The following is a 72,089-nucleotide window of genomic DNA, read 5'->3' on the forward strand; positions in this document are numbered from 1 at the left end:
TGAGTGATTTTAAAAAATATACATATAAATCTGAGTTTGCTTTTATGTATGTCTTATTAGATCATGTGTATATATACAAAATTTAATTATTATTTTTTTAAATCGCGATGCATCTAAGAATCGATTATTTTTCCCACTGCTAATGTTTTTGTCACTCCAAGACAAACAGATTGTCATTCCTTCCAAACGCAGCCTTTGGTTAAAACAGCAACAATATTTAGCAGAAATATGTTCTCTGATCTTAACAGGGAGCCACAATGGCATATGAGGTCCTCTTAAACGCTCTGGACGAACTCGGAGAAGATGAATTTCAACATTTCAAGTGGATCCTGAAAGAGGAATGCCTGAAAAACTCGTCAACCATCCCATGGAGCAAGCTGGAGAATGCAAAGACGTGGGACACAGTTAGTCTGATGATCCAGACCTACACACTTCCTGGAGCTGTGGAGCTGACCCATCAGGTCTTAAAGAAGATCAACAGGAATGATCTGGTGCAGAGTTCGTCAGCCCGCAGCTCAGGGACAAAAAGTCAGTCACAGGAAGACAAACATGATGTCACAGAAATGCATTTCAGTGTTTTCCCTAGGTTTGTGGAAGACTTAAGTGCGCATATTTGGCAAGGGTCTTTCTTGTTTTTCAATTAAAAGAAATTGCAATTTGACATAATTTTGGACCGTTATTATCACCATATATCTGTGTCTAAAATGTTGGAAAAACCAGAGCAGATAATAAATAAATAACACTCAAAAAACTTAAAGACAAAACTTGTTAAAGAAGTCCGCCTACAATCATTAGATCTGACAAAAATCTTTTAGTTAGACTGATGCTTTTTTCCACAGTTTTTGGCGCTTTTTTGCCGCATTTCACATTCATTCAGCTTAGGTGCTGCCAAAAACGGCTCAGGTGCTGCACCTAACACTTTAAATGGCAGGGAAACCCCTGAATTTATAATACATCCATAGATATCAATACGTTAACACCGCCTCTGGATTGTGAGATCCGTTTCTGCCGTTTTGACCATAAAGACTTTTGTGCGGCTTTTGGATGTTCATGCAAAAGAAATGCCAAACTAAGCAACATGGAATAATATAGAATAGAATGCCTTTTATTGTCATTATACACATGTACAACAAGATTAAAAGCAACTCCTTTTCCAGTGTCAACATGTAACAATATGTGATAAAATAAGTAGTTCAAAGAAAGAAGGGGGCGAGGGGGGGGAGTTGAAAAACAAAACATTTTGCAGATGAAAAAGGTGCAGGACCGGATTGGCTAATCAGAAGCACATGTTGGTTACGAAGGCCGGCCGTGTTCAGTCGTGGTACTGAGTTGAAATCATAGTTGAAATATTGAATGGATGCTGCCTGTACTCGCAGCCCACTCTTTTTGTTTACAGTATTTTTTCTTGCAGCCCATTGTTCTCTACTGTACATTCATGCAGCCCATGTCAGTCGCTGAGTCTGGTTATTATGACGTTATTATGTTTTTACATTATCAACGGCTGCACCTTGTTCAAAGAACAACCCGTCACCTCGTAACCTTACACTTCAGTCAGTTGTGCTTGTTAGAGGATGTGATCCACGAACCAAAAGAAGCTATAAAAGTAGATCATACCATTAAACATTAAACAAAGGAAAGTTCTACAAAGCGACGTGGCCAGATGTGTTAAACTGAGCGACTTTTTCATTAAAACCAGCTCGCAGTTTGAGAGTGAAACGCCAAATGAAGATGATGAGATGGGTAAGCTAAGCTAAGTAGGAGCAGTGCAGGATGCTAGCAGTTAGTTAGGAGCAGTGCAGGATGCTAGCGGTTAGTTAGGAGCAGTGCAGGACGCTAGCGGTTAGTTAGGAGCAGTGCAGGATGCTAGCGGTTAGTTAGGAGCAGTGCAGGATGCTAGCGGTTAGTTAGGAGCAGTGCAGGATGCTAGTGGTTAGTTATGAGCAGTGCAGGACGCTAGCGGTTAGTTAGGAGCAGTGCAGGACGCTAGCGGTTAGTTAGGAGCAGTGCAGGATGCTAGCGGTTAGTTAGGAGCAGTGCAAGATGCTAGAAGTTAGTTAGGAGCAGTGCAGGATGCTAGCAGTTAGTTAGGACCAGTGCAGGATGCTAGTGGTTAGTTAGGAGCAGTGCAGGACGCTAGTGCTTAGTTAGAATCACTGCAGGATGCTAGCGGTTGTGCAAAACACAATACAACGTTGCCTGCAAACGTGCATATTTATGAATGAAACTTTTTCTTCTTCTTTCTTTTTATTCTTGAAGCCCCTCAGCAGCAGCCACTGGTCCAGTTTGCTGCTAACACTGACAATGAAGAGCCAAGCAGCAGCCATGAGCCCCGAACTCCATACTGGGCAGGTAGGATTGCTCATTGATTGAATATTATAAGAATTAATATTAAAGAAGAGTATGGTGTTAACCTGCTCTATATAAAAAGAATTAATGATACTAGATGATTTGGCACTGCATTAATGAAACTGACTTGACTTGATCAGAAAGTTCTTGAAAAACAGGGACATACATTTTTAAATGTGATTTAGTGTCAGAAGCGGAGCCAGTAGAGTGCCAGGCATAGGCGTAGATTTTTTGGGGGGGATGCAGTATTTAGAAGAGGTAAATTTGTCCCCCTCCAAAAATATGATTGGTTTTGTATTGGAGATTATGCCCACATTGTCACTTTTTTCAGACTTTGCAGAAATAAACATCTTTACAGCCTGGTACAAAAACGGATTTGGTTTCTATAGCTAATTTCCTGTACAGGTTTGAATTTTCATATAATTCACCCATTCAATTATATTAAAGTTTAACATTTACTGTTACCATCTACACAAGATAAAATATTTTTGTTTGAAGATCCACATTATTAATTTAACCAAGTATCTTGAATCATAAATATATGTCCGGTAGGAATTTAGTCTGGGTTAACGACAATTCATTTACCGGAGCGCCAGATCTTCTGCTTTTCAAAAATCTTCATTTTGGGAAAGAACAACAAACTTCTAGCTAGCAAGCTACACACTGAAAATTTCAGGTTTTGAAGAAAATTTGGATCGTGCAACTAGTCATGCCTGCTTGGTTCTTTCGGGATAGTTTGTAAAGATTTACAAAGAATATGTTTACGGTATTTACTTTCTAACTGGGATGTTTAGAGACTGTCACGTCTGGAGCTTAGCGCCTCCCAAGACCATTGTAATTGGTTTAAAGAAATGCAAACAACCCAGAGTGTTCTTTTCTTCTATCAAAGAATGCATCAGTGGTGTAAGCAGACCTTACTCTACAGCGCTGTGGAGATAGATATGGCAAGTGAGACTAGTAGAGATGTAACGATGCGATCGTGAATCGGTTAAAAATTGATATAAATAAGCTTTTGTTTAATCTTCCTTCTGTAGCTGTCCTTGCCCTGCTGAAAGGACCTTGATGTTGCGGGTGACCAAAGGGTTTGTTGTTTAGGAAACACTGTACAATCTCTGCTGAGACAACATTATCCACACAGATGTACCATTTAACCCATTTTGCTCTTTGGGGAGCATAGGTCATTCATGAACTTTCTCCAGCTGGTTCAGTGTTGAGTGGTGATGGATGATACCTTTTCCTTGAGTTCTGCCTCCACAGACCTTCTCCAGCAGTTGCTGGGTCTTCCTGGCTTTCTTTTTCCTTGTTTGTTCCAGGATAAATCCTGTCTGGTCATGCTGGAGGGTGGTTTCCTCAGGGTATGCCCAATCTAGCCCCATTTCCTGCGTTTGATTTGTGTTTCAATTGGTTCTTGGTTAGTGATTTTCCAGAGCTCTTGATTAGTCATTGTGTTTGGCCAGTAGAATCCCAGGATGTTTTGTTAGCTTTACCAGCATGGTACATTGTTCAGATGCTCCAGGCGCCAATCTTTGTAGCGTGTTTGGTTAGGAGGGGGATCAGCTGTGCAACTTCTTTTCAGCTTTCCATTATGCAGCATCATGCTTGTCTGGGTGGGAGACACCTTCCACTTACAAACCTTGCTGTATGTTTTTCATAATTGTTTCTGTAATAATTTTTTTCTACTAAGCAGATGATTGGTACACCTAGCTTTACCAGATCCCCATTAGCCAGCATGTTTTCAGGTACACCCAGGCTGGCCTTTTTGGTTACCTTAGCTGCCCGGGTTGAGAACCACCCACCATTCTTTGTTCTGCCTTGCAATCACCTCTCACAACTTGGACAAGGGGTTGGGTTTTGAGGTGAAGTTGATGTACCCTGTTATACAATCCGTAAGATCTGTGTTCTCTCCATGTCAGTTACAGAGCACATTTTCCCTGGTTGGACAGTCCACAAACTGCTTGAAAGTGGGCAGAGTCACAGCCAGAATGTTGTGGTTGAAGTCCCCGGATATCACGATCAATGCATTTGGGTGCTCATCTGTTGTCTCGCAATTACTGAGTTTATGTAGTCAGTTGTGAGCGGCTTGTTGGCCGAGGGAGTAATGTTAACATCCGGGACATGGGAAAACTCTCTTATCGATAGTATGATCATCAAGCAGTTTCATGTCCGTGCTACACACACATTCTCTAACCATTATATGACCAAGATTGGGCCATTGTTACCGTTGCTTACGAGAAGAGCAAGTCCCCCACATTCTGTCAACACAAAAACTTGGCATCCACACTGCCTCTTTATAGTTTACCAGCTCAGTGTGTTTTGTGTCGAAACATTACTGACTGTTTCACAAACACATTTAAGATGGCTCCATTTTATCTTATTTACAGTACTAGGAAAGAAAGAGTTGTTTTTCATAGAAAGAAAGTCCCATAGCAAAACAGTATTTGTATACTGCTTATAAAAATTTACAAACAGCCTAATAATTTTCATTTTCTATATTTGTGTTCTGTTAACAGAACCAGGACTCATCTTACATTACCGAAAAAAACTTCAATCAAACCTCCATGATACATTTATGTGTGCGCAGGAAGGGTGGGCACAGAAAAAGGATGAGCAGCATCTGGATGACATCTACACACATCTGTACGTTGCAGCGGGGGGTGACATACAGCTTAACACAGAGCATGAGTTCTGGCAGATTGAGGCAGTGGCAGTGAAGCCAGCAGGAACAGAGACAACAATTAAACCTTGTGACATGTTCAAACCCCCCTCTGGAAGATATAAACCAATAAGAACAGTGCTGACCAATGGAATCGCAGGAATTGGCAAAACATTTCTTGTGCGCAAGTTTGTGTTGGACTGGGCTGAAGGAAGAGCCAATCAAGATGTGCATCTCATTTTTCTTTTCACCTTCCGCGAGCTGAATTTAAAGAAGGGGGAAAAGTTTTGTTTGACAGAGCTTATTCATGAATGCATCACAGAGACTAAAGACATCAAGGAAGACGTCCTGAATTCCATCTTTACAGCTCTGCAGTCATCAGGAAACACCAACTATGACAAGAGTGAATTCAAACTTCTGTTTGTTTTGGACGGACTGGATGAGAGCCGCCTTGATCTGGACTGCTCTACCAATGACAATCAGGCAGTTAAATTTGATGTGACAACGCCGACCTCAGTGGACAAGCTGCTGACGAACCTCATCCAGAAGAAACTGCTTCCCTCTGCTCGCCTCTGGATAACAACCCGACCGGCAGCAGCAAATCAGATCCATTCTGATTTTGTTGACATCATGACAGAGGTAAGAGGGTTTACCGACCCACAGAAGGAAGAGTACTTCAGGAAGAGATTCAGAGATGAAGAGCAGGCCAGCAGAATCATCTCCCACATCAAGACATCACGAAGCCTCCACATCATGTGCCACATCCCAGTCTTCTGCTGGATCACTGCTACGGTTCTGGAGGAAGTGATGAAAACCAGAGAGGGAGGAGAGCTGCCCAAGACCCTGACTGAGATGTATGCAGAATTCCTGGTGTTTCAGATTCATCAGACAAAAAAGAAGTATGACCGAAAAAAGTGCATTCAGTACATTGACTCATTAGCAAAACTGGCTTACCATCAGTTGGAAAAGAGCAACCTGATCTTCTACGAGAAAGATCTCAAAGAGAGTGGCATTGACGTCAGTGGAGCATCGGTGTGCTCAGGAGTGTTCACAGAGATCTTCAAAGAGAAACGTGGGAGAAAGAATGAGGACAAGATGTTTAGCTTCATCCATATGAGTGTTCAGGAGTTCCTGGCTGCTCTTCATGTAGAGAGGGCAGTCATTAACAGAAACAAGAATGTGATGTCTGAGCCAGGCCAAAGTTATGGCAAACAAATGCGAATGGTTTTCAGCAGAACATCTATGACAGATGTCCACAGGTTTGCTATTGACAAGGCCTTGCAGAGTCCAAATGGACACTTGGACCTGTTCCTCCGCTTCCTCCTGGGTCTTTCACTGGAGACAAATCACAAACACCTACAAGGTCTGATGAAAAAAAGCTCAGAGACCAATCAGGATACAGTCAAATACATCAAGACGAAGATCAGTGAGAATCTGTCTCCAGAGAAAAGCATCAATCTGTTCCACTGTCTGAATGAACTGAATGATCATTCTCTAGTGGAGGAAATCCAACATTACCTAAGTTCAGGAAGTCTCTCTACAGATAAACTGTGTCCTGCTCAGTGGTCAGCACTGGTCTTCATCTTACTGACATCAGAAAACGACCTGGATGTGTTTGACCTGAAGCAATACTCTGCATCAGAGGAGGCTCTTCTGAGGCTGCTGCCAGTGGTCAAAGCCTCCAACAAAGCTCTGTAAGTGCACCGATTACTGAAGATACTTACTGTGTCACATGTGTTGGGTTGTTCTCAACTATTGAATGTCAACGGATAGTCTCAAAACTACATCAAATTGATTACTTGATTATTGTTTCTTTAGCTAGCTAACTACTGTTATCGTTAGCCAGCGGCCACAGCGTGGGCTGCTCGGTCCCTCTACTTTTTTGCCAAGACACAGCGTTGACAACCCCAAAGTTGGACAATCTAATTAGACATCTTTTTTGCCTTAACCCGAATATAATCGTGTTTTTAAACTGCATGTAAACGCACTAAAGGTTTCACTGTGCAGGGTTGCTCTCAACTAACTAAAGTCTTAATAAACTAATAGTCGCAAGATTTAGTCAGCAAATATATATGCCAAATATATATGCCAATATATGATATCAATTTCCTAAAAGTCGGTCGTTGGAGTTGTGACTTTACCTCAGCAGACAAATAAATGAAAATTACAGTGTAGTTAATTTAAGGCTCAGGGAGTCAGACATATAATGTGTTTCTCACATTAGTGATAATAGTTTCAATGTTTGTCTTTGTCACTTCAGGCTGAGTGGCTGTAATCTGACGGAGAAAAGCTGTGAAGCTCTGTCCTCAGTTCTCAGCTCGCAGTCCTCTAGTCTGAGAGAGCTGGACCTGAGTAACAATGAACTGAAGGATTCAGGAGGGAAGCTGCTCTTTGCTGGACTGAAGAGTCCAAACTGTAAACTGGAAACTCTCAGGTCAGACTTTTGTGTAACAGTTTGTACTTCGATGCTCTATTGCATGGGTTTTCAATCCTTTTGATAAAAAAATATGACAGGGTTGGTGTTGTCATGAAGGAAAATATGTTGTACTTATTTCTGTTTCAGGTTGAGTCAAACCAGGCTTACGAACAAATGCTGTCAGGATCTCTCAGCAGTTCTTAGCTCCCAGTCCTCCTGTCTGAAAGAGCTGGACCTGAGTAACAACACACTGCAGGCCTCAGGAGTGGAATTGATCTCTGCTGGACTAAAGAGTCCACACTGTACGCTGGAGACTTTCAGGTCAGATCATATTTTGGCGCTTTTGTATATCATCATGTTTTACCATTTTATGGGGTTCTCATTTGAAAATGAAGCAGCAGAAGAATAAAGGTCCAGGTATCATTGGATAATCCGTAATTCATTTGTAATAAGAAAATGAAACAGACATATTTGTTATTTGTTTAAAAAAGGAAAAATGGTTCTTTATCACTAACTCTTCTTCAGGCTGAGTGGCTGTAGTCTGTCAGAGAGAAGCTGTGAAAATTTGTCTGCAGTTCTCATCTCCCAGTCCTCTAGTCTGAGAGAGCTGGACTTGAGTAACAATGACCTAGAGGACTCAGGAGCAACGCTGCTCTTTGCTGGACTACAGAGTCCACATTGTACACTGGAGACTCTCAGGTCAGATGCTTTTGTATAACACTGTAATGTGCCTCAAACATTAAATGTTTTATAGTCTAGTTTGGCATTGCATGCCTTCCTGACTCCACATTCCTACAGTTCTTAGACACTAAACTGAAATATAGGAAAATATTTTTTTTACTTATTTAGATTGATTCAAACCAGGCTCACAAAGAAATGCTGTCAGGATATCTCATCACTTCTCAGCTCCGAGTCCTCTGTTCTGAGAGAGCTGGACCTGAGTAACAACGACCTGCAGGATTCAGGAGTGGAGCTGCTCTCTGCTGGATTGGAGAGTCAACAATGTACGCTGGAGACTCTCAGGTCAGGATTAATCTTTTCTTCAATAGATGGACTTTTAAATGGTACTGGATCAGGGCCTGAAATTAATGTTTTGGCCACCAGCCACTGTGGCAGGTTTATTTTAATATCCACTGGCTTTTACCAGCCAATTGTATTTGCCTCCTGAAGGTGAAATACACGAAATAAATGAGCATTGTCCTTGAACTGAACACATGTAAGTGCTGATAAGTTATTAACAATTAACTGCTAATTCAGTAAATCAGCCACTCAGGAACCTTGCCATTGTTGCCAATTGCCGACTTGGTAATAAAACCTCATCTTTTACTTTTCTTTGAATCCTCCTTTTTGTTGCTTGCTTGTTTCAACCGGCCACCTCCTTCACCCCAGTAATGTGCCGCCCCATTTTTTAGGTCAAATCCAAGGAAATGGCGGACTTGGTTAAAATGTGAAAGAACAACAGTGGCAAAAAAACCTGATGAATCGTTTAATTCTTTGGCTGCCCACCAACATGGCAGGTAGATTTCAGACAGTGTCACCGGCATTAGGCATGTAGTCGGAGGGTAATTTTACGCCCTGTACTGGAGATACGTGTTGTGTCACTGATGATATCCAACAATTGTATGATTTTAGTTGAGAGAGTATACTCTGTTCAAAAAATGTCTAGAATGTAATGTTTTTGAGAAAATGTCTTAGAATTTTGCTGCATATTCACTCAGCAGATCATAACGGTAACTGATTCTATCATTGAGCTAATTCTAATCAGGAAATTCACGCAAGAAATTGTGTGTTTGTGTGTGTCTCTCTCCAGTCTGTCAGGCTGTCTGGTCACAGATGAAGGCTGTACTTCTCTGGCCTCAGCTCTGAGCTCCAACCCCTCCCATCTGAGAGTGCTGGACCTGAGATACAATCATCCAGGAGACTCAGGAGGGAAGATGCTGTCCTCTGGACTGGAGGATCCACAATGGAGACTGGAAACTCTCAGGTATAAATGGACAGCAAGAGCTTAAACACTGTTTCTCTGTCATTTACTGATGATCACTGGTTCATATTTAGTGGAGAATCTGAGTGCAGATTTATGAAGATAATTGATAAGGAAGGTTCATTCTGACTTTGTTTCTTCCCCCAGCCTGGAACATGGTGGAGAGCAGAGGCTGAAACCTGGTCTGAGGAAGTGTGAGTGCGTGTTCACTTTGGGCATTTTAACACCTAGTTGGTTTGCTCTGGTCCGAATCAGTTGATGAGTTTGTAAACTTGGAGCGTTTATCCCTTGGTTGGGTCTCATTTCACATGGAGAAAAATCCAAGCGAACCAAAATGCATCACTACAAACCATGTAAGAACGTTCCCTCCTTTTATTGGTCAGATGTGTTTGGGGCGGGAGCAAGAAAGTAAATTCAGGAAGAAGGTCCAGTTTTTTGGATGTCTCCATGGTCAAAGCAGCTCATTTTATTTAAATAACTTTCCAAACATTGTTTCTACATCTGCCCTGTTCACCGAGACTTCACTCATGCTCTGCTGGTGTCTGTCTCTAACTTTAGCGGTGGCTGGACCACAGAGATGCGAGTGATATCGAGCTTGACCGTGAGGCAGGTGTGAAAGCTCCCTTAGATTCATGAGAATGAGGCAGCACTTGTTGAAGTAGTTTAAATTAAAGCGTGTGTATCTTCATTAAATTCTTAGTTTGAAAGACAATCCCAAAGGATGAGTCATTGTGAAGTTTTGATCTAATTAACAGTTTGTCTGTTAATAAAGCAACAAATAAAGCCTTCAGGTGTGTTAAATCAGTGGTTCCCAAAATGGTTTGAGGACTTTGAGGGAGTTCTAGGCGGTCTGCAGCCAAAAGGGGAATAATTATTGTGTGAATACTGTTAAGCAAAATTAATGCATCAACAGTCACTGAATGTTTACAGGAAATTAGTTATGAACCTAGTTTTTCAGAATAACAGCCCTAGAAAGTAACTGTATCATTACAGGAAGCTCAGGATGAGACTTGCTTTTTTTCCAAAATAAAAGCAGCAAACTGTATGTTAACAGAAAATTAGGCATGGGCCTAGTTTTTCAAATAAAAGTGCTTAAAGTTCAACTCTTGTCAGGGTTAGATCTCTTTTGATGTTTTATCTTGATCTTAAGAAAGACAATTCAAGGAAGCTTTGACTATGTTTATATACAATCAAGCTAATTTACGTCCTTGCTGTAAATTTGAACTTCTTGCATTGCTTACTCTGCATCCTTCATCCATTTCCCACTTTTCCAACTATTCATACTGCTTCAGCCACTTTTTTAAGCTGCTTTTTCAACATGTTCAACTGTATCTTCTGATCCATACTCTATTCAAATCTTAAAATGTTCCACATCTTTCATACATTTGGAGTTGTTATACATTCAAGCCAGCATATCAGTGCTGCAGCTTTTCAGAAAACCTTAAAATATTCCAATTTTGTTTCATACATCATTGGTGTTATTCAACATTTCAGTGACATTTATACAAATTAAAACCATGTCCACTTTTCCAACTATTCTCACTAGTTCACCATCCTTTTATGCATTTAAGCCAGCAATGCAGCGTAACTTCAGCTTTTCAACATTCACACGCATTTTCAGCAGGAAATGCATTTTCACATTTTTATATCAGTTTAAAGGACAATTCATGTTAACATGCAGCCGCTGTCTTGAAAACCAGTCATGACTTACAGCTGGTGATGCAAACTAAAATCAAAAGCAATTTGCTCAATAGTCCATAGTGTAGCTACTTACTCAGTGGATAACTGTCCATCTGGTCCCTCCGGTCGCTGTCTCCAATTTATTTTCAGGATATGGAAAAAAGTTTGAAATACAGCCACTAACATGTGATGTTAGAGAGGAGACATCTTCAGACTATACAAAACACAGCATCTCTTGGGTGTCACGATGCAACAAGTCCCACTCCGTGCAACACAGACACTCCTGTTGGGTGGCCATAGCTTCACAATGTCCACAGGTACATCACCAGTTTCCCGAAGTACGAGGCTGTGTTGCGGCATTGACTACCGGTAGCTCTCTCTCTCTCTCGTAGCCCTTTCACAGAGCTCCTGCAGCTCTTGGTTCAATAAACTGTCTGTACACTTACAATGTTCTCAATGCTTCGTTTAGGGACCCTCATTATGCTTCCGTTGAAGTTTGGTGATATTTTGAACCTTTTTAGTGGTATGAATAGCGATTTGTTTTTACTTTCCCTGTGCCCCGAATACTAGCGTTGTAAGCTAATCAGCGGTCTGCGCTAGCTTTTTTCAAGCTAAAAACACATTTGATTAGCATGAAAACATGTCCCAGAGAATGATCAAGTAGGTACACATCTGTTAATAACCCGTAGGTTCGTTTTGCTCCGGAATTGTCCTTTAACTATAACTCGATCCATAAGTAACACAATGACATAATGTATGACTATTTTGGTCATGGGTTTTTATACACTTTCTGTAATAAAACATATAGAAGCAGAAGTCCTATCAGATGTGGGACCCTGGGAAGGAATCTTATCAAATGGGGGTTTGTGGTCTAATTTGTGTCAGTTTAGGTGTCCTTGACGTGAAAAAGTTTGGGTTTGATGATAAACTGCTGCTGTATTGTGTCTTGCTCTCTCCATCAGATGTCTGTGAACTCACACTGGACACAAACACCATGAACACACACCTCCGACTCTCTCATAACAACAGGAAGGTGACAGCAGTAAGAAAGAGGCAGCCATATCCTGATCACCCAGAGAGGTTTGACTACTGGTGGCAGCTGCTGTGTAGAGATGGTCTGACTGGAAGCTGTTACTGGGAGGTTGAGTGGAGAGGAGAGGTTGATATATCAGTGAGTTACAGAGGAATCAGCAGGAAAGGAAACAGAGCTGACTGTGAGTTTGGAGGGAATTATCAGTCCTGGAGTCTGAGATGCTCTGATGTTGAAGGTTACTCTGTCAGTCACAATGACATAAGTACATGCCTCTCCTCCTCTCCATCCTCCTCTGTCTCTCACAGAGTAGCAGTGTATGTGGACTGTCCTGCTGGCTCTCTGTCCTTCTACAGAGTCTCCTCTGACACGCTGATCCACCTCCACACCTTCCACACCACATTTACTGAACCTCTTTATCCTGGATTTGGGTTAGGGTGGCCTGGTTCACTGTGTTCTCTGTAGCAGGGAGAGTCTCCCCCTATGCAGAGAAATACTCACACTGCTGACAAACATAATACAATCTTTTTGTCTCTTTGTCTCTTTAAAACGATCTGTCCTCTCTGTCTAAAATGTGTACCTGATGTCTTCAAAATAGTGTTCTTTATCCTTCAGATGTGAGTAAACTGCAGAGTCTAGACCTGAGGTGTCGGTCCTTCTGTGTTGGGCGTCGGTCCTTCTGTGTTGGGCCATGCATTTGTGTAACGGTTGTTTTGTTTGTCTGTGGATTTCTCTGTGTCTGTGGATTCCTCCCTGCATTGGACAGGAGTTTGAAAGCGGTACACCTGGGTAGAGAAACCGTTGCTTAACAGGGAAGCAGGTCTGTGACACCACTTATTCTCCACTTACAATGCTGTACTTTCATCTCTTTCCAGGAAACTAATCAACCGCTCACATTTGGCCATATGTGAGAATGCCAACGATGGTTGTTCAGACTTGGCCTCAGGTGTCTCATATGACTTAGTCTCTTATTGCCGGCTCTATCTCCACAGCGCTGTGGAGTAAGGTCTGGCTGTACCACAGATGAATTCTGGGATAGGAGAAAAAAACTCTCTGGGTTGTTTGCATTTCTTTAAACCAATCACAATTGTTTTGGGAGGTGCTAAGCTCCGTTCTCGAAGTTTGTTGTTGTATCCCCCCTCAAAGTGATCAATGCTACTTTTACCAATGGACCATATATTGTACTGTAAAGTGCTGTAACGTGAATAGTCTATAGTGCGATAGAACGATACAATCCGAGCAGCTGTTGCTGGTTGTATTTAGCCGCTACAGAGCTCCGGGACACTGGCTACCAGCGGCAGTTTTTTAGTCGCCAATAGGTGACTGCGAGCCAGCTACAGGCACCGCCAGATGATGTTCCTTTGACCCTCCTCTGCCTTTTTTCACAAATTGTACTCTGGTTATATATGATGTCAATCATTGAAAGTTGAAATGTAATTTGAGTATTTTACAAATGTATTGAACTCCTACATTTTAAGTGTAATCTACATCAATCAATCAATCATCAGATGAATGGTTGGGAACCCTTTTCAAACAGAGGGGGCAAATATGAGGACTAAAAGTAACTGGAAACATCAACATAAACTTAAAAAGGCATCATGTGTAATATTTTGTTGTATAATACAGTTCTGTCAAAACATAAAACAAATTGATAAAAATCTCTGAAATCTCTTTACTTCTATCCATCTTTGTACCATGGTTTGTTTTCTGCGAGTAAAATCTTAAGTCTACTGTATTTCAGTGTTGTTTCGTTAATGGCTTTTATTCCTGTATTTCCCATCTGCAGTGTTTTATTTTTAAAAGCAACCTTGTATAAGTAATAAACGTAACTTGACAGAAACACACAGAGGGTAGAAACGTCACCATTGAGTAAAAAGTTTAAAAAAGAGGGAACAAGGTGGGCTGCCAACTCTCATGCAGTGACCGTGAGACTCTTTTAATACTGTAAAAATCCAGCACTTAATTAAAGAATAGTAAAATACAGCAGTGACTACAAGTAGAAACAAACCAAACACAGAAACAAATGATCATGCAGTTGTGATGACGCAGTAGTGTGCAAAGTTGGGCAGCTATTTACAGGAACTGGCATGAAAAAGAGGAACCTAAATTTCCCTTCCTGGTACAGACACAGCCTGACTGTGTTTCCTCATTCTTCACTTCCTCTTAACTGATTTGATGTGAATGCAGCAGTCAGACTGCAGAGTGAGCAGACTTTGATATTGTCGACATGGTCTAATGTTCTCCAAACCTTCAGGTGAGATTTTTTCTTTTTATGCTTCAGCTCATCATGTAGATAACTTTGTAGATATTTTTGTAATGTGATGTGAAGAGTAGAGTCTACTTTTATTCCTTTCACGTGACTATAAACAGGTCTCAATCTCTACACTGAAGCCATCAAGATAAGCCATCAAGATAATAGTGTAGTTTAGTGTACTTAAAGAGTAACAGGATTGCAGTTGATGTTTTAGCACTGTTAGCGGTGTGGCTTTAGGATTGGCAATGTTGATCTGTCACCTGGTCGGTCTGTTTATCCACCCCTTTGATCCAAACTGACCCCGCCCTACTCTGCCTCTGACTGGCTAGTACTCATTTGCCTTTGTTTGGTGGATTGGTTAGTTTTAGGCACGAGGAGTGAGATTGGTTAGGTTTGGGGTAATAATACCAAGGTAAGCCAATCAGAAGATGAGTAGGGCGGGACATGCCTTCGCCATCCTAGGAAACACAAATTTGCATCCCCCAGAACATTTTTAACAGAGATGTCCTTTCCTGTATTGTGGTGCCTTTTAACCAGGTTATTTGTATGAACTATTTGGAGAATAGTAAGGCAATTTTTATGTATTACACGTATTTATTACTGTCAGCAGCACACTGACTGGTGCCAGGGCCGGAGTGGGACACATTTTCAGCCCTGGAGTTTCATGCCTTAGACCGGCTCACTTTACTTCTTGACTGACTATATTAAAATAATGTAGTTAAAACCTTAGTATATATGTCTGCAACAGCGCACTGTTCTCTACAGCCTTGAAAAAATATATATCTGTTCTAATATTTCCAATTTAGTGCAAAGACAGTAAGTGTTGCTTCACAACAGCTAACATCTGTACAACTACACAATGTTTAACAATATCAAAATCGATTTACAGTGTAAATAGCATTTAGACATCCAAACCTTAAAATGAAGTAAAAGAATGAATAACAATATAAAATAAAAAGATGTAACGTAGTGCCAAATCATCTGGCATCATGAATTATCTCAGGGCATATTTCATAGACAACAGGTCTACACCATATTCTTCATCAATATTAATTCAAGTTCTTATAATATTCAATCAATGAGCAATTCTACTTGTCTGGAGTTCTGGGCTGCTGCTTGGTCAGTACTGGCTCTTCATTGTCACTGTTAGCAGAAAACTGGACTAATGGCTGCTGCTGTAAAGCTACAAGAAAAAAATTTGATTGATAAACATGAAGGGTAGTTTGCAAACAACGTTGTATTATGTTTTGCATGACCGCTAGCATCCTGCACTGCTCCTAACTAGCATCGTCTTCATTTGGCGTTTCACTCTCAAACTGCGAGCTGGTTTTAATGAATTAATTGTCACCGTTTAAGCGATATTTTTGCGCTTATTATTATCTATTTTTAAATCTTCTTTCTGCTCGCAGTCGCATCCTCTAAGCCTGTGACAGAAGTGTATGAGGTGACGGTTTGTTTGTTTTTTTCAGCAATATGCCGCTGTCTGAGTCATAACATAATTATGTCATAATAACCAGACTGCACTCTACAAGTGCCTGGGCTGCTTGAATGTAGAGAGCGTTGAGCTGCAAGAAGAAGTAAATACTGTCAATAAAAAGAGTGGTCTGTGAGTTCAGGCAGCCTAGGGATAGTATCTATGATATATTTCGACTATGATTTCAACCCAGTACCATGACTGAACACCACCAGCCCTCGCAACTAAAAAAAATACCAAACAAGATTAGCCATGAATTCACCAGACTCTGCACATAAATCACACCAACACAGCTCCTGTGTTGGCTGCTCTGATAGATTTGGTTTACAGTTTTCCTTCAGTTTGACAAAACTTTCCGATTTAAGCAGGAAGCCCCGATGACGGCAGTGGACCTTTTCAACACTCTGGAGGATTTAAGAGAAGATGAATTTAAGCAATTCAAATGGTATCTGCAGCAGCAAGACATCCTGGAAGGTTACCAAAGCATCAAATTGTCTAAGCTGGAGAACGCAGAAAGGCAGGACACAGTGGATGTGATGGTTAAAACCTTTCATCTTCATGGAGCTCTGAAGTTGACCAAGAAGGTTTTAGAGAAGATCAACAGGAATGATCTGGTGCAGAGTCTGCCAGACCCCAGCTCAGGACCAGAAGGTAAGTCACACTTAAAAAAAGGTATTTTAAGGCAAAAAGAATGGGTTGACATGAGCAACACAATCAGGGCCGTGCACAGACATTTTGGGGGGCAGGGGATCAATCGAAATTAAGGGCAAAGGATTAAAAAATCATTTATTTAATTTTTTAAAACAAAACGTTAAATATAATAACACAACTCTAACTTCCTTACCAATTTCTTTTAATTCACGCAATTGTTTAATAAAGTGTGTAATACTCTACAAAATAATCAGTTCACACAGAAACCGTGGTCTTTTTTTGTATTCACTAGGATTATCACAAGAGAAGGCAACAGCAAAGTTTCCTCAGACCACAGCTGCAGCTTATACAGTATCTTGTCTAAAGTGTTTTCAGAAACACATTTTGGTGAAGTATTTTAACGTAAATTAAGAGAAAGTTTTCAAACAAGCCGCCATGTTAGTCTGTTTTGAAATCCGGGAACAGACAGCCCATGAGGGAAGCGTTCGTTTTGTCAGGTGCATCCATTGTGGTTGTAAGAGGATGGAACCCGTTTTCTTTGCTTGTCAGTGGTCATTGAAGAGAAATTGATAACTGCTAGTGGCAAGCCCATCAGTTGCTAATGTGGGAAGCGGGGCAATCTCTGCCATCAAAAAACCTATGTGTACATGTACCATCAAGGTAAAGGTGCATGGATCACAAATTGAAGATTTTTGACAGACTGTGAGGAGTATTTGCATATCAGTAAATTTTAAGTTTTAACAGTAAATCCTTTTTGTGTAAGGCCTGTTGCATTTTATGACAGTAATTTATCATTGTTAATTCAAATTTTACAATGCATATTCACACAGTTTCAGTGGACATAAAAGATGTTGGAGACACTTCAGAGAACAGAAAAACGTCTTCCTCTCAGAGCGAAGGTACAGCTGCTGTATTCTCTGGTATGTATGGAAGCACTAAGAGAAAAATTTTAGTTTTTAAGTTTGAAAAAATTAAGTCCTAATAAGTTTTGCTTTCTGTGTGATACATCATTCTTCCAATATAACAGAGTGAAAGCAAAGACAGGAGAACTTGCTGAGATGAAGTCGAAGCAGCACCAAGTATCTAAAGATCAAACGGTGTTAAATTCAGTTCCCTCCAAAAAAAAGGTCCTAGATGCTATTAAACAGTTTTAATATTCATTTGTGCTTTTGTGGACACAACTCTCACTGCGGTCATATAAGGACTGGCATTCCCAAGCCCCCTCAAATAGTCTTACAAGGGTGAAGAGCTGGTCCACTGTTCCACGGCCCGGACGGAACCTGCATTGTTCCTCAGAGCCTCCTTTACAGCACACTAGCATAGGCTTTCCCAGGGAGTCTGAGCAGTGTGTTACCCCGATAGTTGGACTGCTGCAGATCAGATGATACGACCACAAAGTCGATCATCGATCTTAGGCCTAGGGTGTTCTGGTACCACCTACACTTATGAACATGCTGATGCTTGAACATGGTGTTTGTTATTAACTATCCATGACTAGCTGTCAAACAACAAAAAAAACCTCAGGCCATTCCTCTGCATCACCCCCTGCAGGTTTCTCCATAATTGCCCATGTGAGCGTTGAAGTCCCCCTGCAGAACTATGGAGTCCCCATGTGGTGTTCCTTCCAGGATTCCACCCACAGACTCCAAACTGCTGTTTGGCATATAAGAACAGAAAACAGTCAGAGCCTTTTACCTTGCGACTTGCATCCGCATTGAGGTGACCCTTTATCCCCACACCCACCAGGTGCATCTCACCCTTGGCAACTCCAGAAAGGTTTAGTCCAACTATATCTAGCTGGAACCATTCAACCTTCAGCTCAGGCACCTTCCTTACCAAAGAGATTAAATTCCATTTCGCTAAAGCTAGTCTGAATTGCTAGCAAATGGCACACCCAGGCCCCAGACGCCGCCTGCTGCCCTGCTCACACTGCACCCGACCCTGATGACCATTCCTGGGGGTGGTGGGTCCACAGGGTGGTGGAGGTGCAAGCACCATTTTGTTTCTTTGAGCTGTGCCCGACCGGGCCTCGTGGGCAAAGGCCCGTCTAGGTCTGCCTCCAGGAGGGATCTCTGGTTTCCCTGATCCGGGTGAGGTCACACAATCCACCGAAACGTAAACCATCCAGGGCTAAGGTCCCAACAATACAGCTCCCAGGATCACTGAAACACATGTTAAGGTGTCCATTCCTGGAGAGGTAACTTCTGATGTACAGACAACACAATGGCATTTGTTGAAGTTAATGATTTGTATTTCTAGCATTACATTAAGTGCAGCTGCAGCAAAACCAGCAGCTGCTTAGTCGTCACCAGTCAAGGTCTGTGTTTGTACTGGGCTGCTCCCTGTCGAAAATGTTGAAATGTTGTAAAGCTAGGGTGCATAAATGTGTTCGAACATAAACATCATATGTACACGTGCAGCATAATATTGTTTTTTTCTATTTCTGTCACACAGATGAGATTGTTCCAGTACCAGAGCCACAACACATCTCATATTACAAAGATTTGCTTCAATCACACAACCAGGATACATTCATGTGTGCACAAGAGGGGTGGGCACAGAAGAAGGATGAGCAATGTCTGGATGATATCTTCACAAATGTATACATCGCAGCTGGAGGTGACGTACACATTAACACACAGCATGAGGTCTGGCAGATTAAGGCAGTGAAGCCAGTAGGAACAGAGAAACCAATTAAAGCTTGTGACATGTTCAAACCCCCCTCTGGAAGATATAAACCCATAAGAACAGTGCTGACCAATGGAATCGCAGGAATTGGCAAAACATTTCTTGTGCGCAAGTTTGTGTTAGACTGGGCTGAAGGAAGAGCCAATCAAGATGTGCATCTCATTTTCCCCTTCACCTTCCGCCAGCTGAATTTAAAAAAGGGGGAAAAGTTGTGTTTGACAGAGCTTATTCATGAATGTATTGCGGAGACCAGAGACATCAAGGAAGAAGCTCTCTATCACATCTTTACAGAGCTGCAGTCATCGGGAAACACCAACTATGACAAGAGTAAATTCAAACTTCTGTTTATTTTGGATGGACTGGATGAGAGTCGCCTTGATCTGAACTGCTCTACCAAAAACCAGACAAGTAAATTTGATGTGACAATGCCGACCTCAGTGGATGTCCTGCTGACGAACCTCATCAAGAAGAAACTGCTTCCCTCTGCTCGCCTCTGGATAACCACACGACCAGCAGCAGCCAATCAGATCCATTCTGATTTTGTTGACATCATGACAGAGGTAAGAGGGTTCACTGACCCACAGAAGGAAGAGTACTTTAAGAAGAGATTCAGAGATGAAGAGCAGGCCGAAAGAATCATATCCCACATCAAAACATCACGAAGCCTCCACATCATGTGCCACATCCCAGTCTTCTGCTGGATCACTGCTACAGTTCTGGAGGAGGTGATGCAAACCAGAGAGGGAGGGGTGCTGCCCAAGACCCTGACTGAGATGTACGCAGAATTCCTGGTGTTTCAGATTCATCAGACAAAAAAGAAGTATGACCAAAAAAAGTGCATTGAGTACATCAAGTCATTAGCAAAACTGGCTTACCATCAGTTGGAAAAGGGAAATCTGATCTTCTACGAGAAAGATCTCAAAGAGAGTGGCATTGACGTCACTGGAGCGTCTGTGTGCTCAGGAGTGTTCACAGAAATCTTCAAAGAGGAGCGTGGGAGGAAGAATGAGGAAGACAAGATGTTTTGCTTCGTCCATCTGACTGTCCAGGAGTTTCTGGCTGCTCTTCATGTAGAGAGGGCAGTCATTAACAGAAACAAGAATGTGATGTCTGAGCCAGGGCAAACAACTGGCGATCATATGCGAATGGTTTTCTGCAGAACATCTATGACAGATGTCCACAGGTTTGCTATTGACAAGGCCTTACAGAGCCCAAATGGACACCTGGACCTGTTCCTTCGCTTCCTCCTGGGTCTTTCCCTGGAGACCAATCAGAAATACCTACGAGACCTACTGAAAAAGAAAAGAAGCTCAGAGACCAATCAGGATACAGTCGAGTACATCAAGACGAAGATCAGTGAAAATCTGTCTCCAGAGAGAAGCATCAATTTGTTCCACTGTCTGAATGAACTGAATGATCGTTCTCTAGTGGAGGAAATCCAACAGTACCTGAATTCAGGAAGTCTCTCCACAGATAAACTGTCTCCTGCTCAGTGGTCAGCTCTGGTCTTCATCTTACTGTCATCAGAAAACAACCTGGACGTGTTTGACCTGAAAAAATACTCTGCTTCAGAGGAGGCTCTTCTGAGGCTGCTTCCAGTGGTCAAAGCCTCCAACAAAGCTCTGTAAGTATACAGATAACTGCAGATACTAACTGTGTCACATGTTGGGTTGTTCTCATCTATTGAATGTTTTTGTCAACTGATGTCTCAAAACTAGTCAACAAATTGAAAACATGATTCTTATTTCTTTAGTTTCATTGTACCTCCACAGATGAATGGATGAAAATCAGTGCAGTTCATTTAAGGCAAAAAAAATCTGTTCATCATTGTGTTACGGAGGTTCCTCCTGCAGGCAGAGGAGGGTCGTTAGTGATTGGAGCCACCTGGGCTCAGGGTATTTAAACTGCTTCTAACCACTCTTCTCTCTCTCTCTGCTCCTCCAGGTATGATCCTATTTTGTTTATTCCTTCATAGTTATACTTAGTTTTCACTCAGTAATTTTCATACCAATACACACACACAGATTCACTCATTCATGCACTTGACATACACCTTACATTATGACATTCTCGCACTTCATTCCTTTTTCTTTGTTTAAAGTTAATAGTTTTGGTTTACAATAAAATATCTTGATTGGCCTATACTTGTTGTTGGTGTCTCCTCATTCTTTGCCACAGGCTGTGAGCCGGCTTGTGACAAGTGGGGACTCGTCCGACACAGGTACCCCTTACAAAAAGAGCTTGTGAAATTGCTGCTTTTATAATTCCATCTGGTTTGTTCTCGTATACAGTGATGCCTTTTGGTTTGCTCAATGCTCCAGCCACCCTTCCAAAGGCTGATGAATCGGGTGGTTTCAGGTCTGGAAGGGTGTGCCGTGTATTTGGACGACGTGGTTGTCTACTCCGATACCTGGGAGGAGCATGTTTGGAGAGTGCAAGCCTTGTTCGAAAGACTGGTGTGGGCCAGGTTGACTGTTAATTTGGCAAAGTGTGAGTTTGCCAAGGCTACAGTCACATACCTAGGCAAGGTTGTTGGTCAGGGGTTTGTCTGTCCCGTGGAAGCCAAGGTCCAGGCTGTGAAGCAGTTTCCACAGCCTTCCACAAAGAAAGAACTGATGCGCTTCCTGGGAATGACAGGGTACTACCGTGCTTTCTGTAAAAACTTTTCGGTAGTAGTGTCCCCACTGACCAACATGTTGAAGGCCAAGGTTGAATTTATCTGGTCCACCCAGTGTCAAGAGACATTTGATGCAGTTAACGCTCTTTTGTGTTTGGCACCTTTGTTGGCAGCACCGAATTTTGGGAAACCTTTCAAATTGCAGGTAGATGCCAGTCAAATCGGTGCTGGGGCTGTGCTTCTCCAGGAAAATGATGACAATGTTGAGTGTCCAGTCAGTTTCTTCTCCTGGAAATTTAATAAGTATCAGGAAAACTATTCTGTAATTGAAAAGGAGGCTTTAGGTCTCATTTGGGCTTTACAGCACTTTGAGGTCTATGTTGGTTCCGGTTTGACCCCTTTAACTGTGTTCACTGACCACAATCCACTCATTTTTCTGAAGTCCTTGCAAAATCCCAACCAGCGCCTGATGCGTTGGGCTTTGTTCCTGCAACCATTCAACCTTGATATTAGACATATTAGTGGTAGGGATAATATCATTGCTGATGCTCTGTCCCGTGCTCCTTTAACCTAGTTTGTATTTTCTCTCTGATGACCCCTGCGGGCTGTCTGCGCTTTTTTTTTTCTCTTAAGTTGCTCCCTAGGTTTTAGGGCTGCTGAGTTTGGGGGGCGGACAGTCAGCCAGGGGACACGGGGCGATTGCTAGGAACCGGGACTGGATTTTTTATTTTTTTCATTTTTTGGGGAATTTTTGAATAGGTTGGGTCAAATTTTGGGCTGAGGGTGGGACCTTCATTTTAAGGAGGGGGGTGTTACGGCCCCTCCTCTGCATTGCAGGGGAGGTTCCTCCTGCAGGCAGAGGAGGGTCGTTAGTGATTGGAGCCACCTGGGCTCAGGGTATTTAAACTGCTTCTAACCACTCTTCTCTCTCTCTCTGCTCCTCCAGGTATGATCCTGTTTTGTTTGTTCCTTTATAGTTATACTTAGTTTTCACTCAGTCATTTTCATACCAATACACACACACAGATTCACTCATTCATGCACTTGACATACACCTTACATTATGACATTCTCACACTTCATTCCTTTTTCTTTGTTTAAAGTTAATAGTTTTGGTTTACAATAAAATATCTTGATTGGCCTATACTTGTTGTTGGTGTCTCCTCATTCTTTCCCACAGGCTGTGAGCCGGCTTGTGACAATTGTGATCTTCATCATCAACTTCAAACCCTTATCGCTGGCCATGGCATGAGGACAGCAGGTCCAGCAGGGGACCCTAAACTTCAGATTTCCTCATAAATGACTGAACTTCTCACCCTATCTCTAAGGGAGAACCCAGCCACTGTCTTGAGAAAACCCATTTCGGCCACTTGTACCCGCGATCTATTTCTTTTGGTCCAGACCCAGCCTTCATGACCATAGATGAAGGAAGGAACAAAAATTGACCGGAAGATCAAGAGCTTTGTCTTCCTGCTCAACTCTCTTTTTGTCACAATGGTGGGTAAAGCAAATGCTTTTTGAACAAGAACCTGAGTTACTTAAACTCCTTCACTTGGGGTAAGGACTCATTCCCTACCCAGAATATGCACTCCTGCTGAGAACCGTGGCCTCAGATTTAGAGGTGCTAATCCTCCTCTCAACTGCTTCACACTCGACTGCGTAGTGATCCAGTGAGTGCTGAAGGTCAGGGACCGATAATGCGATCAGGATCACATCATCTGCAAAAAGCAGCAATGAAATCCCCAGCCCACCAAACTGCAACCCCTCCCTAACCATGACTACGCCTCCTTATTCTGTCCATGAATATCACAAACAGGATTGGTGACAAAGCACAGTCCTAGCAGAGGCCAACTCCCATGTGGAACGAGTCCGACTTACTGCCTAGAACCCACACACAGCTCTCGCTTTGGACATGCAGTGATTGGATAGCCAAGAGAAGGGACCCCCTCAATCCATACTTCCGCAGCACTCCCATAATATCTTACGAGTGACCGGTCATACGCCTTCTCCAGATCCACAAAACACATGTATACTGGATGGGCATACTCCCAGGCCACCTCCAGGATTCTTGAGAGAGTAAATAGCTGGTCCATTGTGCCACCCGTGTGGCCGTGAAGGTAGAGGGGGGTGCCAAGTCGTTTATTTGGGCTGTGCCCGGCCAGGGTCTGTGGCAAACCCTACCACCAGGTGCTCGCCGACAAGCCCTCCTTCTGGGCCTGGCTCCAGACGCGGACCCCAGGCTGGTAGTTCCTCCTCTTATTTGTTGTTCCTTGTTAAACAATTCTTAGTCTTGTCACTCGCCTGAGACCACTTTGCAATGGGAGACCCTACCAAGAGCACCAGGATCCAGACAACACAGGCCTTATGTTCATAGGGAAATGCAAACCTCTCTACCAAAATAAGATGATGGTTCCCGGAGAGGATTTCTCTGGAGAGTAGAGATGTTTTTTTTGAAATGTTTAAAATTATGTTAGTTTCCAGTAATGTATGATGGTTCAACTCATCAACTTAGAGAGGTCAGAAATATAATGTATTTATCACATTAGAGATAATAGTATCAGTGTTTGTCTTTATCACTAACTCTTCTTCAGGCTGAGTGGTTGTAAGCTGTCAGAGAGAAGCTGTGAAGCTCTGTCCTCAGTTCTCAGCTCCCAGTCTTCTAGTCTGAGAGACCTGGACCTGAGCAACAACAACCTGAAAGATTCAGGAATGAAGCAACTGTCTACTGGACTGCAGACTCCACACTGTACATTGGAAACTCTCAGGTCAGATCACATTGTAATGCTATACTATATATATACATACAGTATATATATTATATAGGGTTAAGGTTAGTTATACTATATGTGAATAGTGTCATAGTATATATTAAAAATATTTATTTGGTTTCTACTGTGTTTTTGATGACCATATGCTGCACTTTACATCATACAAACAATCCACAAATTTACTTTATATATAAAAGGTTGGAAAAAGGAAGGAATCTGAGGCACTCGATGGTAATGTCTAAATAGCCTTTCAAAAATGTTTAAAACATTCATGTTTTAATTACTTTTTAGCCAAGAATATATTAAATGCTTTTTAACAGTACCCTCTCCGGTGCCTCAGATTCCTTTAACCTTTTAAAACTAGTACAATCCCCAAACTGAGGGACACTTTCTACACATCCGAGTACTTGATATATACACTGAACCCTGTTCAATGACACTGAACAAATCTGGTATGTTAAACCTGCAGTGCAGAACTTTTGTCCTGTAATTTTAACAACCACGGTTGACGCATGGTTTTGACGTATGCCTGCTGGTGAGCTTGCCGTTTCTCCCCCGCCCCCAGGTGTGCTCACAGGTATAATGCGAACTACAGAGAGCATTCCCTGGCAGCGATAGGCTTTATCAGCACTGTGTGAACTTGTTTGGCAAAGGCTTGAATGTAACAGACAGTTATGATATTTATTTATATGTAAAAGGCTGGCACTCCAGTTTTAAAGCAAAACAAAGGAAAATCATGTTTACTTTTTTTTTTTTTTTTCTACATCTTTCTATTTTAGGTTGAGTCAAACCAGGCTCACAAAGAAATGCTGTCAGGATCTCTCATCAGTTCTCAGCTCCCAGACATCTTGTCTGAAAGAGCTGGACCTGAGTAACAACAACCTGCAGGACTCAGGAGTGGAATTAATCTTTGCTGGACTGGAGAGCCTACACTGTACACTGGAGACTCTCAGGTCAGATTATACTGTGGTCATTATGTTTGCCCATTTTCTCTTTTGAAAATGAAGAAGCTGGAAGCATTTAAAAACACACATGGAGATGGAATTTACAACCAAACTACAGTTTTAGTATGAGCATTATCTTGCGCTAGCTAGCTAGAGCTGATAAAATCTGCACACAACAGTCACTCACTGCAGCCAAAAAAAAACACAGTTGTCTGCTTCAGAGGTTCATAGACACATTCTGTCAGGACTCCCAGTCCTCCAGTATGAGAAAGCTGGAATTAAGAGGAAGATCCTCGAAGACCACTTAGTAACTCATCAATGGAAATAAGGCAAGTCTCACCGGGGTTCTTATTAGTTTTGACAGACGACATCACATTACTCCTATCCTAGCTTCACTTCACTGGCTCCTTGTCTGTTTTAAAATAGATTTTAAGATTTTACTGATCACTTTTAAGGCTCGTCAGGGTCTGGCCCTCAATTATATCGCAGAAATGCTGACTCGATACAAGCCTGTTCGCAGTCCTAGATCCTGTGGGGGGGCCTTTCTAATTGTTTTTAAGGTCAAAGCTCAAAACTAGAGGTTTCTTCTCCATCAGGGCAACTGGGGACAACCTGCCCGGGGAGAAAAGACTTGCTGAATCAGTGACTCGTTTTAAATGTCTTCTTATAACACATTTTTATAGACTTGTTTTATTGTGATGCTGTCTTTTTACCCTATCACCTCTAAATTAAATATTTTCTGTTCTTTTTGCCCAACTGTTTTTACAAGGTGCTATACAAATAAACATTATTATATATTCTAATATTGAGACAATAGAAACTATCTGTGTTTCTTTATCACTTACTCTTCTTTAGGCTGAGTGGCTGTAATCTGTCAGAGAGAAGCTGTGAAGATCTGTCATCAGTTCTCAGCTCCAAGTCCTCTAGTCTGAGAGAGCTGGACCTGAGTAACAACGACCTGCAGGACTCAGGAGTAAAGCTTCTCTCTGCTGGACTGGAGAGTCAACAATGTATGCTGGAAACTCTCAGGTTTGATCTGACTCTGATGCCTGTATTGTGCCTCAAACATTGTTTTATGATCTAGTTCTGCAATTTCATTACCAAAAAAAGGAAAATACGTTTTCCTAATTTATATTTTAGGTTGAGTCAAACCAGGCTCACAAAGAAATGCTGTCAGGATCTCTCATCAGTTCTCAGCTCCGAGTCCTCTAGTCTGAGAGAGCTGGACCTGAGTAACAACGATCTGCAGGATTCAGGAGTAACACTGCTTTCTGCTGGATTGGAGAGTGAACAATGTACATTGGAGACTCTTAGGTCAGGATTAATCTTTTCTTTAATTGATGGCCAATTGTACTGGACTTTCGGATTGATGTCACTGATGACCCCCGACAATAGTTGGGTTTAACAATTATTTTTATTGTTGATTAATTTGTTGATTATTTTCTGGATAAATGGATTAGTTGTCTGGTCTATAAAATGTCAGACATTGGTGAACAATGTTGAACAATATTTCCCAAAGCCCAAGATGATGTCCTCAAATGTCTTGTTTTGTCCAAAACTCAAAGATATTCAGTTTACTTTCACAGAGAAGAGACAAAACTAGAAAATATTCACATTTAACAAGCTGGAATCAGAGATTTACTTTTTTTCATAACAAATAATACTGATAAATTGATTATCAAAATAGCTGATTAATAAAATAGTTGACAACTAATTGATTAATCAGCTCTAGTGTAGACTTTACTCAGAAAAACTGAGGTAACAACTTTCTGCAAGAAAATGAATGTTTTTGAGAAGTTCTTTTAATTCTTTATAAAAACGTTGGCAATGATTATCTTTATGATGGGTTCTTGTGTTATTCACACAGGAATGTTGAGGACATCTAACATCAAGCTTATTCTTATCCATCAGTTCACACTAACAAGGAAAATAACATCCATGATACACAAAAATAAATTATATCTGTGTGTGTGTGTTTGTATGTCCAGATTGTCTGGCTGTCTGATCACAGAGGAAGGCTGTACTTCTCTAGCCTCAGCTCTGAGCTCCAACCCCTCCCATCTGAGGGAGCTGGACCTGCGCTACAATCATCCAGGAAACTCAGGAGTGAAGCTGCTATCAGCTGGACTGGAGGATCCACACTGGAGACTGGACACTCTCAGGTATGAACAGACAGCAAGCCCTCACACACTGTTTCTCTGTTACACTGACAAACGGAGGACTGTTGGTTCACAGTGTGCACCAGCAGCACTTCTGATAACAGTGAAGACAGTAACTGATGGCTGAGAGTCCCTGTCCAGTCAAGACTGGCTTCTTAACTTATATCACACCCATGACACACATTCTTCCTGAAGCTTTGAAGGTTGTAACATACAGTAAGTGGGGGCCCATCCATAGCAATATGTGCTATATCAAATTAATGTATTATTATTACTTATTAAATCACAACATTTCTGTTCTGAAGGTATCTTTTTCTGACTAGATTAAAGCAGGGGAAGCTTATCCAGAGTATTGTGAAGATGTTTCTGTTTGGAGGTATGCACACTTTGCCAACAAAGTGTCAGCTTTCATGTTTTGAAACCTTGTGTGAATTGGACAACTCCAAGTTACGCCCCTCTCTTGCAGTCCGCAGACAGATACTTTTTATTTTAGGTCCAGATGATATTTTGGATAATTTCTCAAAACAGATGTATGCATTAATGCAGATACACATTTTTAAAAAGCTAAATAAAAAAAACTAAATTGATCAAACGTTAGCCAAAGGAGTTCCAAGATTGCATTTCAGCCCATTCTCTTTTACTCTCCAGACCAACCAATGCCCACTTAAACGTGATTGGTTAATACTACTGGGACTACATTGTACTATGAACGTAAACCAAAACACTTCCGAATAAAATGTTGTTCTGTTGCCTACAGATTCTGCATTCATAAATGATTACATTCTGAACAAGCTGCAGATATCTGAGATCCTTTTTACACAGACTGAGGCCTGTCCTAGAATCTGAAGTGAAGGTTTATAAAGACGATTGATTGATGAAGCTTCTGAAGGTTCATTCTGACTTTGTTTGTTCCTCCAGGCTGGAACATGATGGAGAGCAGAGGCTGAAACCTGGTCTGAGGAAGTGTGAGTGTGTGTGTTCACTTTGATTCGTGAAAACAAGGCAGCACATGTTAAAGTAGTTTAAATTAAAGCTTAAAGTTTAAAAGAGGATCCAAAACGATGAGTCATTGTGAAGTTTTGATCTAATTAACAGTCAGACATTAATAAAAGCAACAAATAAACCCATCAGCTGTGTAATCCTAGCCCCACACTAGAGGATAAAAGCAGTTTTTGGCTGCGTTTCGCTCATCTTGACAATCACGCAGGTGTCCATGATTCAAGGCTGGTCTAAGCAGATTCTCTGGCAAATGAAGGGACACCCGACGCAAGTGTCTTTGCACACGGACCCTTTTTTTCCACCGTCAAACTAGCAAAAGTAGATTTGGACACGCCCTAAACGCACCTGCGCCAGGCACTTCATGCCGTACGCTTAGATCGTTAAAATAGTGCCCATCGACTTAAAGCGAAATCTCTGTATTTTTCTACCTGGAAAAACCTATTTTCCCATGTATTGGTATCTAAGCGACTAATCTTTGTAGTTGGTCCAGTATTGAGTGAGAACGCTGTAACCGGTAGCCGTGAACCAGGCTACAATGTGCTAGATGTGCGCCATCTATTTCTGTCCTCTAAAAGTGTGATTCAACCTAACTAAATGTGGCAGGTGTGAAAGCCCCCTAAGATTTTAAAATCCTCTAGTTTGCACCAGGCATTAGATGATAAACTGCTGTTATATAGAGCTCTCTCCTCTCACTTTCCACCTGTGTGCATCCATGTCCCAAAAATGCTTGTTACAAATTGTTTTCTGGGGAGCTTAGTCCTCGGAGTCCTTATGTTTTTTTCGCCCAGCAGTTTTCCTTGGATTAGGGTGGCACCTAAATCATGGTTGCAGCTGTCGCCATGGTCCTGCTCCATGCCCTGCTATGCCCTGCTACACCCTGCTACACCCTGCTATACTCTGCTACGCTCTGCAGTGCCCTGCTATGCCCTGCTACACCATGTAACGCCCTGCAGTGCCCTGTTACACCATGAACTACTACAACTACTATTTCTAGTCTAGTCTAATCTTTACTGTGACTACTATTGCCACTGTTCATCACACCCCCAACCGGCACCATCAGACACCGCCTACCAAGGGCCTGGGTCTATCCCAAGTTTTTCCTCGCCACTGTCGCATTAAATGCTTGCTCTTTGGGGAATTACTGGAATTGTTGGGTCTTTGTAAATTATAGAGTGTAGTCTAGACCTACTCTATCTGTAAAGTGTCTTGAGATAACTTTTATTATGATTTGATACTATAAATAAAATTGACTTTAACAATGGCTCTGGTTCCGGAAGTGTTTTTCCCCATTCAGTTGTTTCATTGATGTTTCAAAAATTGCTGATATAAAGAGTTTTAAGCCCGGCACTAAGCCAACCAGCTACGAGATGAATAGTGAGCATAAAACATTTGATTCGGTGCAAAAAAAAAAAAACAGCTAAAGATACAAGACTGTGTAGAGAAACTATTATAGACTTGAACGGTCGTAGCTCGCTCTAGCTCTTCGCGGTTTCGCTGGTACAGTAAACATTTCCATGGTAACAGCGAGTTGGACCAATCAGACACGTCGCTGTTACGCTTAGGATTGTGGGTAGTGTAGTTTTTTTTGCCATAAGATCGCAAATAAAACATGTTTTTCTTAATACAAGTTTGATTTCAGGCTTCTAGATTTCAGGATTAGAAACTTTCATTTCACAACCTCGTAGCTCAGGGTCAGTCTGCCTCGGATGGTTTAGACATGGCTGATGACTTAAATCCTTATGGAGAAAATCAATGGAATTTTTACTTCCGAAACTACACTGTTGAACTCTATTGTGTTTTGCTCTCTTCAACAGATGCCTGTGAACTCACACTGGACATAAACACTGTAAACACACAGCTCCAACTCTTTGACAACAACAGGAAGGTGACAGCAGGGACAGAGGAGCAGCCATATTCTGATCATCCACAGAGGTTTGACTACTGGCCTCAGCTGCTGTGTAGAGATGGTCTGAGTGGCCGCTGTTACTGGGAGGTTGAGTGGAAAGGAAGAGTTTTTGTATCAGTGAGTTGCAGAGGAATCAAAAGGAAAGGAAACAGAGCTCACTGCAGGTTTGGAGGGAACGATCAGTCCTGGAGTCTATTGTGCTCTGATGTTGAAGGTTACTCTGTCTGGCACAACAGGAGAAGCACTCCCATCACCTCGTCCTCGACTGTCTCTAACAGAGTAGGAGTGTATGTGGACTGTCCTGCTGGCACTCTGTCCTTCTACACAGTCTTCTCTGACTCACTGATCCACCTCTACACCTTCAACACCACATTCACTCAACCCTATCCTGGCTTTGGCTTTGGGCTTGGGTTATTGTCATACAGTCCCTCAGTGTCTCTGTGTTCACTGTAAGAGTGAGAGTCTAATCCTGTGTAAGTCTACTGTATATCCTCGAGGTTCTGGTGCCGCAATATATTCCGCAGGATGCATGTCTTGGAACCCTAATAAACAATGTTATTTAACCCCTTAGCATTCCGACGGACCGCCCACGGGTAGATGGGCAGATAAAGATTGGGTTTTCCCAGACACAAACACACAAAAAAAACGCCCAGTGCAGTTTTGGCCATTTCTTCGCTGTTTTCTCCCTTTTTGCTCGCAGGTTTCTCTATAGAGCCCCCCCTACAGCTTCAGAATAGATATTTGGCAGCTCCTATGTTTACTCGTGTCTGACTCCTCTCTTGGTCAGTCTGCCGTTTCCTCTTTCTCTGTTCCTCCGACAATGCTTTCCTAGCTTTCTGCTTTTTTTTTGCCGGCTCAGCCACAACAACGGGACGGTTGTGGTTAGGAAAAGAAGAACGGGGAAAGGAACCGTCACACCAACCTGGTCTCACAGAATTCCGTGAAATGAACACGGCCAAAATCTGTGACAGTTTCACGGAATCGCCGAAAATTCCGTGACGGGCCCACGAATCCGATGCCTATGTAAGTCAATGACAGGCATCATCCGTGGTTTTCAGAAACAGGTCCTGTTTCTGAAAAGGAGGGAGAGACGTTTCAGAGGTCTGAGAGGGTGTCTGTCTCTTCTGCTGGCGGGTCTTCGTTGCATTTGGTGGAATGTGGCTTTTGAATGCAAACATCCAACTGATAAAGGGCCAGAATTCTCAGCCAAAGGACCTTACTGCCGTCTGATCCTGTGTTGTCGGGAATCGTACCCATTGAATAGATTTCAACCCATCTGATTGCATTACAGATTCATTACATTGATTGCATTACAGATTCAAGATTTTTCCCTTCCTGTTGAATGATTCAAGTTCCCAATTTATTTACCTGGTCAACAACTTTTTAATTAAGTATATCTGCTTTTACTTCAATAGAATCCTAGAACACTGAGGAGGGACGTGTTTGTTAGAGAAATAACACTTTTGTTACAAAAGGAGGAGTCAGATGAGGTCAGAGAAGGAATGAATTTCTTGTATAAATCATGTGTTATTTTTTACAACTTCTTTTTGCTAATGTCTACATTTTTGTTATGTTTTATGTTTATGTAAATTACTTTGTTTTCAGTAACATTTAAAGTGATATTCACACATTTTTAAGGTGTGAAAGGGTGGATTGTTGATTATAAAAAACTTAAAACATTGGTGATGTTTTAGAGCAATATACTTTTAGGTCAAAAATGTAACTTATTTAATGTAAACTGCTGTGAGACTGAGTGACACTGAAACTAAGCTGAAAATGATTGTTTCAATGCTGATTAAGCCTTATCCTCACCCCAAACCCTAGCTTCTAAAGAATTGAATAAGTCACGTCTGTTATTTAGCATAAAGGTAGAAGCTCTGGAAGACCTATTGTTTAATCAACTTTGAGAGCCATCCCCTGTTGGGCCAGACAAAGAATGAGTATTCCTGTAGTTTGGAAACAATTGACACTGACTTGGTAAGATCCTGTGGCCGGGTGTGGCCACAAGACACATAGATTAGGGACACTTTTGCTTTTGAAGACATCTGACCAGTACGGAGGGATTTAATTTGAGGAACCACCCTCAAACTCTTTAGGATAAATTTGGAAACTTGACAATGATTCAAGACTGTTTGAATGTGTCTCCCGAAGGGGAGGCATGTTTGGTAGTCCACTGCTGGCAGTGTTTTATTGATGTATTGTTTTGTATTGTTTGGACTGCAAAATTGTGACCGCACAAGGAAGCATGCTTGCAGTCCACTGCTGGCAGTGTAACATTTGCTTGTGTCATGTAAGTTTTCACCATGTTGTTTATTAAACCTTTTGCTTAACTTTCAATTGGACCCTAGCTTTCTCCTTCCTCCTCAGAAATCAAACAATCACGTTGTGTGCTTTTATATTTTCTAACATGGTCTACACACAGATTCCCGGATCACAGCACATTTCTTTCTGCCAGTCGGGCTGCGGCAGAGAAGCTGTATAGCTTTGCTATTATTGGTATTTTTAGCCCAATAACCGCTGTTTTAATCAACATTTATTCACCAGATCTTATGATGGTTTATTTATAATTCTTTTAATGTTATTATTTCGGTCTATTTCGGCCAGGGAAGCTGGATTGCTTGTTTGTTTATTTATATTTTTTAAACTATAATGCTAGATCTATCAACATTTATTTAGATGTTGTCATAGTATACATTTCTTTATTTTAATAATATTATTTCGGTCTTATTACCGGTGAAATATTACAGTATGCTGTAATACAGAACATTACGATATGGTCCGAACTACTGACACGCATTAAAAGCCGATATCCCACAATGCAATGTGGGCATTCATTCACAGAATCAGGCAGCGATCAGTGGGTTTTTAATGCCAGTATCGCTTCAATATACATATATACAGTCAGTGGTTTAGTCACCAGCAACAACACGTTGCTCAGCTTTGTTCTAGTAAGTTATGCACCGTAATAACGTTTAAAAAAATCTGCGAAAAACTCCGGAAGTGATGTGGTACGTGCCGCTCGGCGGAGATGAAGATAAAAAATACATAATATTCGTAATATTGATGTTTTTGTCCAAGCAGGGAGCATTACAACCTTACTTAATAAAATAAAAAAAAAATTAATTTTGCTTTATGGATATGAAATTTACCTTGTAGAATAAATAAGTTGAAAATTCTATGTATTGTTTTGTTTTTGTTATCGTAATGAAGAATGACATATTTTGACAATATTTAAATAATTTTCAATTTTTTTTGTTAGTAGGATAAATATTGTGCAGTATTTTAAAAAGTTTATTGGGGATAACAAATTTGTACGGTAGAAGCCATGTTGATTCCCAGTGAATGTTAGAATATAAAGAGTTTGTGACAACAAATCAAATCAGTTGAAGAGTCCGGAAGTGACGTAGTAATTACCGCACGGCGTCTGTGAAAGCTTGCTGCACGTTGTAGCCTACGTGAGAATTTGTACAATAAATATACTAATAATGACAAAATAGTGTTTTATGCAAATGTTTGACTTATTAGCATTTGTTTTGACTTGTTCTGTTGTTAAAAACTAAAAATAAACTACTTACAAAGAGAAGCATCTTTTTTATCTTATTTTCCATGTATCATTATTTAAAAACGCAATTTTCTAATTTTGTGGGTGATGAATGTTAATAACAAAGACTAAAGGGAAAAAAACATGACCATATATATGTGTGGGACTTACTTTGATTTAATATCACACTGCATTATTAGTTGTTTTAAATAAATGACTTTTTTTTTAGTTCAATTTTTTATTAGCACCATTTATCATTCAGATATACAGAACAGATTCCACAATATGAACCTGGTAATATTGGATGGTGCACAGAACAGAGAAACACAAAATGAGCAAATAACTGACTTTTTGAAATATCAATTTATGGTAGGCCTAACATATTAATTATTATATTCAGAAGATGATCCTCATATCAATCACCATGGTTACAGCTTGTAGCCATATAGCCTTCAAAATTAAGAAGGGACTAGTTTTAGGAAGCATGTAGCTTTGTTTGTGTAGGCATATACAACATGTGTTTTGGCATTTTTTTTCACAAACTGAGCAGTTGGTTGTGACATGGGTCGGAGGATATCAGAGGTCATAAATGATGAACCAATTAATCGGCTCTGCTCCTATAGGCACCTTGGTGTTCATGTGGACAACACCTGGCTGGAAGGCCCAGTGTTCAAAGTGTGTGTTATCATTTAGAGCAGACACGTTGAATCAGAGGGTTTATGTTATACAAGGCTGCATTACAGAGCATATTCATATGTCAGAAAGCATGACAATATCTAAAAACATCTCATTTAAAGTTTGGTTTTCAGGTGACTGAAGGTTGTGGAGAGGAATAGAAACCAGTCTCTCCAGGCAAGCACCTAATATGGTCTGATCTTTATTCTCCATGCCAAGTAGCTCTTATCCTCTGCTGGCACCCCAATGTAAACTAAATATTTCTAAACTATAGGCCTAATTTGGACCTACCTCAATTAAAACTTTAAACAATGTTGCTTAAGGCTGGTTGTGGAATAGTTTCATGATATAATGCATATAGGGTTGTGTGTAGGATGCTCTTGTCACTGTTTGTGAAAGATGAGCAATAGATTGTGGCTGTGTGATGTGCTTCAGTCTGATTACATATCACTTTATGTTGTTTTTTAATGTAAGTATATGTCATCTGTATGATAAAACAATATGTCAAGTGTTATGTGTGAAGCATTTGAACTCAAGGCAGATATCCCTCTGGGGACAATGAAGTATCGCCTGCAAAGTGGTCTCCATGATGTGTAAAAATTAAAACGTTGTCGTAGGACTATAGCAAACACATCGTTGGAAACTTCTCAATCTGGACAGTAACATATGTCAGTCTGAAGAGGATACATTACTCCTGTTTTGAAATATTGACCTCTGAACCTTGAACCCAGTCCATTTTTGAAGGCTTGTCATTTAGCAACAGTAGGTGCTAGACACATAGGACCAGCTGTTCTAGAAAGCTCTGGACCTCAGCTCTCATGTAGATATGGTCACCAAAGTTTACCCACTCTAAGCACTGTCAAATATGGTAATAAGCTATTTTCACCTATTCAACGATTATATTTTTAAAATCTGATGACACCAGTGTGCTCCCCATCCCAAGAAACCCCAGGGTGTATCCAACATTCTACACTACCAACATCTACTTATGAGAAATATACCAATATATTTAAAAACTACAACTCCCACTATAGACGGGCCCCAGAACCTGTTACAAAACTTGTGCACTTGTAGTTCTTCCGGGCTAGGTGGGGGGACATGTTCGACTCCTGTGTTCCTGCTCTCTGCCGTGAGTGGGCTTCATTCCATTTCAGATTGCCGCCGCCGGCCGGTCGGCCAAACACACAATACATGAGACAAATACATGAAACTGTATTTTATTATTATTAATATCTTCATTGTTTACATCCTCATATACGTTAGACAAAAACATCAATATTACAAATATTATGTATTTTTTATCTTCATCTCCGCCGAGCGGCACGTACCACATCACTTCCGGAGTTTTCCACGGATTTTTTTTAAACGTTATTACGGTGCATAACTTACTAGAACAAAGCTGAGCAACGTGTTGTTGCTGGTGACTAAACCACTGACTGTATATATGTATATTGAAGCGATACTGTCGTTAAAGACCCGCTGATCGCTGCCCGATTCTATGAATGAATGCCCGCATTGCATTGTGTGATATCGGCTTTGAATGCGTGTCAGTAGCTCGGATCATATCGTAATGTTCTGTATTACAGCATACTGTAATATTTCACCGGTAAGACCGAAATAATATTAAAATAAAGAAATGGATACTATGATAACATCTAAATAAATGTTGATAGATCTAGCGTTATAGTTTAAAAAATATAAATAAACAAGCAATCCAGCTTCCCTGGCCGAAATAGACCGACATAACATTAAACGAAATATTGTTATGATGAGTGAGGAATAGTGGACCCAAACGCAGAGAGAGAGAGGCAGGCAGGAGCAGCGTTGAAACTCAAAGGTTTATTTCCTCAAAAAACAAAAACCAAACAAGGAGTCCTGTGAGCTGCAGGCAAAGACTAATACCGGGGAGAAAAAGGAGAGACTGACGAAGACACACACACACACACACACACACACACACACACACACACACACACACACACACACACACACACACACACACACACACACACTGACACGGGGGAATACAAAACGATCTGACAAGAGACAAAGGGAACACAGGGGTTAAATACAAGAGGTAATGAACAAATGAGGAACAGGTGACACGACAGGTGAAACACATCAGGGCGGGGCAGGACAATCAACAAAGGCAAAAAGTAAAACTAGACATGACAGGACAGAAAACAGACTATCAAAATAAAACAGGAAACAGAAATATACACAGAGAACAGAACAATCAACAGGGTACACAAACTACACAATGAACAGGGAATACAAATACACACAACAGAAATATACAAAACAAGATACATACAGAAATCTACAAACAAGGCAAAAGAAATATCCAAATAGGTAACAGAATAAATATACAACACAGGGAAAATGCACAAATAAACAATAAAGACAACAGAAAAGAACAAACTGGTAACAGAAATATCCCAAAACCATAACAAATATAAATAAACCATGATAAGATCTGGTGACTAAATGTTGATTAAAATAGCGGTTATTGGGCTAAAAATACCAATAATAGCAAAGCTATACAGCTTCTCTGCCGCAGCCCGACTGGCAGAAAGAAACGTGCTGTGATCCGGGAATCTGTGTGTAGACCACAGATGATGCCTGTCATTGACTTACATAGGCATCGGATCCGTGGGCCCGTCACGGAATTTTCGGCGATTCCGTGAAACTGTCACAGATTTTGAGGTTCCGTGTTCATTTCACGGAATTCTGTGAGACCAGGTTGGTCACACGTGGGACATGCCGACAACACTGGGATGGTTGTGGTTAGGAAGAGAATAACGAGGAAAGGAACTGCAACATGCGGGACGTGAGCCCCGGTCTCCGGGGTGAAAGTCCTGTGACGTTTGACCCATCCACCACCCCGACCAACCTCCCTGCGCGGACTTTCGCCTTATCAATACTACTCGCTAACGTCATCGTTCTGTGATCACGAAATATGCTTCCCATTGAAATACATTGCTTTAAAATTCGTAATCACCACACGAAAAAAAACATTATTGTGTCCTGTCCACGAGTCAATAGATTCAATAACGTGACCATATCACTAACTGCCATGAGACCGGGCTGAAATAACTCTGTGTGTGTGTGTGTGTGTGTGTGTGTGTGTCTGTGTGTCTGTGTGTCTCTGTGTGTAAGAATATTGTAACGGCCGGCAGGATGCCGTTGTGTTGACTGTTCTGCACGGCAGTGCAAAGGATCATGGGACTAGGTTATTAACAGTTCCTGTCCTAGTTTAAGTGTGTAAATTATGTTCTGTTAGTGTTTTCGTTATGCATTTGCGTTACCTAGGTTATAGTCTTGATTTAGTGTTCATGTTTATTTACGTTTGTTGGGTTACCATGACTACAACTGCTTCTTCCATTTGTATTTTAAATCGTGCTGGAACACCGATGCAGGGAGCTACGTGGAAGAAGTCAAAGAGCCAGAGATATTGAAATCTACGGAAGTTTATTTATCTTCTACACACACTGGATACACACTCGCTTTGGACTCACAATAGGAATACAACTTTAATGTTTAAAGAGGACGTGCAGCTGTCCAGCGTCTGATTGTGTACCTGAACACAGTGCACACCGCTCAGAGTCTCTGCCAAAACACCAGTGGTAAGTAACGTTACAGCTGATCATATTTACACTTTCAACAACAGGATGGACACTAAACTTTAGTTCTACTCAGGCAGCAAGTCACACTCTTCCTTTCATGTGAAATTGGTGACAAGAGATGACTGTTTGTCCACAGTAGCCCACTTTTTTGTCAGTTGTCAGGATTTTAGTTAGGCTACTTGGAACTGCATCTCTGTGGTTCTGGTTTAGCTTCCATTGCTAGGCAACAGCCTGGTTACTTGTTTAGAATGTTTGTTTACAACTGTGAAAAGGTCTGTTACTGTTCATAGCAGGACACTTACCTTACCTTACTGTATCTAAAAGGTCTGTTACTGTTCATAGCAGGACACTTACCTTATTGTATCTAAAAGGTCTGTTACTGTTCATAGCAGGACACTTAGCTTATTGTATCTAAAAGGTCTGTTACTGTTCATAGCAGGACACTTACCTTACCTTATTGTATATAAAAGGTCTGTTACTGTTCATAGCAGGACACTTACCTTACCTTATTGTATATAAAAGGTCTGATATTGTTCATAGCAGGACACTTACCTTACCTTATTGTATCTAAAAGACATCATCAGTATTTCATCACATCAAAGATCTCACTAGTGGATAGTTCCCTAAGCATGATGGGATGGTGAAAACTAATCTTACAACAAGGCACCATTTGGTGGTTCATCTACATTTGTGCTGTTAGTCAACATAACAATGTATATTTGCCAAAGAGAACAGTATTCTCAATGTTCAATTAACAGTGTTGTTTTTATTAAAAGAGTCCATTTACAAAAAGGTGGGGGGAAACTATTTACTGATCACTTCCTACATCCTGCTTCCTCAGACTGTTTCACAATAAAAGCTTTCCACCAGAGAACCAGTGGGAGGCTTTTAATGTGAATCAGCTGAAGGAAATGTGTGTGTTATGAAGTAACCCGAGCTTTGTTAGCAGTGCTGTTCTTTAATGAAAATTAGTCTACAATAGTAGTCAAACTAAATGTATTGAGCCTCTGCTGCAATATTAAATGTATTTATTTGTTACATTTTGTTTTACATAGTTAGGAAAGCAATGATTAAGTTCAGCCTGTTGTTACACATGAATAATCTTTCACACAGTAGGCTTGGGCCAGCGATTTCTTTTCTGATTGGCGTACTTGCTTAGATTTGCTTAGTTAAGGCATGAGGAGTGAGATTGGTTAGGGTTAGAAAACCAGGACAAGCCAATCTTAGGAAATGCTAATTCGCGCCACCCATTTATGCAGTAAATTGCTGTCAGTGGCTCTGTTAGTTACTTTGTTTATATACAAACATAATATATTAATCACGTTCCCATATGTTAGGCAAGCTACTTGGAAAGTTTAGTAAACTAACCTACTTGTTATTCTACATTAAATTAAGCTAACATTATCCCACAAATAAATGTAGCAAGCTAAGCTACAACAACATGATTAAAGTAGTTTACTACATCAAAGCGATTTTTTTTGCCCAGCCATGTGCACAACATACACGTCCGTGTTTGGTGGTGACGTCAGTGATCCTTTCTAGTTTTATTTCAGACTGTACTTGATAAAAGAGCTAAGCTACTCAAAAGCTGTTTAGTTCAGAAAACAGTGTTGTTATTAAGATGGAGTAAACCTACTAACACTATTTCCCAATACTGCTTGCGATACAAGTTGGATTTAGCACCGATGCGACGTCAGCCCAGGCTCCTAATGTAGGCTACTTTTAATTTGCCAGAAGATGTCACTGAATGAGAGACAGGAAGTAGCTCCTAAGGCCCTGACACACCAAGCCTACGGTCAGCCGTCGGCCCAACTAGGACCGACGGGACAAACCGTCGGCATAGTCTATGCGGTGTGTCCGACGGCTGTTCCACCGACACCGATTTAACATGTTTAATTGGCGTCGGTGGCCGTCGGCTGAACAGCCAATTCATCTGATTGGCTGTTCAGCTTGGAAACAAGAGTGAGGACAACAAACAAACAACTGTGACACGCACACCCAAGGCTCCTTTCATTTTTCATCTCATCTGATCAATCCGATATACACAGAAGTGTCAAAACTGGTCAAAAATTACATTTGAATGTTCCTTCTAAAAACACACAGGTTCGAACTATTAGAATAACTATTTTTGCATGTTATGTCCATAAGATATAACATAACACAAATATACATAATTATTTGTTGCCAGATGAGAATCACAGTTGACAATTTAGTTTAGCTAATTTTCAGTAACAGGCGTATGATGAAGCCATATTGGGTGGGTGAAAATAGCAAGCTAACGTTAGCCAACGAGCCAGTAGCTGGCTGTTCGGTCGCTCCACTCCGCTCCAACTGTAGGGAGACTTCTTTTGCCGAGAGAACGGATGACAGCCCGGGAGAGGCACAGTCCAGTTAGCCATCTCCCGGTACCGCTGTCTTCCCGGCGGGGAGTGAAGCAGAGGGACCGTAGGCTCTCTTTGGTTCTGCCGCTGCTAGAGTAAACGCTGTATGTTGTGGGTATCATGGCAAAGGTATCCGGTTTCCCTTGTTGAATGATGAATAGATTACTGCTGCCTGCTGGTATGGGGAGTTAATTTCCTGCATGCATGTGCAAAACATAAGTGCTACTTAGCCGTCGGCTTTAGTCTGTGTGGTGTGTTCCAGTGCTAAATTTTGGCAAAGACAAAGGCAACGAGGGCTGACGTGAGGCAACGCCACAGGTGGCCGTCGTCTGCAGTAGTCGGCGGCTGTCGGCTTGGTGTGTCAGGGCCTTTAGTGATGTGAAGGCTTTAATGACAGTCATCACAGCGAACAAGAACTCAAAAACATAGTAACAAAATACAGCTGGGTTTAAGAAACGTACCAGCCACCTCAAAGATGGTTAGAACTAAACAAGCAACAGCAAAAAGCAACATGGGACATGAAATGGAACAATTAAACTACTCAATAGGCATGATGGGAAATGTGGGTTGTTGCTACAATAAGTTATGCATAACAGGACTGTTAAGGCACATGTTTCTTTTTCAACAAATAACTAAAACTATATTTTGAATGAAATGTTTTTGTTCTCTCCCACCCTATATGTGTAGATATGGCTGCTGCAAACTACCTACAATCTGAAGATCAGTTTCTGTGCTCCATCTGTCTGGATGTGTTCACTGATCCTGTCACCACACCATGTGGTCACAACTTCTGCAAGAACTGCATCATTGAACACTGGAATACTAATGACCAGTACTTGTGTCCCCTGTGTAAGGAGGGTTTTACCACAATACCTGATTTGAGGGTCAACACTTTCATCTCTGAGATGGTCGCTCAGTTCAGACAGTCAGCTCAACAGAAAGCCAGCAGCAGCAGCTCAGAGCAACACGTGTCCAAACCAGGAGAAGTTCCCTGTGACGTCTGCACTGGAACCAAACTGAAGGCCCTGAAGTCCTGCCTGGTGTGTCTGGTCTCCTACTGTGAGACTCATCTGGAGCCTCATCTGACAATGTCAGGCCTGAAAAGACATCAGCTGATCGACCCTGTGGAGAACCTGGAAGGCAGGATTTGTACGAAGCACGATAAACCTCTGGAGCTGTTCTGTAAGACCGACCAGACATGTGTCTGCATGCTCTGCTCTGTTTTAGAGCACAAGATGCATGATGTTGTTCCTCTGACAGAAGAATATGAAAGAAAGAAGGCCGAGGCTGAAATTCAGCAGATGATCCAGAAGAGACGACTGAAGATTCAGGAGATCAAACGCTCAGTCAACCTTAGTGAGGAAGATGCAGACAGAGAGATAGCAGAAGGTGTTCAGGTCTTCACTTCTCTGAAGGAGTCTGTTGAGAGAGGCCTGAATGAGCTCATCAACACGATCAATGAGAAGCAGAACACAACAGAAAAACAGGCCAAAGCTTTCATCAAAGAGCTGGAACAGGAAATCTCTGAGCTGAGGAAGAGAAGCACTGAGGTGGAGCAGGTGTTACGCTCTGAAGACCACCTCCATCTTCTCCAGAGTGTCCAGTCCCTAAACATCCAACAACCTCCACCCACCAAGGACTGGACAGAGGTCAGCGTCCATCCATCATCATATGAGGGGACTGTGGTGAAAGCTGTGGTTCAGCTGGAGGAGACACTCAGTAAACAGATGAAGAAGCTGCTTGCTGAGTCTGAGATGAAGAGGGTCCAGCAGTATGCAGTGGATGTGACTCTTGATCCTGATACAGCACATCCTGAACTCATCCTGTCTGATGATGGGAAACAAGTGAATCTTGGTGATGTGAGGAAGAATCTCCCAGACAACCCAGAGAGATTTTCTAATTGGCTTTGTGTTTTAGGAAAACAGAGTTTCTCTTCAGGCAGATTTTACTTTGAGGTTCAAGTTAAAGGAAAGACTGAATGGACTTTAGGTGTGGCCGGAGAGTCGATCAAGAGGAAGGGGGACATCATCCCACCGGACCCTCAGAATAGTTTCTGGACAATATTGATGACAATTGAAAATGAGTACTACGCTTTTTCTGGTGTCCTTCTCTCTCTGAAGTCTCGGCCTCAGAAGGTGGGGGTGTTTGTGGATTATGAGGAGGGTCTGGTCTCCTTTTATGATGTAGATGCTGCAGCTCTTATCTCCTCCTTTACTGGCTGCTCCTTCACTAAGAAACTCTTTCCATTCTTCGGTCCCGGTAGGAATGATGATGGTGAAAACTCTGCCCCTCTGATCATCTCTCCCGTCAGAGTAAACTAATCACTGATCTCATTTCAGGTATTGATTTATTTTCAATAAAAGGAACAAAAATGTACATATTCATATATTTTACATCTTATTTTCTACAGAATCTTTTTCCTGTGGTGACTGATTTACACTTTATTCCATTTATTATCATATGGGTAAATGTGCAGCAATTCTTTGCAAATTAAATCAAACTTCATCTTGACATATTTGGTGTCTTTAGAAAACTGATTTCTTCTGGAAGTTATAATACATGTCTGTGGTTTTTAACAGAGGTTTAAATAGATATCGTCCACATAACGTGTGTCATGATGCATCAAATTAATGTGTTGATTATGTAATCAGATACACATTTATTTGTATTTGATGTGCAGCCACAGAAAACACATTGCTGAATTTTTTTATTTGTTTCACGAATACTGTAAGATGGTTTATGAGTCAAAGAAATCTGCAAATATGTGATTGCAGAAGAAAAACTGTAAAATAAAGCAGTTGTTGAACACAAGGCCTGAGTAAGCAGTGACTTGAGCACTGGAGGAAATGTCCAGTAAGCAGAGCTTTGTTAGCAGTGCTGTTCTTTAATAAAAAACTGATCGACACAACAGGATGTGGACATATTCTAATAAAATCTATTGCAGATATCTAGAAAGTTCTTTCTGACTAAGAAGAATTAAATACAGATATCTGCAATAAATATCCAGTCTAGCTACTAAATGTTAAAACTGCCAATTATACTATTTAAGAATTTAAATTTAGTTTTGACTAGTACAATCAAAGTTGTAGATATCTTGAAAAACAATTGCTACAAGTAAGAATGTTATTGTGAATATGTTTAATTACTATTCTGACTAGAATATAATTTTGACTAGGAGAAATGCTATTATAAATATGTAAAATGTAATTACAGATAGGAGTGTGGTTCAATTAAATGTTAAAACGGCCTGCCATAGGACCTAAGACATTTTTCCTGTTTTCATCTATAGTTGTTCTGCAGAGCTTCTTCTTGCGGGTAACGTCTGACAATAACAATAACTTTAGTTTTCTATGCTGTAAGTTGACATAATTGTTTAAAGCAGCCATATTATGCTCATTTTCAGGTTCATAATTGTATTTTAAGGTTGTACCAGAATAGGTTTACATGGTTTAATTTTCAAAAAACACCATATTTGTGTTGTACTGCAGTGCTCTTCAGCTGGTCTCTGTTTTAGCTACAGAGTGAGACCTCTTTTCTTCTTCTTCTTCTGTACTATCTTTGATTGCACTGCACATGCCCAGTAGCTCAGATGTAGATCATGTCAGCTAGCTAGCTCCATAGACAGTAAAAGAAAGGCTGTTTCTACAACTTGGGTCAGTTACAAGGCAGGATTAGCTGGGAGACTTCTAAATGAGGGCGCACATGTAAGTAGTTCTTTTGTAGATTATGGTGAACTTGTGTGTGTTGTAGCAGTGCTTTGCTATTGAGAACGAGGTAGCATGCTAGCCTTAGCATGCTAGCGTTGAGCTAATGGTTGCGGTTAGCCTGCTCGTTTCGGCTTGTGACGTCACAAGCCGTGCCGATTTTGAACAGCTCACCCAGAGACTGAAGGCAGGACACATTCAGAAACTGTATCTCACTCTAAACAGCATGGGTGGATTTTTTTCAAAGTTTGTATGTGTGTGGAAGCACCAGAGACACAACATAACACCCCAAATCCCAGAAAATGTGATTTTTTCATAATATGGGCACTTTAAAGCCACATTTCATTACTGACAACAAACGTATAATTTCTCTGAAAGAATCAAACTAAAATAATTGATGAATGCAGGGTATTAATTTAAACTCTGAAGATTTCTTGAGAGCTGACAGCCTTCCTCATGTCCGAGCACGTCTCCATGACTCCCTGCTACACTGCAGCAGCAACGACAGGCCTCCATGTAGACCACTAACTGGTGTTGTGACACAGAACGACCACTAGGTGGATCACAACACAGAGGAATGATGAGGCAAAGTTACTGTACTGCTGCCACGCTGACCTCCAAAACAAACTAAATTGCAGCAACAGCCTTTTTCAGTTTAGTGGGAAGATTTTTGTTGAGATTTTTCTGAAAGATTTTTTGAAGTGTTATTCATTTCAATAGCACCAAAATAATGATCATGATTTATTGCCATTTGCAAAATAAACCAATTCTTAGTGAAACTAAGTCCCTCTCCTTGGTGCTTATTCTAACTATCTACTTGAAACTAGAAACATGCACATTGTAGCAGAGTCTCCTTTGCTGATGGTGATTCACCTGATGAATGCTAAAAAGTCTCTGTGTGAACTGATTACTTGTTGAATTAAATTTAATTTAATTGTTAAATCTATTAAACAATTGCGTAAGGAAAATAAAATAAATTGGTAAGGTAGTCAGAAATGTGTTAATATAGGCCTATTAAACATTTTGTTTAAATTTCTATTACTACTACTATTATGCCTTTTTACTTTGAGCCCCTGCCACCCAAAATGTCTGTGCACGTCCCTGCTGGAGCCCTAGAAGCCACCTCCCCCCTGCTCCACACCTGAGTGTGTTACTAAAATCATATCTAAATATGAGAAAACAAAACCTAAAAAAAACACAGCGGCGGTGAAGAGGCGGAGCAACACTGGACAGACAACAGTCCAACATCAGTTTCCTTGGAATCAAACTCGAGGTTTGTACATGTTGTCACAAGTTCATTAACTTTTTTTGTTCCTTCTTGTTTTTGGGCTTCAGTGTTTCTGCAGTTTAAACTCTTTGGAGGTCAGTGTCTCAAGCTGCTGTGAAAACTTTCCCATCAGAGCGCTGACGGGCAGCACTAAAGCTCAGACTGGGCAGCAGAGTAGACTCTGCCAAACACTGTTGAGTACAGCTGACCAAAATATGTGTCTCTAATTCAGCAGTTGCATGACATGATCATCGCATGTGTTTTGGATGTATTTATGTCTTGGTAATACAAGACTTAAAATGTGTTTTTGTATGCATTTCATTACATAGGCCTACATTCAGGGCTTGACATTCCCCACTCTGGCTATTTAGTTAGTGATGCAGCATTTTTGCTAGCCACTATTTTGTGAGAAATTACATTATTATAAATATAGTTCTATTTGATTAGAGTTGACTGTGGTGTGCTACAATTCACTTGAACTAGAATTACAACCTTTTTAAATGTAAATGACCACCCAAATGTAGGCTCTAACAGTGATGGAATATTAAGCTGTGATAAGGTTGTGTGTAAAGCTCCTTATGTATGAAAACATGCAACCGATTAAGACATTAAAAGCATAGCTTCTTATTTTTCATCTTTATTTTCTTCTTCTGGCACGTGTTCCCAGTAACGAGAAGTGAAGCGCACAAAGCAAAGGTCCTTTCCTGCTGTGCGCAATCTCCACTTCTTTTACAATCGTCTTGTTATTTTTCTGCCACAGAAACTACCCTTGGCACAGCTGCGCCGGCCATATAATGCCGCAGCTTGCTGGTCTTGTGTGCAGGTCATTGGAACTTGTTTGGAAAAAGGCACTTTGAAAAACTACTTGCCAGGTGAAGTGGATGAAGCATCTCTCTATCACTCTCTATCTGTGTGAATGTCTCTTTGTAACTGGAGCCTTGTCAAAGACAATTTTCTGTAACCCTTGTGTAACAGACAATAAAGTATTATCTTATCTTTTCTTATCTTATCACGGGAACAGCCGTTGTTGTAAATGACCAGTCTCCTCTCTGGGTTTAAACAACCCTCGTAGCTGACATTAGCTCTTGGGCGGCGCTAAGCTATGGACGCAGCGACGGCAGCTCTGCTAAATAGTCTCAGGAAGGAACTTGTTTTGGTGGAACACTTACACCCCGCAGAAGAAAACTCCACATCCAATATTAAATGAAGTTAACTGTTGACACAATACAGTAACGTGAGCTATTTAATTTTGTCTGGCGATTTTATTTAAATTTAGAATATTCGCTGACTGTGGTGATCCATGTTTGTTTATTTCTGGCGAGAAAAGAGGAGAGAAATCTGGCCTGAGGCTATTTCCTCCAGTAAGATTTCCTGACCAATGAGAGAACAGTTTGCTCTCACACGGCCCTTGAGCGTGAACACAAACGAACCGAGAGACGAAAGCAACAATTCTATAATTTTAGCCTCTGAATGGGCAAAGCCAACGAGCTACATGCTTACAAAACACGACTTATCTTGTGTTCTCAAGGTTAGAACGGTTCAACAGTGACCAGCCACCAACGTCTACAGTTCTGGAAGTGTTTTCCCCGTTCAGTTGTTCCACTGATGTTTCAAGAATAGCTGATATAAAGAAATGTAAGCCTGTTACCAAGCCAACCAGCTACGAGATGAATCGGGAACATAAAACATTTGATTCGGCGCCAAAAAAAAACATTTTGAAAAAGGCAAAAAAGGTACAAGACCATGTACAGAAACTATCATAGACTTGAATAGCAGAAGCTCGCTCTAGCGCCAAAAGTAAAGTAAAATCCTCACATTGTAGAAAGTGTAAAGAATGTGTAAAGTAACTAGTAACTAAAGCTGTAAGCTGTAAAGTAACTAGTAACTAAAGCTGTAACAGATAAATGGAGTGGAGTAAAAAGTACAATATTTCTCTGTGAAATGTAGCAGAATAGAAGTAGAAAGCGGCATGAAAACAAAAGACTCAAGTAAAGTACAAGTACCTCAACATTTGGACTTAAGGACAGTACTAGTAGTAATGTACTTAGTTACATCCCACCTCTGGTCAACACCTACTCTTCATTAATGTTAAATCTTATAATATTCACTCAATGAGCAATCCTACCTGCCCAGTCTGGAGTTCTGGACTCATCAGGGCTGCTGCTTGGTACTGGCTCTTCACTGTTAGCAGGAAACTGGACAAGTGGCTGCGCAGAGCTGCAAGATTAAGTTTGATTCATAAACATGCACCCTGGAGACAGAGAGAGAGAGAGGTTCAGTGTGTGTGTGTGTGTGTGTGTCTGTGTGTGTGTGTGTGTGTGTGTGTGTGTGTGTTCATGTAATAAAGCGGCATCAAAAATGCAACAGGCAGTTAAATAAAAACAGACGGATGGATCAAAGTCCATGCTAATGAATTTATATTTTTAATGAGCTCCCCTGTCTGTACTCACACACACACACAAACACACATACACAGACACACACACACACACACACACATAAACACACACACACACACATACACACATACATACACACACACATACACACACACACACACACACACACACACACACACACACACACACACACACATACATACACACACACACACACATACACACACAGACACACACACACACACACATACACACACACACACATACACACACACACACACACAGACTTACACACATATACACACACACACAGACATACAGACACACACATATACACACACACACACACAGACATACAGACACACACACACACACACACACACACACACACACACACACACACACACACACACACACACACACACACACACACACACACATAAACATAAACACACACAGAGACACACACACACACACACACACACACACACACACACACACACACACACAGACTTACACACATATACACACACACACACACACAGACATACAGACACACACACACACACACACACATACACACACAACCAACAATGTGGCTCATAATTCTTCACAGTATTATAAAGAATTAGGTGTTTACAAAAGGCGCAAACGTATAAAACCAAATAATATAAATGAGAAGGAAACAACTAAACAAATATATGAAAATAAATAAATACAGCTATAGGGCTTTTTTATAGAGGTTAGGGGGTTGCGGATGGAGGACAGAAATACATTATTAATGAGGACGATATTCTCTAAACTGTAAACACAGTGCGCATTTACGCACGAGGACAGCAGTCAACAGCGTCACTCCATTGATTATTTCATGAGATAAAAGTCGAGTTATGTTTTCCCTGTTTAAGTTTATAACTACAGTTTTTAGTGTTGCTGTTTAAATATCCAAATAACCATTTTATATTCTACAAACACTGAATGTATCTGTTCTCTATTATAAATGAATGTGAGTGTGTGTCTTTCTGCCCCCTGGCGGTTTTTGTTATTGTCCACTGTCAATAAAGGTTGTAAAAACAAAACAACCTGTCGTTAGCATATAGGCTCCTACATTGTTGCCTTTCTACAAAACGTTTAATATTGTATCACATGTTTTATGTTAAATGAGTAATATATAATCAGAAACGTGTCTTTCATATTACATACTGTGTTAAACTGTAAGTTTTATGAAACAGCCCTGAAATCACCATCACCAAACTCCACCAGACTCCATGTAAATAATCACTACTTTTATCATCGTAAAACATACTTCATTCAAAGTGGACAAAAACTAAATACATCTACCAAAAGCCGTCTTGGTTCATCTTTCCACTGTTCCAACAATCACCACTCTGGTTTGGTTGAAATAAACCCTTAATTCACCCATTTACATGTGGAAATATGCTGGCTCTATACACGCTAAAAGTACTGATATTTTACATGGAGTCTGGTGGGTTTGTTGCTACTGCTGATGAAAGTGTTCAGGCATCGCGTCGGACGCCTTTTCATTCCGGACCCCGACATCATGGAGGCAGCAGGAGCAACAGCTGATCTCTGAAGGTTAGAGCAGTTTGATCATTATATCTTCATTTATTCCTAATTTAATGTTTGGTAACGTTAGACTTCTGTTGCTCGGCTGTTGGAGTCTGAGTCAGCAGCTAACGGCTGTAACGGCTCTCCGCTGACCGTCAGCAAGCACCGTGTCGCTGCTAGCCGCCGGTTAGATAACTGCTACAACGTTAGTTATTACAACACGATTGTTGCGTTTCACACAACTCAACTTCATGTTGTAGTTTTATTTAATGACAGCTGACATGATGTGGCTGACGTCAGTTAGGTCATGTTGCCATGGTTTCTCTGGTTGCAGTGATCTGTCTGTAAACAAGATGTCTCAGCAGTTCATTCCTTAAATAAGTAAATAAAAGTATACTGTGGTCCACATCAGTGCTATTCAGCTGCCTCAATATACAATCTTACAGCAACTGGACGATATTACAGAGAGGGTAACTATCACTCTTTCAGAGTAAACTGTCAATATTACAGAGAGGGTAACTATCACTCTTTAAGAGTAAACTGTAATTTGACAAGATGCCTTTGCATCTTGGTCTACTATCAAAAGCCGTCTTGGTTCATCTTTCCACTGTTCCAACAATCACCACTCTGGTTTGGTTGAAATAAACCCTTAATTCACCCATTTACATGTGGAAATATGCTGGCTCTATACACGCTAAAAGTACTGATTATTTACATGGAGTCTGGTGGAAATATGCTGGCTCTATACACACTAAAAGTCCTGATTATTTACATGGAGTCTGGTGGAAATATGCTGGCTCTATACATGCTAAAAGTCCTGATTATTTACATGGAGTCTGGTGGAAATATGCTGGCTCTATACACGCTAAAAGTACTGATTATTTACATGGAGTCTGGTGGAAATATGCTGGCTCTATACATGCTAAAAGTCCTGATTATTTACATGGAGTCTGGTGGAAATATGCTGGCTCTATACACGCTAAAAGTACTGATTATTTACATGGAGTCTGGTGGAAATATGCTGGCTCTATACACGCTAAAAGTCGTGATTATTTACATGGAGTCTGGTGGGTTTGTTGCTACTGCTGATTAAAGTGTTCAGGCATCTGACTGTATCTGACTGTTTCTTACTGTATCTGTGTGTGTCTGACTGTATCTGACTGTATCTGACTGTATCCGGCTGTGTCTGACTGTATCTGTGTGTGTCTGACTGTATCTGACTGTATCCGGCTGTGTCTGACTGTATCTGTGTGTGTCTGACTGTATCTGACTGTGTCTGACTGTATCCGGCTGTGTCTGACTGTATCTGACTGTTTCTGACTGTATCTGTGTGTATCTGACTGTGTCTGACTGTATCTGACTGTTTCTGACTGTATCTGTGTGTGTCTGACTGTATCTGTGTGTGTCTGACTGTATCTGACTGTGTCTGACTGTATCTGACTGTGTGTGTGCTTGACTGTATTTGACTGTATCTGTGTGTATCTGACTGTGTCTCACTGTGTGTGTGCTTGACTGTATCTGACTGTATCTGTGTGTATCTGACTGTGTCTCACTGCATCTGACTGTATCTGACTGTATCTGTGTGTGTCTGACTGTATCTGTGCTTGACTGTATCTGACTGTATCTGTGTGTATCTGACTGTGTCTAACTGTATCTGACTGTATCTGACTGTGTGTGTGCTTGACTGTATCTGACTGTGTCTGACTGTGTCTGACTGTATCTGACTGTGTCTGACTGTATCTGACTGTATCTGACTGTATCTGTGTGTGTCTGACTGTATCTGTGTGTGTCTGACTGTATCTGACTGTATCTGACTGTGTCTGACTGTGTCTGACTGTATCTGACTGTATCTGACTGTGTCTGACTGTATCTGACTGTATCTGACTGTATCTGTGTGTATCTGACTGTGTCTGTGTGTGTTCTGGCAGCTCTGCGGTGATCAGTCATGGGTCTGAAGGACTTCTGGAGGAGCTACAAAGTGTTGATTGTGATGGTCCCGAGTCTGGGGCTGATCCACTGGGGCTGGTACAACCTGAAGGCTAACCCACAGCTGCACAAAGCCAGAGAGGAGTACGTTCCTGAGCCCGGCATCGTCGCCTACGTCTCCCCGCCTCCTGCTGCTGCCGCAAAGAGCAAGTAGCCCAAAAGGTAGGAAGCTCTGCCTCGCCTCGCCTTGCCTCGCCTCGCCGTCCTGTGCTCAGATAATACTGCGTTTCAGGCTACATTTACTCTGCTACGTTGAGCTCGGGTTCAGAGGGCGTGTTTCAGACTTTGACCTCACTCATTTATTCTGATCTTTATGGCCTAACAAGCCGTGAAAGGACTATCATGTGTACAGTATATATGTATCTTATATAGCCTTCTCACCTACAGTTTGGTCGACAAAAAGCCCCAAAAAAGTAATTCAGCCATCAAAGAAAAGAAAGGGACAAAAACTTCAGAAAAAGCCAACATTAATATGAAATAAACATTAAAAAAAACAAAATATATTTACAAAAAAAGCTGTTTCAACTATACGTTTATGTTGAAATAAATATAGTTATACAAGTAGTTATGTCTCTGTTTTATTGGTTTGTCCCCTAAGGGACAGATATTTAAATATATTCCTCTTCTGTCCGCTAGATGTCGCTCCAACACAGTTCTCTGTGGACTGAGGCAAATGAAAACTCCCCAAAGTCTCTTTACAAATTCAAAGTACATACAGGTTTTACACAACCAGATTAACATGGTGTTGAAACAGTAATAACTTCAGTCAAACTACACACAAACAAACATATTTTCTCCCCTAAATTGTAACTTTGTTTTTGTGTGTGACTGATGAATCCCCATTACTAAACTCCACCAGACTCCATGTAAATAATCAGGACTTTTAGCGTGTATAGAGCCAGCATATCTCCACCAGACTCCATGTAAATAATCAGTACTTTTAGCGTGTATAGAGCCAGCATATCTCCACATGTAAATGGGTGAATTAAGGGTTTATTCCAACCAAACCAGAGTGGTGATTGTTGGAACAGTGGAAAGATGAACCAAGATGGCTTTTGATAGTTTGATTTAGTTTCTGTCCACTTTGAATGAAGTGTGTTTTACGATGATAAAAGTCCTGATTATTTACATGGAGTCTGGTGTAGTTTGGTGATGGTGATTTCGAGGCTGTTTCATGTTAAACTAAAAGGATCTTCCTCTTTAACTAAAAGGTCTATCTCTGTAGGGATCCTTTCATAATGTTGTCAGACACTTAAAATAATAATCTGAGTCTGTCAGCGGTCTTTCTGTGTGAGATCTTTAAATCACACTGCATCTAAATATCTCACAATCAGGTGCACCTCTGTCGAGTCTCTCCGTGCAGATAGTTTTGGTCTCTTAAGGCGCTGACACACTGAGCCAATAATTGGTCGTTGGACAGTCTGGCGAGGTCGGTGACTCGAGTCTGTTCGGTGTGTTCCGTGCCGTCGTCCTTCCGAGGAGCCGTCGGCCTTCATTTTGGCCAATTTGACATGTATAATGGGCGGGGCGGGCACTGCAGGCAGTCGGACTCAATGACCCATCTGATTGGTGGAGAGCTAACCAGGAAACGGGGAGCGGGATGAGCGTGACTAGAGTCTCTCAAAATCTGACAAAAATCTTTTAAACTGACCTTTGTTGATCTGAAATGAAGACAGATTCAGAAACTGCACGGCCTATTTCTCTCTTAAAATGTTTTCAGAAACACGTTTCGGTGAACTATTTTAGTCCAATATGAGATCGTATTCTGAACGAGCCGCCATGACAGTCTGGCTTTGAATTTCCGGAGAAACCAGACCCACGTGACGCGTTCGTCCAATCAGCTGCTGGTTTGCATTTTTGGGTGACAATCCAGATTAGCACCACCTGCTGTTATGGAGACGTATTACGTCACAGGCTGGCTACATTGCACGCGTAACGTAAGCGGAGCGGACGTTCCAACAATACACTTCCACTATAATCAGTGAAACTGGCGACACCAGGCAGAGAGCAGCGAAGTGGTGTGTCTAGGCTCTACAAGCCTAGAAACAGCGCAGTCTTCTATATATACAGAGGCTTGCATAAGTTTACACACCCATGCTAAAGTTGACTAAAAAGAGGAATAAAAAAAATCTTTTGGAAATTGATCTCAATGCCTTAATTAAAAAAAAATGTAAAAATCCAACCTGTAAGAACACCAATTTTCTTTGTGAATGAATAATGTATCGTAAATAAATAACGATTGGCATGGGGTACTTTGCGTAAGATCATCTCTCAATGCAAATCCAACCAGCTATTAGGCTAACTGAAATAAAACCACTGTATGTCTTCATCCTGATGACGTTCCCTTGGTCTTTGGAATTAAAATAGCCCCACATCATCACATACCCTTCACCATACCTAGAGATTGGCATGGTTTTTGGCACAGACACACACACACACACACACACACACACACACACACACACACACACACACTCAGCCTCTCAGCAGTGGGAGGTCTCACTCTGTAGCTAAAACAGAGACCTGAACACAGGGTGAAAAGAGGAGCTGCAGCAATGTGCTGTACAACAAAAATATGGTGTTTTTTGAAAATTAAACCATGTAAACCTATTCTGATACAATCTCAAATTACAATTATGAACCTGAAAATGAGCGTAATATGAGCACTTTAAGGCTGAAAGCACTTAATTGGAAGTTGCTTTGGATAAAAGCGTCAGCTAAATGACGCTAAATGTAATGTACAAAATGTAGCGTATGAATCCAGTGTTTGTGTCTTCTCCCCCTGCAGAGGCGTCGGTATGAAGCCTGGGAGCTGGCTGCGGAGGAACTGGCTGTGGGCAGCCGGCGGGGCCTTCGTCACCGTCCACCTGGCCACCTGGCTGATGCAGAGCGCCATGCGGAGCGCCGTGCGCTCTGAGGCCGCGCTCAAAAACAAAGCTGCCGAGGGAAGACCGGACTGACGTTGACTCGGCTTCTCGTAGCATCTGTCCAGAGGACGGACAGAAACCAGCGACCAGCACGGCCATAAACTGTCCCCCTCACTCTAAATATTAAATGGGGATCATATCATATTACTGCAGTGGAAAACCTACTCCCACTGTTGGACTTAATCTAGTTTTCTTCTGTTTAATTTCACGGTTGGTTGATGAGTGGGTTGTGGTTTGCTGTGAATCGATCAATAATCAATAAAATGATCACTTCAATGAAGAAAACCAGTGTGAAACTAAATCCACCTACTCTCATGAACGGGTTCCGAGATATCGTACGCAAACTTATGCACACCAATTCATATGCTATGGTACGAAATGAGGTGACTGCCGGCTGGTCACATGACTGTTAAGTTGAACAGGGAAAATGCGACTGTTACAGTATAGCCGACAAAAAGTAAGCTTCATGCAGCGAAGACAGTTAACTTTAGGCACCAAATGCCTAGTTAAGATAGTTTTTTGCAGTTAACTCGTGGTCTCCTTAAAGGAACACGTACATACTGGGAACTATATTCTCAGAAGGCGAAGCACTGCTACTCTCTTCTCCTCACCACGGGGCTTCTCAGGTGCTGCAAGCAAATCAAATCACGATCAGCAAATCACTCCGCCCAAGTAGCAGAAGTAGCAGTGCTCCGCCTTCTGAGAATATAGTTCCCAGTATGTATACGGTTAGAAGATGGCTGTGTCTCATGTGATCTTGTTATTTGTACACGCTGTGACTATACAAATCACAACATGTAAATAGGAACGTGTTGGCGTTATTTTGTCACTTATTGGGAGCAGTAGACTAGATGGAACTAGTTACCTCCAGGATCTGTGCTAAGCTAGGCTAGATGGAGCCGGTTACCTCCAGGATCTGTGCTAAGCTAGGCTAGATGGAGCCAGTTACCTCCAGGATCTGTGCTAAGCTAGGCTAGTGGTGGGTGCATCAGACAGAGTTACGACACGCACGGAGATGAGAAGGGTATGTCTGGACTTATCTAACTCTGGGGGATACGGGGAATAAGACGTGTTCCTTGTTCATGTCCTGAAGAAGTTAAGGAGAAAACACAAGGCTTTCACCAGGAAACAGGTGCTCATGTCCTGTGAGTACTACTGTTTCCTGGGTGAAAGTCTTGTGTTTTCTCCTTAACTTCTTCAGGACATGAACTCTGCTCCCCCTCTTGTTTTAGGGGCCAAACATACCCCCCCTAACCTCCTCCCTATGAGGATCTTCACGCTCTTATACAGCAGCAGTCAACGAGCTGCTGACAGCAATACGTACGTGGTACACATACCAGTTACAAGGCTTTATTTTTCACAGATATATGTAAGGATGCTTCAGGCTGTATATACCAAAAGAGCCTGGGCAGTCCATTACTTACAGTGATTCCCTCTGGAATCAGATTTTATTGGAGTAATTAGAAAATGTAATTTAAAATTGTCCGTGCTCTGCAAAAAACACACCCTGCATCCATCCTGTTTTCCAAAAGCTTCAGCGTGATATCGACAGAACTGGCTTTACTTTAGTCCAATAAACGTCCTCGGTTATATTTGCACTTAACGTACATCTCACAGCGTCCCCGTCTGTGTGTACGGGAGGGAGGGGACAGGACAAAATAACAGGAACACTTGCAGTCTAAAGAAATCCAGTAAACTATCAGAAAATGCCAAATCAAAACGTGATCAAAGGGCCGAATCGGCTTCTCTTACAGTGTGCATGTATGTGTGTGTCTGTGTCTGTGTATGTGTGTGTGTCTGTGTGCGTGAGTCTGTCTGCGTGTATGTGTGTGTGTCTGTGTGTGCGTGCGTGTATGTGTGTCTGTGTGTGTGTGCGTGTATGTGTGTGTGTCTGTGTGTGTCAAACTGCACACAGACACACGCACACACACCCCCCCCCCACACCGAATTGGCTTCTCTTACACAGTGTGCAGTTTGATACACACACACACACACACACATACACGCACACAGACACACACACACTCAGACACACATACACGCACGCACACACACACAGACACACACACATACACGCACGCACACACACACACACAGACATACGCACACAGACACACACACACACACACACACATAGACACACACAGACACACACACACAGACATACACGCACACAGACACACACACACACACACAGACATACACGCACAGAGACACACATGACTGTAATTGTCTGTAAATGATCAGGAGGAGTAATTCACTTCTGATTCAGCAGAAACACCTGCAGTGAGATTATGGAACCGTGGTAACGTATTGATTTGGCAAATAAATCGGGTATGCTACTCAAACTGCTTCTCTTGTACATGTTTAACCCTTGTGTCGTCCTACCATCGACCATGCAACATCAAGTTTCAAGACAACAGGAAGGACCCTTGTGTTGTCTTCCCGTCAAAATTGAAAATCAACACGTGTTGACGCTTTCTATCAATGTTTTTAACTTTATCTTACGTTTTTTAGACCCTTTTTTCAATGTTTGTCACTTTGATTTGACGTTTTCAACACTACGTAACACTCACTTATTAACTTTAGTTTTACACTTATTTTTGGAATTTATAAGATGAGATAAGATAGACTTTATTAATCCTACACTGGGGAAATTCCTGTGCTACAGCAGCTCAAAAGAAAGAAATGTACACACATCAGAATAACACAAATACACATTAAGTAGACATAGGAGAAACAATATATACATAAAGTATAAGAAATAGAAAAAATAGAATTAGTTATAATAATAATAGTAATAAAAGAAACATATTTACACAATGAACACCTGACAGACCGTATATAAACACAGGTATACAGATGGTCAATAAACCTCATTTATAGGAAATTATATCTAATTTTTGAGTTAGAAAAGCAGAAATTAGGAATTATTTAGACTAAAATTAAAGGAATGTATGTTGATGGATAATCACAGACTGGAATATGTACCACACATTCTTCAAATGCTATAAAATTTTATAAAACACCCCAAAATTAATGAAAGTAGAGATGTGGAATCATCCATTGTTTTGGGTAATTCAAATTGGGGTAGTTAAAAAGAAAATTGATATAGGAATTTGGAAAACGGGTCAAATTTGAGCCGAAGGACAACATGAGTCTATCTGCACGGCTCTACGCGTGTTCACACTGAAATATCTCGACTGTTGGACGGATCGCTTTGACATTTTGTTCAGGTGTTCATGATGGATGATGTGTTCATGTGGAGTGGGGTTTCGGAGTTTCGTATTTCCTTATATATCTGCAGAGATGGGGACTCGAATCTGAGACGCGGACTCGAGTCGCACAAACAGCTGACTTCAGACTTGACTCGGACTCGAGCTTCGAGACTCGTCAACAACCTGTTTTCATACAATTATAGCTTTTTAAATCTAAATTTATTCATGTATTTCTATTTTCTTTTATTGGCGCGTATACGTTGGGGAAACGTATGACGAGCTGCATGTCCTTAATGTGCAACGTAACGCATGCGCTATGCCTTATGTGCATGCACTCACATATAAAAAAATTGCCGATGGCGACACCAAGTCCTCCCGGAGTTGTGCCTTTTGTCATTAGTTTTGCTTTCAATAACTTGGTAAACAGTGGCAGTAAGCTAACAGCTACATGCAAGGTGTGTGGCTAAAGATAAACGATGTCGGATCAACAATGTCGGACTTCATCAGGCATCTCAAAACGCACCCAGATAGGTCAGTCAGTACATGCTTTGAATTCATAAGATGTAACAATACAGTGTTAGGGACAGATCAGATGGCCAGAGACTTGAGACTTGACTTGAACTTCCAAAAAAATGACTTGTGAACATCTCTGTATATCCATGAGAATAGCTGCTTATTACAACACTGGTTTGAAGCCATTTTGTTGCTCCGTAGACGTGTCGATGATGGACAGATTGTGCGGCCTGACCAGCTAGGTCCTCTAACAACCAGGACCCCCCCCTCCACCCCTCCCCTGCTGACTGCCTCAACCTTGTAATTTTCATTTCCTAACTTTGATCCTGACTTTGCGGAAACCATTTCATTTCCTTTTTCAACCACAGCTAATTTACAAAACCCCGGGTTGTTGAGCCAAAAACGCCGCGAATGCAGTTGGTGTCAAACTCGTTTCCCTTTCAGCGCGCAGGACATCGGAGCAGTGTGCACAGTGTGGCTTGGCGGCCCACTGGCGGCGCTCCCACGTGGCTTTCTTCCAGGTTTAGGATCCCTGCGGCTGGGCAGCAACGCCGTAGATGTTTACTCCCACAAACCAAAGTAGAGGAACTGCATCCTAAGCTGTACTTTTCCTGTCAACGCCACCTATACGCTCCGTTTGGGAAACAGGGAACTCAGAGCGGGAGGATTTGCATGTTTGGGTCCTACGACAACAGACCACCCAAACTGGACTGATTGAAGTCAGAAGAGCGAGAGCTACAGTCCGTTTAGGAAGGCTGTTTAACAGTGAGTCACTGCAGCGGCTCTGTTGCTCTTCATCATGTGGATTGGGAGATGCACACACGTCAAGATCCAGCCATTATCCCATGAGTCAGACTGGAAACAAACATAGCAGCATGTGGTAGTCATTACAGCACGCACGCACACAGTCATACACACACAGTCACACACACACACACACACACACACGCACACACACAGTCATACACACACAGTCAGTCACACACACGCACGCACACGCACAGTCACACACACACAGTCACATGCACGCACACAGTCACACACACAGTCATACACACACACGCACACACACAGTCATACACACACAGTCACACACACGCACACGCACAGTCACACACACACAGTCACACGCACGCACACAGTCATACACACACAGTCACACGCACACACACAGTCATACACACACAGTCACACACACGCACGCACATGCACAGTCACACACACACAGTCACATGCACGCACACAGTCATACACACACAGTCATACACACAGTCATACACACGCACGCACACACACAGTCATACACACACAGTCACACACACACAGTCACACGCACGCACACAGTCATACACACACAGTCACACGCACGCACACGCACACGCACAGTCACACACACAGTCATACGTCATACACACACGATTGCACGCACGCAGTCACACACACATGCACGCTTACACACACACACACGCACACACACACACACACACACACACACACACACACACACAGAGACACACAGTCACACACACACACGCACGCACACACAGTCCCGCACGCACGCACACACACACACACACAGTCACACACACACGCGCGCACACACACACACACGCACACTTACACACACACACGCACACAATCATACACACACGCTTACACACGCTTGCACGCACGCACAGTCACACACACATGCACGCTTACACACACGCATGCACGCACACACACACAGTCACACACACGCGCACACAGTCACACGCACACACACACAATCATACACCTACACGCACACAATCATACACACACGCTCGCACGCACAGTCACACACACATACACGCTTACACGCACACACACGCTTACACACGCACACACACACACACACAAACAGTCACACGCACGCTTACACGCACGCACACACGCTTGCATGCATGCGCACACAAACACACACAGACACACATGCACACACTTACACTTACACTACACTCACACACACACACACACACACAGACACACAAGTACGCACGCGTTTCAGGATTGTGGTTTTGCTGTAGATTCACAGATTGTTGTTTTTCTTTCGTCACTTATTACAGAAACTAGAGTCCACTGACACGTCTCATTGTTCAGTCTTTAACGGATGGAGCTCGTAAAATATATCACACACACACAGAGACACACACACAAAGAGAGACACACACACACATATACACACAGAGTCACACACACACACACACACACACACACAGAGACACACACACACACAAAGAGAGACACACACACACACATACATATACACACAGAGACACAAACACACACACACACACACACACACAGAGACACACACACAAAGAGAGACACACACACACACACACACACACACACATATACACACAGAGACACACACACACAAAGAGAGACACACACTCACACACACACACACACACATACACACACACACTCTCTCACACACACACACACACAGTCTTCAGTCTTTAACAGATCGAGCTCATAAAATATATCACACACACGCACACACACACACACAAAGAGAGACACACACACATATACACACACAGACACACACACACACACACACACAGACACACACATAGAGACACACACACACAGTAAAATATATCTGTCACAGAAGATTATTTTCATGCAGCGAGGGAAACGTTTCTCTGGAGTGTTTGTCCGAAATGGAAAATAATACTACGTGGGTTCCTGTTGTGGCCCGGTGGCCGAGGATCTTTCAGGATCTTTCAGGATCTTTCAGGACGAGATGCGAGCCATCTTTTGTCTCCTCTGCTGACGGAGCTTTAAATGGAAATGAGACTGTGGTGGAATGTAATGTAAGTACATCTCCAGGGCTCCAGACTAACTTTTTTCACAGTGGCCCCCAACTGAAAATTTTAGGGGCGCAACCAGAAAATTTAGGGGCACACACCGTAAATCAACATGCTAACCAAATATTGACATTTCTACTAATTTCCATTGTATTACTAATCAATACTTTGATAATAGATGCAGAAATTACAATATGCTCTTTCAAATTCAGTGTCACTTTTGAAGATGCAACATAGAAGGTTAACCGACAGCACCATCGCTGTCATGAAAAACAAAAAAAATATATATATATACCAGCTCTAGTCTACAATTACTATGAATTCAACTTCAAATTAAACATGCATTGTTTAGTCTACTACTGAACAGATATCGGTACCGATACCTGAAATTCGGTTCCGTTACCCAACGGTACCTTTTTTTTGGTACTTTCCCTCTATAATTACAAAACAATTATTTCAGTTGTAAAAAATATTGTCAAACCTATTCATCCTATGTACTTAGAACATTATGTTATTTTATTAATTAAACAAAATCCTCCTCCTCCCAAACCCATCCCTACAACCTATTAAATTGAATAATTATTAATTTCTTACTTCAGTGTAACTTTTATTCTTGTATTTGTATATTCTTTTTTAGCTTGTTTTATTTTCATGACCGTTTTTAACTACTCTTTAATGTTTCATGTAAAGCACTTTGAGTTGCCTTGTTGCTGAAAGCTGCTGTAGAAATAGTTGCCTTGTTGCTGAAAACTGCTGTAGAAATAAAGTTGCCTTGTTGCTGAAAGCTGCTGTAGAAATAAAGTTGCCTTGTTGCTGAAAGCTGCTGTAGAAATAAAGTTGCCTTGTTGCTGAAAGCTGCTGTAGAGATAAAGTTGCCTTGCCTTACAACCTCAGCCTGTCAGTCAGTCACCAGGGCAGAGAACCATCGTTGTGCCTGCTTAGGAAGTGTAACGTCAACAGCACCGCGACCGCTTTCAGCTCCCCATTAATATCATATCACAGTGAAAGGTGTCTGCGTGAAGTTTTGAAAAACTGTAACCACACTTGAAACCACTTTATCGGCATTTCCGTGACTCACTGTGACTTCAACAAAACTGCAGAGTAGACGTAGTTTGCACCGTCCACAGCTATGCGTGTGTGTGCGAGTGTGTGTGTTTGTGTCAGCGCTCCGCTCTCTGTCAATTTTCAGAGAGGACAGATAAGCTTGAGCTTACGCGCTCTCAGGTACCGAAATTTCGATGTTTAACGTGTAAAAAAGGGGGCAAATTTACTGGTCGCACGTGTGCGACTGCATGTAAAATTCAGTCGCACACTCAAATTTTTGAGACATTTGGTTGCAGTCTGGAGCCCTGATTTACTCAAGTGCTCAAGTCAAGTCCAAATGTTGAGGTACTTATACTTTATATATATATGATATATATAAAGATGTCCCCCACCTTCCTCTGCTTACTTCCACACACACACACACACACACACACACACTCACACACACACACTGTTCACAGTACAATCTGCAAAGAATGAAGCGCATCATAATTATTTTCTCATTGTCTTTTTAATGTGTTTTTTAAATCGCCGTGCGATGGGATTTTAAGACGCTCCGAGGGTCCGATAAGTGTCACGCAACTCAGTCAACACACACATCAACGATCCTGTCAGCTTTGATATTGAAGAGGGGGGGGAGTGAAACCACAGCTTTTGCAGTTAGGGGGTTTTTCCACAACAACAGCAAACAGTTTAATGACCGAGAGCTCGAGCCTGGCATCATAACGGCGTTCCCCCGAGGCGAGAAGAGAGCCCGTATTGTCTGAAGAGACTTTAAATTATTTCTCATCAGGCTGATCCATGCGACTCCCGCCTCCCATCCTCAGCGTCTCACAGTTTGTTGTGACTTTGCAGTGTGTCTTTGTGTGAGTCAGTGTGATGCTCTCCCTGTGTTGCCGTGGGGGTTTCCTTCTTAGCTTCTCCTGTACTATACGGTAATTCCTCTACTATGAGACAGTAAGTCTCGTGGTTATGACCCAATCGTTAGCCTATTTTTATAAAAACGTCTGCTATGGAGCCATAACGTGAGGTACAAGGTAATGGAGCCTTTTATACATTGTCATGTTTCATGTATATTGTATCCTATTATTTAATGTATATTATGTATGTGTGCTGTATGATATTTTGCTGCTGCAACACCGTAATTTCCCATTTTTTGGGCTCCATTAAAATGTATCAATCTATCTATCTAAAGTTATTTGCTGTCAAAGTGACGCCAAAATGAATGGCAGTCAATGGGATGCCGAGCCCGACAAGTACATTTTGATTGACAGCTTTTTAAAAGAACCCGTTTCCAGCCCGACATTATTCAAATGTGCGCACGTACACAGCTCTTTTGCCCTTTGTCAAGAATGAGTCATTTCTCATTATGCACATGGTCAAAAGTTGTCCACACCTCAGACTTTGCTTTCTTTGCCGGTGCAACCAAAATGTAATCGCCAGAGGCCAGCCTCCGTTTCACCTCAGGTCCCGTCGGGTTTGGGCAAAGATCTTCAGCTCTACCGTGCGCCGGGGTCATGGTTCTAAAGGGTTGTACTTAGTGTCTTCATTAATCAGAGGGGTGTTTTGGGCGTAACATGCAATCAACCAATCAGAGATCATCTCCCATTCCCTTTAAAAGCCAGGCGCGTTTGGACCTTGGAGCATTGCTGTTATGATGGAGGATTTGCACCATAATATTTTTATTTGTAATCTTCTGCATGTGTGTGTGCTGCTGTGCGTCCCTGTGTGTGTAACAAGCATAGTGTGCGCGCTGTGCACGAGTCTAGGAGCATTCTACTAATGCTCTGTTAAAATAACAATGAAATGCTGCGTTATTGACTTTAGACCAGGTTTTTGTTGGTCAATGGTGCCATCACTTCCCACTGCCTCAAGATAGTAATACTCCCAGAATGCACCTGAACACACCTCCCTGTAAGACCAGCACGCCCAGAATGCACCTGAACACACCTCCCTGTAAGACCAGCACGCCCAGAATGCACCTGAACACACCTCCCTGTAAGACCAGCACGCCCAGAATGCACCTGAACACACCTCCCTGTAAGACCAGCACGCCCAGAATGCACCTGAACACACCTCCCTGTAAGAACAGCACGCCCAGAATGTACCTGAACACACCTCCCTGTAAGACCAGCACGCCCAGAATGCACCTGAACACACCTCCCTGTAAGAACAGCACGCCCAGAATGTACCTGAACACACCTCCCTGTAAGACCAGCACGCCCAGAATGTACCTGAACACACCTCCCTGTAAGACCAGCACGCCCATGGGCCACAGATGGACGCAGGTGCATTTGCTATTTAAACGACGCGGATGCTGGACGGGAAACTGACATCTGGGTCTGAAACTAGCAAAGACACTTGGGTCAGGCTTTGTGCCGCACCTGGTGCAAGATAGGGCCCTAAAACTCTTCTACCAAACATGTAAACTACTTCTTTAGCCCTATTCTCACAGGGCTGGTATATAACCTGGTGAGCTCTAGTCAGGGCCGGAGTGGGACACATTTTCAGCCCTGGACTTTCATGCCTTAGACCGGCCCTCTTCACTTCTTGACTGACTATATTAAAATAATGTAGTTAAAACCTTAGTATATATGTCTGCAACAGCGCACTCTTCTCCACAGCCTTGAACTATATATATATATATATATATATATCACTATTTCCAATTTAGTGCAAACACAGTAAGTGTTGCTTCATAACACTTAACATCTTTACAACAATATCCAAAGTCTATTTTCTGTGCAAAATAGTGTTCAGACATCCAAACCCTAAAATGAAATAAAAGAATAAAATGTATTGCACTTTCTAATGACACCATCATCTATTTTTTCCTTTGTATAATATTAAATATTACTTTCATCCTTTGCCCTTTCATTCGTGCACTTTGTATATTTACTATCATAATTTCAATATGTGTGTGTCTGTGTGTGTGTGTGTGTGTGTTATAATAAAATTCTAAAAAAAATTATAAACAGATGTTTGGCTGCTGCCACACACACACACACACACACACACACACACACACACAGACACATGCACGCACACACACACACACACACACACACACACACACACACACACTCTCCTGTTATCCTCGGACCCATTTACAAAATCTTTCTATATCAGAACTGTGACAAAAGAACGTTGTGATTTTTTTAAACCCCCCATCAAAAACACATTGGAAAAAGCGACAATAAACTTCAAAAACATGGAGAAAAGTGTAGAATCTATTGCTAAGACATTCAGTACATGTGAAAGACAGTCAGCGACAGATTCGGGGCCATAGCCGATAAGATGAATGTATTCGTAGAGAAGGTTACAGGGTCTGTGTGACGTGTCTGGTGACTTGCTGGACTTACAGCAGGGACTCGACTTGACTTGCTTGATTCTCACCACGGTGACTTGAGACTGGCTTTGTGACTTCCTCCCACCTCTGCCGGATGGTTTGGAGGACGGATTTGCTTTTCTGGAGCTGCATGCATCCTGTTGATTCTGGGTTTGAAATGTCCACGTCGTCCTGACAGATCCTGAACTGGTTCCAGGTCTTGGCAGTGGCCGCCTGGTCTTCTTCCAGCTGTTACATTCAGTTCAGCACATTAATTTAAACCACAGCGCCTCTGGGGGGGGATCCGGGGGGCCGGCCTTCCCAGAGACGTTGCATAATGATAACCGTTGCTGCTGCCAAAACAGAGCTCCGAGACACCAGAACAATGCACAGAAAAGACCCCGTGGGATCAGGAATAGGTTGGCCAATTATTGTTGCCTCATTGTGTGCTGATTTCTTTTTCCTAAATGTAGCTTATTAATATACAGAGAGGAAATGATCCTTCAGCATCTTCAAACTCACCATCACTGGAATATAAAGGGATATTTCACTGTTGAAAAGACGAATATATCTTTAAATTGGGTCACTTATGTAGTAGAAATCTGAAATTTTTTTTAGAAATTGGTGCCTTCTAGGCCGAGATAATCCAGAAAATGTGTTTTTGGCTCATATGGATGAAAGACACCAAATCCCAGAATGCACTTGCTTCGCTGCTTTATGGCGCTTTTCCATTACATGGTACCTGCTCGACTCGCCTCGACTCTACTCGCCTTTTTTTTTCCATTACGAAAAAAAGTACCTGGTACTTGCTTACAGGTACTTTATGTAGTACCACCTCAGTCGAGGTTCCCAGCGAGCTGAGGCGAGCCAAAAAGGTGACGTGAAAGCGACAGACGGGGGTGTCCTGAACAAACCCGCTATTCTTAAACAGTTTAGCCAGCTGTGTTTTTTTTTTTGCTGCCTCCAGCTTCTTTAGAAACTAAATGTGTCTTCTGGCAACACACACCTTCCACGTTCTGTGTGTGTGTACGTTAGGTCACGGCAGTTTACTGCGGCGCCGCTTGTTTTACAGTTTTGCGGAGGCTCCAGGCAGAGCTTTCACCGTAGCCAACCTACACACACACACATGCTGGCTCGACGCACACACCAGCGCACAAGTATAAACATCAGGCCACATATTACATAGGCTACGGAGAAAGCTCCACAGAACTGTAAAACAAGCTCAAGTGGCCTGATGTTTATACTTCTGCGCTGGTGTGTGCGTCGAGTCGGCATAACGACCAGCCACGCTGAGGCGGGACTAAAATCTGCAATGGAAAACGGACGCACAGTTGAGGCGAGTCGAGCAGGTACCATGTAATGGAAAAACCATTAAGCCATTAGAGTCCACTCCCAAGCCACGCCTACTGTTTACAGACAGAGAGACAGACAGACAGACAGACAGACAGACAGACAGTGAGACGGTCAACTCAACTCAAGTGTGTTTTATTGTCATTTCAACCATATACACGAAACAACGTTTCACCGTGGCTCAAGTGGTGTTACACATTTAAAATATACAAAAACGACATTATATAAAAACGACATACGAAACAGGCTACATTTAGTGTACACACATTATAGGCTCCGTAAAGTTCAGCTAACGCATAGCTGCTAGCATTAGCGCTTGGTGGGCTGTAAACACCGAGTATAAACACAGCCGTAAATTTGCGTGGAATGTAGAATGGTCGGCATTTAACAGTCACAAACTCCACCAGCAGTTAGCAGTTAGTTGGATCCAAGCACCCCATTTCTGCACCAGGCAGTCCATGTTAACACAGCCCACCTCCACTAGTCAAGATAAAGCAGCAGGCCTGGTAGCTGGGTAGTGCTGTACACTGTTGTTCAGCCATGTTTCCACATCAACAAAAACACAGCAGTCTCTGAACTCGCGTTGGGAGTTTTGTTGAAGTTGGATGTAGTCCAGTTTGTTGTCCAGTTGTACTAGTAGTGTCTAAAGCGGACACTTGCAAGCAGGATTAATGGAACAGGTGGCCGGCTAGTAAAAGTTTTCTGTTGAAAAAAAGGAGCCTGTTAGCGAAGCTTCAAGATGGCTGACACTCTTTTTGCTTCGGATATCTTCGGGTAAAGACGACAGTCCAACCCTCTATGGGCGGGTTGAAGTAGCTCCTGCTACTGGCTGTAGTCCATTGCCTCAGGGCAAAGAATCCAAAAAATCCAGACCCACAATACCGAGAAATGTAGTCTCAGGGGGACATGAGGGAGGGAAGCACGGTCATTCAAAAATACTACCGTGTTTCTACTGATACAAAGCTTAATGCTAATCGGTGAAGTATCCCTTTAAATCTCAACTTAAACCTGACGCCAATTTCTAAAAAAAACTAGTAAAAAAACTAACTTTTAACGCGTGTTTTCTGAATGGACTTCGGATCCAACAATCAAATTCAATGCATAGGTGTAATTTAGGGGGGGGGGCTACAACCCCCCCAATTATGAAAACTGGCCAGTGCAACAAAAAAAAAAACTATTATAATTTCCTTTACATAAATGCATCATAAATTGATGCCTAAAAAGTCACAAATTGTTGCAGAAAAATTCCCAAGAATGTTTGATATGCTCAAAATTTCACCTTTTGGGTTCAATGTTGAATCCAAAGTTACAATACAGACGTCAGTCAGACGTTAAACTCCTCTCATGTCGGTTTTGGGGGGGTTTGGCGTAACGGCTGCTCGTTAATATGCAGCGGTGGGCGTAGACCACGCTCATGTTTTGGTGGCTCCTCCGGGAGGGGGCCGATCAAAGTGCAGTCGTACGCCCGGGCTTCAGCTGCACTCGGTCGGTGTTTTCTGTGCGGTTTGTGTCAGAGGAAATAAAAGAAAAACACGGGACAATAGGAGACAGACGCTTCCCGTGAAGGACGAAGGCAGCACGGATATATTCTAGTCGGGACTCTGTGGAGATTTTTCCGGGAAGAAAAACTGTGCATGTCCCAGCCGGAGGAGTATAAACCCGGACCGGAGGGTCGCACCGACTGTCTCTGAGCCCCGCAGCCGCCAGGCAGCAACCCTCCGCCGGCATGACCCTCACAGGGGGCTCCGCCCTCCTCCTGCTGCTGCTCTCCGCCCGCATAGACTCCCGCTGATTTCTGTGGGATTTAAGTTGAAGCTTGCTAAGTGTTGGGCAAAGAAACTAAAAAACATGTAACACATGCAGGGGTAGAATATAACTTAGTAGTTTACTGAAGTAACATTTTCACTGCAGGACCTGTCCCTATTGACAATATGACAAACTGTGCCTGAAAAAAAATGACTTTTAAGAGTCATTTTTAATTTTATTTTTACAACTTTTAGTAGTTCAAAGTTTGTGAGAGTTGATGTAATTTTGCAAAAAAAACAAACAACAGAACCGATATGTTGACTTATTATTAACCCTAAACAGTATTTAAGACATCACATGGAGGTGATTTGGGCTTCAATAAGTGATAAAAACAACAACTTTACAAACCAAATGTAGCTTTCTCCTCTCAGTCTGCTCTGATGTCAGCAAGAAAAGTTTAAAGTTATTTAAATTAAGTCCATATTTGTTGTTGTGTGCATAAATCCGTCACTCTCTTGCACAATCAGGATATTACATTAGTAGTTTTGGTCTCTAAAATGTGAGGTAGCGCACACACACACACACACACACACACACACACACACATATATATATACACAACTCTGGATCAGAGAAGTTTGTCTTTTTTTCTCAGAAAAATGACTCACACTGATTCATCACTTATCAAATGATGAAATCTCTGCAGCTGTGTTTCAGTTTGCTTCCCTGTCAGTTTGTAATGTGAGCTGTGAGGGAAGTTTCCTCCGTGTCTTCCTGCAGCAGCTCACCTGGTTCTTCTGAAGCCAAACTGTCTTCTCATAGATTATATTTCAGGGTTTCCACGGCGTCTAAAAAAAGTCTAAAATTTCAAAATCAAATCAAGTCTTAAGTATTGTGTTCTAGGTCTGAAATTATTCTAAACAGGTCTTAGTTTTCCTACGTCCATGCAATTGTCCATTGAATTTGAATTGATGTCAAAAACAGGATCTAGAATTACAATTCAAATTTGAGTTAAAGGAAGCAGAATTGCAATTCAATAAAAATTCAAAGAAATTCATATACATAATTTCAGTGAAGTGTTTAACAATGAAGCTTTACAATATATGTCAGATATGATTGCATTACATGAATGATATTAGTTTGAACTCCTTGTACAGATTACATTAACAGGCAATGTTTTCCCCCAGCAATGAATGTTAAAAGCTCTAGTCACAGAACAAATAATTAAGTTTGATTTATTGTAATTGTAATTTTGTGGAACATGATGGAACATGACTCCATTTCCCAGATTGCTTTACTTTAACCAAGTATTTAAAATGGTTGCCAAACAATTTGAGATGGACACTTGTTTGAAAGCTTCTTGATGGTCAACACTGGACTTTTTAAGTTTCAGAAGTCCCTCACAACGTCAGATTACAAACGTTTATAGATTTGACACCTGTAATAACAGCGACATGGAAAATAATAGCAGGCCTAAAAGGTCATCTGTACTAGTTCATTTTGAAGAACCAGTTCCAACAAGAACACCTGGAAACCACAGAGCCATATGCAAGCACTGCAGTGCTCCAGACTGTGGCTCCATCAAGGCTACTTCAAATTTCAGGCATCTACAAGTAAGTTAACAAACAGTCTTTTATTTTGAAAACCATCTCTTGATGGTATTATGCTACTGATATTTGATATCATCAGTGTTGGGGTCATTACTCAAGAACGTGTAATACACATTATTCACTTTAAAAAAACAACAACCATAATGCATTACCTTACTTGTTATTCTCTATGGATAGTAACTCATTACTCATTACATTACTGTAGCGCAACACAGCAAGAGCCTGGCATATGTAGCTCATAAAGGGCTTAAACACACCTTCAACTCATAACACAACAGTAACAGTAACATTAATGTGTTACATTACTCAGTTACAGCCAAATGTGATTATATTATGGCATTACTTCATAAGGAGTTACCCCCAACACTGGATATCATATGTGTTTAAAAGCATGCAAGCACACTTTTTAACTTATTACTTATTGTAAATGAAGAAAACTTCTTGTCAATTGTGGAATTAATAGAAATATTAAATTTCTTTTGCACTCTTTGATTTTAGCAGCACTTTGAGACATGACGAGGTTCAGAGAGTGCGCATAACTTACGTACGCAGAGCTTGTGGTATTTTTTGCTTTATTTTAGCTTGGACCCCATTCAGTCCAGAGGCCATGACTGCAGCTCCATCGTAACACTGGGCAATTACCTTATTGGTGCAGGCACAGTCCTCCAGAAACTCAAAAACTTGAGCAGCTATGGCTTCTGCGCGCTTATCACCACTGACATCACCAAACTGGAAAAAGCGCTCCTTCACACCACCGTCAGTGGTGTAACGCAGGACATATGACATCTGAGCGGTGTTACTTACGTCAGTTGTCTCGTCTACCATAACCGAGACAAAAGGCGTGTTCCTCACCTCCTCCCTCATTGCTTCGGTCATTACATCTGCCACCGATTGAATCAGGTCATTCTGAATTTTGCTGGAGGTGCCGATGAAAACAGTGGCCGAATCCAGATGACAACGCAGAGGGCTGTCATACCCCGCCACAAACTCCAGCAACTCCAAGTAGTTCCCCTTGTTTTCCGAATCTTTACTCTCATCATGTCCTCGCAATGCCAGCTCTTGCTTTCCAAGAAATGTGACGACATCGATGAGACGTTTCAGGATCTCTCTGTTGTGCCTGACCTTGTTGTTGTGGGCTGTAGTATGATTACGGTGCTGCTCATCTAGCTGAACATCAACTCTTGTGTCCCCAAAAGTTTTCAAACTGACCGTCACTTGCAGGTGTGCCGCAGAATCTTGATGTCGGTGGGCTGACTTTGTCAGATTTGTAAGGCTGACAAATCCACCGCTGACCCAGGTGGATGAATTGTCAGTTGTAAAAAGTAAACAACTCCAGCAGTACAGCCTGTTTGTTTTCATACGGCCCGTCATCCATGGATATCGCTGATAATTTTCAGTCTTGAAATGCCTTTCCACTTTCTTAACCTTTTCTTTTAATTCCAGTTCTGGAGTTGGTCTTCTGTTTTTTATTATTTCAAGTTTTTCTGTGAAAGCCCGCCTTGAAAAAGGCGATGCTATCAAGCTAGCCACAACGTCACTCTCGTCTTCCGCCATTTAACTCTGTCTCTCAACCGCTCTCACCACTCCACAGAGATTCGAACTTCTTGAAGGCCTATCATCTTTTGTTTTTTTCCCACCCACTTGAAATCAAAGCGTGATTGGTCGATTTGCCTAAGTCCTAACCAATGAATGAGCCAGCTAACCCGGCCTTAATAGAGACAGACGGACACACAAAACACAGAGAATGGTTAAAATGATTTATTGCAAAGGTTTTATGTAATTAATTTCAATTAATTACAGCG

The 72,089-nt window shown here is 41.7% G+C and overlaps 3 protein-coding genes and 2 long non-coding RNA genes across 6 annotated transcripts; 4 read left to right on the forward strand and 1 right to left on the reverse strand.

Annotated features, from left to right (window-relative positions):
* Positions 1-257: 257 nt before the first annotated feature.
* Positions 258-13,836, forward strand: LOC116050966 (NACHT, LRR and PYD domains-containing protein 12-like). The gene is made up of 10 exons (XM_031301192.2): positions 258-554; positions 4,316-4,346; positions 4,854-6,693; positions 7,260-7,433; positions 7,563-7,736; positions 7,941-8,114; positions 8,265-8,438; positions 9,226-9,399; positions 9,544-9,590; positions 12,039-13,836. The coding sequence occupies exons 1-10, from the start codon at positions 258-260 to the stop codon at positions 12,569-12,571; spliced, it is 3,618 nt and encodes a 1,205-aa protein (XP_031157052.2). The 3' UTR covers positions 12,572-13,836.
* A 448-nt stretch (positions 13,837-14,284) lies between these two features.
* On the forward strand, positions 14,285-31,145 carry LOC116050923 (NACHT, LRR and PYD domains-containing protein 12-like). The gene is made up of 11 exons (XM_036000528.1): positions 14,285-14,360; positions 16,200-16,485; positions 17,316-17,405; positions 18,940-20,797; positions 24,382-24,555; positions 25,338-25,511; positions 26,358-26,531; positions 26,643-26,816; positions 27,491-27,664; positions 28,580-28,626; positions 30,475-31,145. The coding sequence occupies exons 2-11, from the start codon at positions 16,212-16,214 to the stop codon at positions 31,017-31,019; spliced, it is 3,684 nt and encodes a 1,227-aa protein (XP_035856421.1). The 5' UTR covers positions 14,285-14,360; positions 16,200-16,211; the 3' UTR covers positions 31,020-31,145.
* On the reverse strand, positions 26,961-43,656 carry LOC118494902. The gene is made up of 3 exons (XR_004897109.1): positions 43,367-43,656; positions 36,168-36,170; positions 26,961-26,971 (listed from the first exon to the last, which is right to left on the reverse strand). It is a non-coding gene; the product is annotated as an uncharacterized LOC118494902 (long non-coding RNA).
* LOC118494895 (zinc finger protein RFP-like) lies at positions 37,890-43,300 on the forward strand. 2 transcript variants are annotated; one of them, XM_036000574.1, is made up of 2 exons: positions 37,890-38,408; positions 41,477-43,300. In XM_036000574.1, exon 2 carries the CDS (start codon positions 41,479-41,481, stop codon positions 43,108-43,110), a length of 1,632 nt encoding a protein of 543 aa, XP_035856467.1. In that variant the 5' UTR covers positions 37,890-38,408; positions 41,477-41,478; the 3' UTR covers positions 43,111-43,300. The 2 variants fall into 2 exon arrangements, with proteins under 2 accessions (XP_035856467.1, XP_035856468.1); XM_036000575.1 differs by lacking the exon at positions 37,890-38,408 and adding an exon at positions 41,449-41,472 and having other exon boundaries at positions 41,510-43,300.
* Positions 43,657-49,731: 6,075 nt separating the features above from the next.
* On the forward strand, positions 49,732-54,890 carry LOC118494898. Its single transcript, XR_004897103.1, has 3 exons — positions 49,732-49,752; positions 51,654-51,873; positions 54,500-54,890. It is a non-coding gene; the product is annotated as an uncharacterized LOC118494898 (long non-coding RNA).
* Positions 54,891-72,089: the final 17,199 nt, after the last annotated feature.

The sequence above is a fragment of the Sander lucioperca genome, chromosome 4 (assembly GCF_008315115.2).
Source record: "Sander lucioperca isolate FBNREF2018 chromosome 4, SLUC_FBN_1.2, whole genome shotgun sequence".
Taxonomy (NCBI): Eukaryota; Metazoa; Chordata; class Actinopteri; order Perciformes; family Percidae; genus Sander; species Sander lucioperca.

What these genes read in the sequence shown, in the direction of transcription:
- LOC116050966 (XM_031301192.2), top strand. Translation starts at nt 258, where the DNA reads ATGGCATATGAGGTCCTCTTAAACGCTCTGGACGAACTCGGAGAAGAT. An exon ending in CACAGGAAGACAAACATGAT is followed by an intron (nt 555 to 4,315) that starts GTCACAGAAATG and finishes GAAAGTGGGCAG; the next exon opens with AGTCACAGCCAGAATGTTGT. An exon ending in GAATGTTGTGGTTGAAGTCC is followed by an intron (nt 4,347 to 4,853) that starts CCGGATATCACG and finishes GTGTTCTGTTAA; the next exon opens with CAGAACCAGGACTCATCTTA.
- LOC116050923 (XM_036000528.1), top strand. Translation starts at nt 16,212, where the DNA reads ATGACGGCAGTGGACCTTTTCAACACTCTGGAGGATTTAAGAGAAGAT. An exon ending in CCCCAGCTCAGGACCAGAAG is followed by an intron (nt 16,486 to 17,315) that starts GTAAGTCACACT and finishes ATATTCACACAG; the next exon opens with TTTCAGTGGACATAAAAGAT. An exon ending in TGGAGACTGGACACTCTCAG is followed by an intron (nt 27,665 to 28,579) that starts GTATGAACAGAC and finishes TTGTTCCTCCAG; the next exon opens with GCTGGAACATGATGGAGAGC.
- LOC118494895 (XM_036000574.1), top strand. Translation starts at nt 41,479, where the DNA reads ATGGCTGCTGCAAACTACCTACAATCTGAAGATCAGTTTCTGTGCTCC.